Source organism: Eptatretus burgeri, chromosome 9 (genome assembly GCF_056783735.1).
Source record: "Eptatretus burgeri isolate ZD-2024b chromosome 9, Ebu_testis_v1, whole genome shotgun sequence".
Lineage (NCBI taxonomy): Eukaryota > Metazoa > Chordata > Myxini > Myxiniformes > Myxinidae > Eptatretus > Eptatretus burgeri.
Window position 1 is genome coordinate 89,593,283 of NC_140969.1, and position 67,137 is coordinate 89,660,419.

General features: G+C 44.7%; 1 protein-coding gene across 7 annotated transcripts; it reads left to right on the plus strand.

The window, feature by feature from the left end:
* Positions 1-13,964: 13,964 nt before the first annotated feature.
* LOC147020587 (REST corepressor 1-like) lies at positions 13,965-60,703 on the plus strand. Of its 7 annotated transcripts, none has more exons than XM_085896053.1 (12): positions 13,965-14,228; positions 14,858-14,914; positions 17,312-17,392; positions 22,187-22,239; positions 25,367-25,528; positions 25,653-25,801; positions 26,090-26,165; positions 26,289-26,525; positions 39,601-39,678; positions 43,683-43,740; positions 56,986-57,221; positions 57,364-60,703. In XM_085896053.1, the coding sequence occupies exons 1-12, from the start codon at positions 14,048-14,050 to the stop codon at positions 57,697-57,699; spliced, it is 1,704 nt and encodes a 567-aa protein (XP_085752179.1). In that variant the 5' UTR covers positions 13,965-14,047; the 3' UTR covers positions 57,700-60,703. The 7 variants fall into 7 exon arrangements, with proteins under 7 accessions (XP_085752179.1, XP_085752180.1, XP_085752176.1 ...); XM_085896050.1 differs by having other exon boundaries at positions 13,974-14,228; positions 25,656-25,801; positions 57,307-60,572; XM_085896049.1 differs by having other exon boundaries at positions 13,976-14,228; positions 57,307-60,551.
* Positions 60,704-67,137: the final 6,434 nt, after the last annotated feature.

Sequence of the window (67,137 nt, forward strand, 5' to 3'; positions counted from 1 at the left end):
ATATATATATATATATATATTTTGGAACAAGTGTATGTGAGTATGTATGTATGCATGTATGTACACGACATAGCCAAAAGTATGTGGACACCTGTTCGTCCAACATCTCATTCCAAAATCCTGGGCAGTAACATGGAGTTGGTCCCCCCTTCATTGCTCCAACTGCCTCCATTCTTCTGGGAAGGCTTTCCACAAGATATTGGAACATTGCTGTGGGGATTTGCTTCCATTCAGCCACAAGAGCATTAGTGAGGATGAGCCACAAGAGCAACAATAGCAAGAGCAAATTTTTTTGTTCACTCAATAAAATTCTCCATACAGGAGAAAAAAATGTTTAATGCTTTGGAAATTTCACATTTTGTTGTGTATATATGGAGATTGAGGGATAGCCTTGATTGCTTACAGTAAATAAGTATATCAGCTTAGTTATAAAAGACTCGTTACTGCTTTAAATTATCAGATTTCACAACAGATTTCAACACTTATTTAGTCCAGACGATATCCGATCCTCAAAACCGAAATAATATTTTGATGATATACTTTAATTACTCCGTGGGAGTAGATCGTGGAAAATCATAATATAATGCGTGAAATTGCTTCAAGCCCCTCATTTGAAAACTATAGTTCTGACAAAAGCGATGTATACAGTGATTCGTAGCTATTATGAACAAGCCTTCAATAATATGAGTGAGGAAAGTGAAAAAAAAATTATCCTTAAGAAATCATGGCCTATTCCAAATTAGGGCATGGTTGAGTAGGCCAAAAAAGCATGGCAGCTTCAGACCCCAGTGAGGTTACCCAGGAAATGCCTTAAGACCCCAGAGAGCAAGGTAGCTATGCATCGCCTGATGAAGGATATATATATATATAAATAAGGCCGTTAATTATCTTCAAAAAGGGTGTTTTAATTAACCCAAAAGCCTGGTGTTGGCTCAGTGGTTAGAGACGTGGCTTGGGATCCAGGGTCCTGAGTTTAATCCCCGTTGGCCGCTGAATTAATACACTAGGGGGTTGACTCAGCCTGTCATCCTTCCGAGGTCGGCGAAATGACTACCAATGCGAACTGGTAGAGGGGCACTGCATCAGCGACACAGTCGCGCTTCCAAGAAATGATAGCTACCTTGGCAGCTAAGCTGCCATACGCAAGAAGAAGAAGAAGAAGAAGAAGAATTAACCCAAACATCCAATTTTCAGACATGCACTTCCTTGGAGTTCCCTGAGTATGCATGCAAAGTTTCAGGCTGCTTGATTTTATGGTTTTGGAGTTATGGACACACACACACACACACACACACACACACACACACACACACACACACACACACACACACACACACACACACACACACACACACACTGCCTTTATTCATGAAGATCAAGTCCTTCTTGCTTTATTCTTTGCCCCTGAGTGAATAATGGCAAAGTCTTTTGTTTAAGTAAGATTGAAGAAGAATACATGTTATAGTTAAATCTGCTCTTATGTGCCTTTTTGCTTGATGTGCCTTAAATGATTGATTGCTTGTGTGTTTGGAATAAATAATTCTTTGTTGCTATTTCCAATCTGTCTCGGTTGCCTTTTCCTTTATTGGTCTAATGTAGTACACAAGTAAGGTTAGATAGGATGATCTTCCCCAATAATTTTCTTTGTCAGCCAGCGCACACTCACTGAAACGCTTGCCAGTAATCCGAGTGTGCGCTGAGGGCACTGACCCCAATTAGCCAGCCGTCCACAGGTAAGGTATCACGCCAAATCGTGTAACCTTGCCCGCACTGGCCGTGCCAATCGGCGCTCATGGTTTCCTCGCAACCTGCCGGTGTGCAGAGTGATCTGTGCCCAGTGGCCTCAGGACCGGGTGTTCAGCAGGGACCCAAGTGCTTCCCCTCGTGGCAAGCCTCAAACCCCAGATCCACAACAATATCGTGCTATGTACATTGTGAAATAGCATGCTAAATATCATGCGCCATGTACCATGCTATATTTATCATGATATATTTATCGTGCAATATCACGCAATTTATCGTGCTATATACTCTATATTGTGAAATATTGTACTGTACATCCTGAAATATTGTGTCATATATCATGCTATATTTATCAGGCAATATAATCGTGAAATATCACGCTATTTATCGTGCTATATATCGTGTTGTATACTACATATTGTGAAATATTGTGCCATATATCATGAAACATCGTGAAATATCATGCTATTTATCGTGCTATATATTGTGAAATATTGTGCCATATATCATGAAACATCGTATTATATCGTGTGTGTGTGTATGTATATATATATATATATATATATATATATATATATATATTTATATATATATATATATATATATATATATATATATATATATATATATATATATATATATATATTTATATATAGTGCTGTGCATCGTGAAATATTGTGCCATACATTGTGAAACAGCAATTATGCAATATATCGTGAAGTATTATGCTATATAGAGTGAAATATCATGTTATATATTGTGAAATATTGTGCCATATCATGCTATATTTATCATGCTATATTTATCATGCCAAATATTGTGAAATATCGTGTTTTCATATATATATATATATATATATATATATATATATATATATATATATATATATATATATATATATATATATATATATATATATATATATATATATATCTGTTCATCATGAAATATTGTGCCATATATTGTGAAATATCGTACTATATATCGTGAAATATCGTGCTATATATCGTGAAATAATATGTTGTATATCGTTTAATATTGTGCTAAATATCATGAAATATCATCCTATATTTATCATGCAATATAATCATGAAATATCATGCTATTTATCATGCTATATATTTTGAAATATCATTATATATATATATATATATGTATATATACACATCGGGAAATATTGTGCTGTACATCGTGAAATATTGTGCCATATATTGTGAAACATCGTGAAATATCATGCTTTATATGTGAAATATTATGCTATATAGTGATATATCGTGCCATATGTTGTGCTAAATATCATGAAATATTGTGCTATATCTCGCAAAATATCGTGAAATAGCATCCTATATTTATCGTGCTATATATTGTGAAATATCGTGATATATATATATATATATATATATATATATATATATATATATATATATATATATATATATATATATATATATATATATCGTGCTGTGCATCGTGAAATGTTGTGCCATATATTGTGAAACATCGTGAAATATCATGCTTTATATCGTGCTATATCATGAAATATGCTATATATAATGAAACAACATGCTATATATATCATGAAATAATATGCTATATAGTGATATATCGTGCTATATATTGTGCTTAATATCGTGAAATATTGTGCTATATCTCGCGGAATATCGTGAAATACTGTGCGCTATATAGTGAAATATATATCGTGCGTTATATCGTGTCATATATTGTGCTAAATATCGCGAAGTATCATGCTATATATCGTGAAATGTCGCGATATATATATATATATATATATATATATACATATATATATATATATATATATATATATATATATATACATATATATACATATATATATTGTGAAATATCATGCTATATTTATAGTGCAATATAATCATGGCAAATCATGCTATTTATCGTGCTATATATTGTGATATACAGTATATATTGTTGTGGTTCTCACCGCGCCAGCATGCGGGCGACCGCTTTTAGCTAATTCGCGGCCGCACACGCCCACCGACCGCGGCAATCCAGTCATAGCTTCCGGATCAACGCCAAAACCCAGCTACGGGTGTTGTTAACCACACCATAGATCAGCCAACTCTTCTGTCCACGCGCTACAGGGTCGATCGCTGAATTATCGATGTACCAAATTATTCGCGTAGACAGAAATGCCGGGGATCTACACCTCAACGGAGCCTGCACGAAAACGAGCCGCTTTTAAGCAGCTCGTTCCGTTTGAGATTTGCCGAGCGGTTTTATATCGCCGAGCCCAGTCGGATCCGATTACTTTATCGGCTATTAAAAGCCAGCTAATATTCTGAACGCAATTACGACAGCTCAATGGAGGAAGGGACGCAACGAGCAGGTGAATATTCAACAAAAGGGACATTTATTTAGAACACATGCATGCATACAGTCAAGGCAATGAATGGGGGTAGGGACAAGACACGAGCAAACAAAAGAACTACAGCCGTTCTATTTATTATTTACATGCACTTATCGGTTCTACTTTGACAAGGCGCCACAACTTCCATGCAAAGAAAACCCCAGGAAAGGAAAGGGTAGAACAGGACCCGTAGGCATTTAATGTTCCGCGGAGTTGTGGAGACCGAAAGAGCTCCGCGAGATTGTGCAGGTTACCTGCCACCCTCGTGGTGACTCGCTGGACGACCCTCAATGTGTTGCCGTCAACACGGCAGCTGGTGTGATGGCGACTCGGTTGGTCCGGGCCTCGCCGTGCGGCCTGGTTGATCGGGACTAGTCGACGACGCCTCAGAGGAGCGAACGGGCCTTGCTCTTTTTAGAGTTGATGCTCTTTTAAGAGCCCGCCCACTCCTCAACGTCGCTCGGCCTGTCCCAGGGCCCGATCACCTTGGACCGTTATGTCGCTGTCTGGCGACCTCTCGCCGGCTGCCTCCACCGACCAACTGCTCTGCACTGGACTCGAACCTCTCCCAGACTACAAGCTCCGCTGCGCTCCGACGAGCAACAGCCCTGCACCGGACTCGAACCTCTCCCAGACTCCAAGCTCCGCTGCGTTCCGACGACCAACAGCCCTGCACTGGACTCGAACTGGAACTGGCGCTCTCCACCCTGACTCTGAACGAACTGCACTCGACTTCGAACCCAGACTCCAGCTCGACTGACTCTCCTCGCATCAACTGCCGGCTTGGCCTCCCAGCGCGCCCTTTTATGGGGTACAGGGGTGCGTTTGGTCTTTTACCTCTGACCCTTCACCCCCAGCTGGCTCCGCCCCTTTTGTCATTTTGATCCGATCTCGCCGCCAAACGCGGAGAAAGCGGATGTGGTTGAAATCACCGGCTCTCGCCCCAACGAAGGAGTCCCCGCGTCTGTCGGTGGAGATGCTGTTCTTTGAGGATGCTGTTGCTGGCAACAAGATTGCGGCGTTTGTGGAGATGAAAGGGAGGAGATGATGTTGTCGTTCGTTATGGCGAAGGTGGTGAGATGTTGGCAGTTGTGGCGGAGGTGGTGAGGAGATGATGTTGTTTGTTATGGCGAAGGTGATGAGATGTTGGTGGTTGTGGTGGAGGTGGTGAGATGATTGTTTGTTTACCAAAATAAAGATGGCAAAAGAATAATGGCTAACTCAAAGATGCACAGCCCGGTTACACGAATAATTTTCCGTTAAGCATCGGTGGGGAAATCTATCTGGACACACTTATCGACATCACTGATCTTCGGGGAACCTGAATGGTGATCTGTGAATTTCCACAACCGTAACAATATATATATATATATATATATATATATATATATATATATATATATATATATATATATATATATATATATATATATATATATATATATATATATATATATATATATATATATATATATATATATATATATATATATATATATATATATATATATATATATATATATATATATATATATATATATATATATATATATATATATATATATATATATATATATATATATATATATATATATATATATATATATATATATATATATATGCCTGGTGTTGGCGCAGTGGTAAGGGCAGTGGCTTGGGACCCAAGAGGTCCTGAGTTCAAGCCCCGTTGGGACACTGAATTAATATATGTATGTATATGTATATATATATATATATATATATATATATATATATATATGTGTATATATATAATGTGTATATATATATATATATATATATATATATATATATATATATATATATATATATATATATATATAAACCAAGTCGAAAACACCAGGGGGTTGACTCAGCCTGCCATCCTTCCGAGGTCGGCGAAATGAGCACCAGTTGTACTGGGCCTGGTGTATGCCCCGGTTAGAATAGGTGTACCATATCCCTGTGTGTCGTAAGAGGCGACCAGGGTTGCGTCAGGAAGGGCATCCGGCGTAAAAACCTATGCCAAATCATTATGCGGACAACAAAACGAATTTCCATACCGGATCGGTCGAGGCCCGGGTTACCAACGACCGCCACCGGTACCGGTGGTCAGCAGGGTACCAGTGGAAATTGTGCTACTGCTGGGCGAAGGAGGAGAAGGAGACTGGGAAGGCGAGTCCGGAGGCAGTGGGAGAGGGGGAAGGGTAGAAGTGTGGAGGTGAGAGTTGGAACTCTGAATGTTGGGACGATGACTGGCAAAGGGCGAGAGTTGGCTGATATGATGGAGAGAAGAAAGGTGGACATACTGTGTGTACAAGAGACCAAGTGGATGGGGAGTAAGGCGAGGAGCATTGGAGGTGGTTTCAAACTGTTCTACCATGGTGTGGGTGGGAGGAGAAATGGTGTCGGGATAATCCTGAAGGAAGATCATGTCAAGAGGGTATTGGAGGTGAGGAGGGTGTCTGACCGAGTGATGAGTGTGAAGTTGGAAATTGAAGGGGTGATGATGAATGTCATCAGTGCATATGCCCCACATATGGGGTGTGAGATGGAGTATAAAGAAGATTTCTGGAGTGAGTTAGATGAAGTGGTGGAGAGTGTATCCAAGGATGAAAGAGTGGTGATTGGAGCAGATTTCAATGGACATGTTGGGGAAGGGAATAAAGAGGATGAGGAGGTGATGGGGAGGTATGGTCTCAACAAGAGAAATGTGGAAGGGCAAATGGTGGTAGAGTTTGCAAAAAGAATGGAAATGGCAGTGGTAATTACGTATTTCAAGAAGAAGGAGGAACACAGGGTGACATACAAGAGTGGAGGAAAGTGCACACAGGTGGATTACATCTTAAGTAGGAGATGCAACCTGAAAGAGATTAGTGACTGTAAGGTTGTGGCAGGGGAGAGTGTAGCTCGACAGCATCGATTGGTGGTCTGTAGGATGACTTTAGAGGTGAGGTTGAGGAAGAGAGTGAGGGCTGAACCAAGGACCAGATGGTGGAAGCTGAAGGAGGAAGACTGTTGCGTGAAATTTAGGGAGGAGGTGAGACAGGCGTTGGATGGTGGTAAAGATGGGTGGGATGATTGGGCAACGACAGCAGAAGTTGTGAGGGAGATAGCTAGGAAGGTACTTGGTGTGACATCTGGACAGAGGAAGGAAGATAAGGAGACTTGGTGGTGGAATGAGGAATTACAGGAAAGTATAAGGAAGAAGGGGTTGGCGAAAAAGAAGTGGGATAGTCAGAGAGATGAAGAAAGTCGGCAGGAGTACAAGGAGTGGCGTCGAAAAGCAAAAAGAGAGGTGGCTAAGGCCAAGGAAAAGGCATATGATGAGCTGTATGAGAAGTTGGATACAAAAGAAGGGGAAAAGGATTTATACCGATTGGCAAGACAGAGGGACCGAGCTGGGAAGGATGTGCTGCAGGTTCGGGTGATAAAGGACGCAAATGGGAATGTGCTGACGAGCGAGGAGAGTGTGTTGAGAAGGTGGATGGAGTACTTTGAGGAGCTGATGAATGAAGAAAATGAGAGAGAGAGAGAAGGTTGGAAGAGGTGGAGATAGTGAATCTGGAAGTGGGGTGGATCAGTAAGGATGAAGTGAGGACTGCTATGAAGAAGATGAAAAGTGGAAAGGCAGTTGGCCCAGATGGTATACCAGTGGAGGCATGGAAGTGCTTAGGAGAGATGGCAGTGGGGTTGTTAACCAGATTGTTTAATAAAGTCTTGGAAAGTGAGAGGATGCCGGAGGAGTGGAGATTAAGTGTGCTGGTTCCGATTTTCAAGAATAAGGGTGATGTGCAGAGCTGTGGAAATTACAGAGGGATAAAGTTGTTAAGCCACACCATGAAGTTGTGGGAAAGAGTAGTGGAAGCTCGGTTGAGAGGAGAGGTGACGATCTGTGAGCAGCAATATGGGTTTATGCCAGGAAAGAGCACGACTGATGCGATGTTTGCTTTGAGAATGTTGATGGAGAAGTATAGGGAAGGCCAGAAAGAGTTACATTGTGTGTTTGTGGATTTAGAGAAAGCTTATGATAGGGTGCCAAGAGAGGAGTTGTGGTATTGTATGAGGAAGTCGGGAGTGTTGGAGAAGTATGTGAGGATCGTGCAGGATATGTATGAGGACAGTGTGACAGCGGTGAGGTGTGCGGTAGGAATGACGGACCGGTTTAAGGTTAAAGTGGGATTGCACCAAGGATCGACTCTGAGCCCTTTCCTGTTTGCAATGGTGATGGACAGGTTGACGGACGAGATCAGACTGGAGTCTCCATGGACCATGATGTTCGCGGATGACATCATGATCTGTAGGGAGAGTAGGGAGCAGGCTGAATCGAGCCTTGAGAGGTGGAGGTATGCACTGGAGAGAAGGGGAATGTTAGTCAGTAGGAGTAAGACGGAGTACATGTGCGTAAATGAGAGGGAGGGTGGTGGTATGGTGCAGTTGCAAGGAGTTGAGGTGGGGAAGGTGGATTGGTTTAAATACTTGGGATCAACTGTCCAAAGTAACGGAGAGTGTGGGAGAGAAGTGAAAAAGAGAGTGCAGGCAGGATGGAGTGGGTGGAGAAGAGTTGCAGGAGTGATTTGTGACAGAAGGGTAGCTGCAAGAGTGAAGGGGAAAGTATACAAGACGGTAGTGAGACCAGCTATGTTGAATGGTTTGGAGGCGGTGGCGCTAACAAAAAGACAGGAAGCGGAGCTGGAGGTGGCAGAGTTAAAGATGCTGCGATTCTCGTTGGGAGTGACGAGGATGGATAGGATAAGAAATGAGTGTATTAGAGGGACAGCGCAGGTAGGACGGTTTGGAAACAAAGTGAGAGAGGCAAGATTGAGATGGTTTGGACATGTGCACAGGAAGGAAACGGAGTATATCGGGAGAAGGATGTTGAAGATGGAGCCGCCAGGCAGGAGGAGAAGAGGAAGGCCAAAGAAGAGGTTCATGGATGCGGTGAGGGTGGACATGCGGGTGGTTGGAGTGTCAATGGAAGATGTGGAGGATAGAGCGAAATGGAGACAGTTGGTCCGCTGTGGCGACCCCTAACGGGAGCAAGCCGAAAGAGGAAGAAGAAGATTTATATATATATATATATATATATATATATATATATATATATATATATATATATATATATATATATATATATATATATATAGTGAAATAGTGCTGTACATCGTGAAATGTTGTGCCATATATTGTGAAATATCGTGCAGTATGCTATATATATATATAGTGAAACAACATGCTGTACATCGTGAAATATCATGCCATATATTGTGCTAAATATCGTGAAATATTGTACTATGTCTCGTGAAATATCGTGGAATACTGTGCTCCACATCGTGAATATATATATCGTGATATATTGTGCCATATATCGTGAAATATCATGCCATATATCGTGAAATATCATGCTATTGTTATGATGCCGGGCGTCGGCGGCGAGCACGACCACTGGATGGAGCAGTAGAGTCAGCTCCACCGAACATCCCCAATTTAGATCGTGCTCCTCAGAGAACTCCGAAACGCACGGGTCCCTTACAGGACCGTGGTCGCCAATATTTCGATGGCATGAGGTCGGGTCCACTTGTTTAACTCCAATTTACCTCAGTACTCACGCCGTCCAACTATCGGGGAAACCACACCCTCGGCTGACTCTGTCCGATCCGAGTTGCGGGTAATGGCTCGGATCCGGCATAACCGAGCGGAGTTACCAGAGCCGTGCCGGACCAAATGTACAACTACAGCAACGGCCTTCCTAATTCCCGTTCGCAGCACGGCAAACAAATGGCAGAAAGGACAAGGACGAGCTGGGACATTTAACAATAGGGGTATTTATTTACAATAGGGGGAAGGGAACACACAAAGAGCAGAGTTATCCGACTAAGCAATGCAACCAATGTACAATGAAAGCACTTCACAATTATACTTATAGACGGGGCCCACGGACACACACACGCACACACAGATACCCAGAAAGAGAGATGGACCTCGAGGTCTTTATTATTCCTTCAGCTCGGAGGGAAGTCGAGCTGAGGGACGACAACGTGGCTGGCTACCTGGCCGCGTTCGCACGGCTCGACGTCCGCACCTTCCCGGAGCACCAGTCGCCAAAGAACGGACCAGGGCAGCCGAACCCAGAGGAGGCGAGACGAGGTCATCTCCCGTGATGAGATGGTCGACCTCTTGTCGTGCGCCAGATGAGACGCCTCGGATGCGCGCGGTGCAGTCAGACACAGACCAGACTGAAGCACGCTCGAGCCGAGAAGAACGCATTTATTCCTTCTTTCTTTTCTTTCCTCGTCCTTCTCAGGCGCGGTCCGCTCATCCGTGGCCTGCTCTCATTGGGCGGACCGCGTGTCACGACTCCACCTTCTTGCAAAGGACCGCCCCGGCTCTGATCTGCTCGTTGCCCATTGGCCGCAAAATGACGCATACCCTTATTTGGCGCCAGGCCAGAACGAAACGCTTCGTGAGCGCGCCAAGAGCGCGGACAATACCAAGAGCAGAGTTGTTGTTGTCGTTGTTGATGTAAAAATCCTAGCTATAAAATAATCCATAGTGCACACATGTAATTCCCATGAGACAGAAGGGGATGGATTCTAACTGTACACATACTTATCGACATAACTAACCTTGGGACCTGAATGTTGAGTGCGCATGGTTTCCAGATTCGTAACACTATATCTTGTTATATATCGTGAAATATCGTGAAATATCGTGCTATATATGGTGCCACATCGTGCCATATCTTGTTATATTGTTACGAATTTGGAAGCCTTGTGCACACACACTGACAGCCGTCCCCGTAGCTTAGTTATTTCGATAAGTATGTGTTTCTCGTTAGAATCCATCCCCTATGTCTAATGGGAATTACGTGTACATGCGCTGCGAAGTTATTTTATAGATAGGATTTTTACACTTACGACAACGCCAACAACAACACTGCTCGAGGAATTGTCCGCACTGTCCGGTCTTTTGGCGACCGGAGCTCCGGGAAGGGGTGGACGTCCAGCTGCGCGCTCGCGGCCAGGTAGCCAGCCGTCCTGACTCCCAGCCAAACTATCCTCTGCGGCTGTAGAGCCGAATAAAGACCATTTGGGTCCGTTTATTTTGTGTGTGCGTGTGTGTGTCTGTGGGCCCAATCTATAAGTAGGAATTGTACATACTTGCATTGCGTAGTCGTGATAATTATGCCCTTTCATGCTTCCCTCGTTCCCCCGATTATCTATCTATAATTCCAGCTGTGTGTGTGTGTGTGTGTGTGTGTGTGTGTGTGTGTGTGTGTGTGTGTGTGTGTGTGTGTGTGTGTGTGTCTGTGACCGCTGTTTCTCGACAACCACTGGTCCGATCTAATTGAATCTTGCCAGGTATGTTGCTGGGGGCCTGAGTATGTGCCTTTTCAAGGTTTGATATTAATCGGACAAGTGCTTCCTGAGTTATGGCCATTTATTTACCAAACCAATAACAGAACACGTTGCTGCGTAGGCATGGCCGTTGGGGAAGAGATCCTCAGCTGCGTTCCCCATTACGGGTTACAACGTACGGACTTCCGGATAGTGATGACTTACTGTGTTGTAATAATTTCTCGATTTCTTATGCGCATTTATAGATAAACACAATGCCCCAATCCAGTCGTCGTTTACGAGAGCGAAGGAACGGCCTGTGTAGTTGTTTGAAAGTTTTTTTTTTGGTTTGCACGTACGGCCACGCATGTACGGGCACGTGAGTGCGAAGGAACGGCCTGTGTGGTTGTTGTTTCTGGTACACGTTTTTTTTTTTTTGCACTACGGCCACGCACTTGCAGGCATGTACTAGTTGTTAATAAATATCCCTATTGTTGAATGTTTCAGCTCGTCCTTGTCCTTTGGCCGCTGCTGCTGTAGTTGTGCATTTGGACCGACGGGACCTCGGTAACCATCCGCTCGGGTTACGCACGGGTCGAGCACGGAAACGGCTCGTCCCGTTCGAGCTCCGTCGAGGGTGTGAATTCCTCGGAAGCTTGCCACGTGGGTCTCTAGGCACATACTCTAGGGACCTGAGTGTGTGCCTTTTCAAGATTTGATATTAACCGGACAAGTGATTCCCAAGTTATGGCCATTTATTTACCAAAGCAATGACAGGACACGGTACTCCTCCTCTTCTTCTTCATCTTTCGGCTTGCTCCCGTTAGGGGTCGCCACAGCGGACCAACTGTCTCCATTTTGCTCTATCCTCCACATCTTCCATTGACACTCCAACCACCCTCATGTCCGCCCTCACTGCATCCATGAACCTCTTCTTTGGCCTTCCTCTTCTCCTCCTGCCTGGCGGCTCCATCTTCAACATCCTTCTCCCGATATACTCCACTTCCCTCCTGTGCACATGTCCAAACCATCTCAATCTCGCCTCTCTCACTTTGTCTCCAAACCGTCCTACCTGTGCTGTCCCTCTAATACACTCATTTCTTATCCTATCCATCCTCGTCACTCCCAACGAGAATCGCAGCATCTTTAGCTCTGCCACCTCCAGCTCTGCTTCCTGTCTTTTTGTTAGCGCCACCGCCTCCAAACCATACAACATAGCTGGTCTCACTACCGTCTTGTATACTTTCCCCTTCACTCTTGCAGCTACCCTTCTGTCACAAATCACTCCTGCAACTCTTCTCCACCCACTCCATCCTGCCTGCACCCTCTTTTCACTTCTCTCCCACACTCTCCGTTACTTTGGACAGTTGATCCCAAGTATTTAAACCAATCCACCTTCCCCACCTCAACTCCTTGCAACTGCACCATACCACCACCCTCCCTCTCATTTACGCACATGTACTCCGTCTTACTCCGACTGACTAACATTCCCCTTCTCTCCAGTGCGTACCTCCACCTCTCAAGGCTCGATTCAGCCTGCTCTCTACTCTCCCTACAGATCATGATGTCATCCGCGAACATCATGGTCCATGGAGACTCCAGTCTGATCTCGTCCGTCAACCTGTCCATCACCATTGCAAACAGGAAAGGGCTCAGAGTCGATCCTTGATGCAATCCCACCTTCACCATAAACCGGTCCGTCATGCCTACCGCACACCTCACCGCTGTCACACTGTCCTCATACATATCCTGCACGATCCTCACATACTTCTCCACCACTCCCGACTTCCTCATACAATGCCACAACTCCTCTCTTGGCACCCTATCATAAGCTTTCTCTAAATCCACAAACACACAATGTAACTCTTTCTGGCCTTCCCTATACTTCTCCATCAACATTCTCAAAGCAAACATCGCATCAGTGGTGCTCTTTCCTGGCATAAACCCATATTGCTGCTCACAGATCGTCACCTCTCCTCTCAACCGAGCTTCCACTACTCTTTCCCACAACTTCATGGTGTGGCTTAACAACTTTATCCCTCTGTAATTTCCACAGCTCTGCACATCACCCTTATTCTTGAAAATCGGAATCAGTACACTTAATCTCCACTCCTCCGGCATCCTCTCACTTTCCAAGACTTTATTAAACAATCTGGTTAACAACCCCACTGCCATCTCTCCTAAGCACTTCCATGCCTCCACTGGTATACCATCTGGGCCAACCGCCTTTCCAGGCGGACACGGTACTATGACGTCATAATTGACGTCACAATTCTTTCCCCCCCCCCCTTTTTAATTTTTTTTTTTTTTTTTGCACGTACGGCCACGCACTCGTTTAACTTAATTCGAATAAACGACATCGAATTTAATATTTCTTTTAAATCACGCGTTCGGTCATTACCGTTACTTGCAGTGACAAGGTATCTGACGGCCGACGAGGGAGACCGCTGGCATAAAAATTCGGAACAAAAAAAAAAAGTTACGAAGAAGGTTCGAATGAATAAGGGAAGCAGATATCGAGCAAAAGAAGGAATTAGGAATGAACGAAGTGTAAGCAACAGGGCAGGTCCGGCCGAGCTTGATGGAGAGACCCAGGAAGATGCTCGGAGTGGCCGAGAGGAGCGTGGACAAGGACGTGGACACGAGAGACGGTGACAGGGAGAGACATCGGGTGCCCAAGAGGCGTCGAACGTTGTCCGCGGGTCGAGGATTCCATGCGGAGGTCGGGGAGAGCGCAGGGGATTCGAGCGAAGACGAGAGAGGTGAGTCGCTCCTGGAGTGCGCTGGGGTCTTGAGAGGACGAGCGGCGAAAGGTGTACGACGCGGTGGTAAGAGGAAGAGGAAGAGGAGGAGGAGGAGGAGGAGGAGCGGCGAGCGGGTGAGGTAAAATAAAAAAAATGTCCGTGAGGTAAAGCCGTTGCCAATTAGGCCCACGCGCGGTAATGGGGACGAGCCGAGGAGGGAGGGATGCGGGAGAAATGAGCAAATTCTGACTAGTTCGCAGGCCGTAGATATATTACGTCGTACTGAAAGCAATCTTTATTTTACCTGATGGCATGCCGAACGTGGAATTGGAGACGGCAAGCCTTTCGAGCGGTGTATAGGTAGCGTGTCGTTCTGCCGCGCTGGTCGCCTCGTTCCATATTCGTCAAAGCTTTGTTCGTGGCGACTGTTGCGAGAAATGTTAACGCGAAGGTGCACGATGTACGAATATTGTGGATAGACGGTGGAAGGCGTCGTGGTGACGTGCTGTGAGACGATGACGCGAGCAGCTGAAGGAGAGAGAGAGAGTACGAGTGAGTGAGTGAGTGAGTAGCTTGCCCTGCTGGCAAGATGGCCGAGAGGAGAAAGCGCCAAGCTTTGCCCCCTGTTTTATCCTCCCGTTCCGCAGATGGCACGATGCGTGTGGGAAGCGATTACCAGGCGACCATTCCCGACTACCAACCAGGTACGTGTCGCGTGCGCGGCTCCCGTACGGGGAAGCCCACAACCTGACAGGAGGGGGCTCATTGTGCACATTTGATGTAATAATCCCACCTTTGTGACGTTTGTGATGATTTAGTTTACAAAAAAAAATTTAAACGTTTTTCTCATTGTTGTATTGTTCTCATGACAAAGGATGTTTTTTTTGTTTTGTTTTTTTTCCTCCTCCCCCCCCCCCTTTTTTTCCTTTTGTCATTTCAATGGATCTGCTTGTATTGTTCTCACATGATCCACGAATACTTACAAGGAGTTCTTTCTTTGTCTCGTTTAAATGTGTTGAATGTTTTCCCCTGTTTGTGCGGAGTCGCGAGAGGATCCATCCTGCATGATGGTGTCCCAAATGAGAGAGAGAGAGAGAGAGAGAGAGAGAGAGAGAGAGAGAGAGAGTGAGAGAGAGGTGGTGTAGAGTGAGAGAGAGAGAGAGAGAGAGAGAGAGAGAGAGAGAGAGAGATAGAGATAGAGATAGAGATAGAGATAGAGATAGAGATAGAGATAGAGATAGAGATAGAGAGATAGAGATAGAGATAGAGATAGAGATAGAGAGATAGAGAGATAGAGAGATAGAGAGATAGAGAGATAGAGAGATAGAGAGATAGAGAGATAGAGAGATAGAGAGATAGAGAGATAGAGAGATAGAGAGATAGAGAGATAGAGAGATAGAGAGATAGAGAGATAGAGAGATAGAGAGATAGAGAGATAGAGAGATAGAGAGATAGAGAGATAGAGAGATTGATATTGATTGGGGGATGGGTGCGAGGCACGTGTTTTTGTTTTTGAATCTTCGTTAACGATCCGTTGATTGGCTGTGTTTGATCGGCTTGCCAAAACTTGCTCTCGCTCCCAACGGTAACCACGCTTGATATGGTCGTGTTGTCCTTCATGATCGTGATCCGCTTGTGATAAAGTGCGTTTCTTTTCTTTTTTTTTTTTTCATGATTTTTCTGGAGATGAGCGTATCTATAGATGGGCTCTGTGTTCCCTCTTCTTGTGGAATAATTGTATGGTCGCAGTAGCGTGACGAGATCTCTGATGGGGGGGGGGGGGATCTAGATCTCTGATGGGGGTGGGGGTATCCAGATATCTGATGGGGGGTATCTCGATCTTCGATGGGGGGTATCTAGATCTCTGATTGGGGGGAGGATCTAGATCTCTGATGGTGGGGGCGGGGGTATCTAGATATCTGATGGGGGGTATCTAGATCTCTGATGGGGGGAGGTATCTAGATCTCTGATATGGGGGTGGGGATATTTAGATATCTGATATGGGGGGGTGGTATCTAGATCTTTGATGGGGGTAACTAAATGTCTGATGGGGGTAACTAGATATCTCATGGGGTGGAAATCATTGGAGGTAAAAAAAAAAATTTTTAATGTAATAACCACCAGATGTCAATTCCAACAGAGATTGGTTTAATTATGCATCGTAACAATTCAATATATATATATATATATATATATATATATATATATATATATATATATATATATATATATATATATATATATATATACACATATACACACTGCATCGTCGCATGACTCACAACAGCTATACTGCTGATGTAGTGCCATTACCGGTTTCGAATCTGAAACTTGTTTGGGGTGCCACCTGTCGGTGATGCTGCTTCCTACTCTTCCTCTTCATGAATCGTCACAGGGTCACCATGCCAGTTGTGCTGAGGCATAGATTGGCTGCTTGTGACGAGCGACGTGCTCTCTGATAGGACACGAGATTATGTCGAACATACCCAGACATATGTATTGACAAAACTAAGGGAAACTACGAAGAAGAAGAAGAAGAAGAAGAAGATGACGTGACATTTTTATTATTATTATAATTATAATTATTATGTAAGTATAAAGGATGGATGGATGCTTCCTTGGTGGTAAATCACAAGTTGTCATAAAATTTCACAATTTTTGGTGCTTATTGGTTAACAAATGTAAAGGGAAAATGAGACTATGGTTGCTACTGTGCTCCCTGGAAAAATATATCTGTCTCTATAAGGCATATATTACGGACGATAAATGCAAATCGTTCACGAGCTTTTGTCGCATGTGCAGATTGGGGTGGTCATCTCCATGCCTGCAATCAATCACACCCCCTGTGTAGTTATCCTCATGTGCCAAAACCTTTGCAGGAAGGCTTACTCGCGAGGGAGAGACGAGGATAAGGGTGTATGAAAAGTGGTTTGAGAAAAGATAGGATTACAAGTGTCGGGAAGGAATGGAGCATGTTAAGGTTGGGGGTGGGGGGGGGGTAAAAACAATGCCACATGTGTAATCCATTTATATGAGATTTATGCCTAAAGTTATACAGCTTGAGATATATTATAATTGATGAATGTGCGTGTTTTCTACAGACGCACCTCCCCGTCCGAACGAGAAAGAGGTGATGGGCATGCTCGTATGGTCACCTCAACATAACATTCCTGAAGCCAAGTGTAAGTCTACTTTTGTTGATTTCCATCTGGAAAGGCACTCGGTCAAGCACATACCTCCGCCATGTTATACCTCATCCACAAGAACATATCGGGCCCAATACTTTTTTGAGATATCATGCTGTACAGTACGATATCGTTTTTGGCCCAATCTCTCAATGGTGAAGAATCACTTGAAAAATGAAAAAAATTCTCGTATCTGGATCTGGATTTGGTTCTTCACCAAAATCCAATCAATTCGTCCTTGGTACACACACCCAACCTGACCACCAAGGTTCGTCTGAATCCGTCAACTTTTTGAGATGTTGTGCTCACAGACAAACAGACAGGGGTGAAAACATAACCTCCGTACACATTTTGGTGGTGGAGGTAATGAAATGGAGAATTTTAAATTATATTATCACAGGTTAGACTTTTACCAAACCCAAAGGATTGCTTTTTTGTGAAATAAAAATTCGTGAAATTACTGCTTCCCCTCTCATTCAGATGATGCTAAACGGTTATTGCCCTTTTACTGACGAGACGAGAAACACCCGCTCCCTTCGGAAGCATTGGCAAGTCATCTACTACCCTCGCAAGGGAGGGGTGCAGGAAGTGGGTTACGCTGGGTACTACCAACATGTATGCAAAATTTGGTGGAGATCGGGCCAGCCGTGTTTTTAATACTTTTTTTCTAAGATTTTCAGACACACACACACATACATACATACATATAATTGCCCTATTCGTCCCCTACCGGTTTTATCGGAGGGGCCTATAGGTTTGCTTGCCATCTGTCCATTTGACTGAACTGTCGTTTTTCAGACTCCCCCCCCCATACCCTTTAACATATTCAACTGAAACTTGGTACATGGCTTTATTATGATAAGTTACAGAACAAGTTCGAGTTTCAGGGCGTTTCGTCAATTTTTCAGAGTTATACACTTTTTGGACTTGGAAAATATCACATCGGTAGGGGACATGTATTGCAAAGCAATTCTTGCTCTTGTTTAATGTAGTAAGATACAAAATTGAAGCTCATGGAAAAGCGAGGAGACCGAAGGTAAAATGGCACCTTCCAGGCTGTTTCAAAAGTCTTGTTATTTGGATTGTCTGTATTCAACATTATTAATTGTAACTAGCAAGGACTCGTGGAACCTCCGCGGTGAATGCCCTTGCTCGAGAGAATTCCACATAGTTTGGGTGGTGTATAGGCAACAGACACATGCCTCCATTGCTCCCAAAAATGAAAAACAACCCTGGTTTGAAGCAAAAACATGCCCACTGCTCATGTGCATATATAATACAGTGTGATTATATAGCTCGGATAGATTCAAATTGCACTGGCCCATAGGCTGACACCAGAGGCCTGAAGCCTGAGGCTGATGCGTACTGTGGCCTTCACAAAGCCTGTGATGCCTATCGGCTCCAACTTTCTGATATTTGATCATTTTACAAGTCGCTTTGGTTTTTCTTTACACTGAATGGAAAACTTGTAGGGAGGACATGGCGATTGTGAATATGACTGCTCTGAAGATGTCTTCCTTTGCGTAGCACCAAAATGTTGGCTATATGATTATTCAGGTTACAGCTTGTGGGTAGAGTCAGGCCAGCTGTCCAACTAAAGGGTGGAAAGGAGCATTACACACACATACATGGACGGATGGGTGAATAAGTGCATTATTATTATTATTATTTATATCGAGCATTATTTATTTTTCTGGTTATGTTCTAGGAAGTTGGGAAAATTGTCTCCACCAAGTTTCTTCACAAAGAGTAAATTTGTTGTACGCCACATAACAACGAAGTAAAATGGTGCCTTGAGATGAAATCTGTAATCAAGATTCAGTGGCTTTCTTGTAACTATTTCAAAGAGAGATACCCACCCAGCAAAAACTGCATTCTTCCCAATGTCAAGAAGTTCCAGAAAGGAGGCACTGTTCACATTCTTACGAAATCTGGAAGAAAGAAGACTGTGCGTTCAGAAGAGAGCATTGAGGCAGTAAGACCATTCATCATTCAAAGTCCAAAGAGATGCACTCGTCGGCGCTCACAAGAGTTTGGTCTTTTGCACACGACCGTCTTTCGAATCCTGAGGCAGGCCATAAAACTTTATCCGAACAATGTGCAGATCAAACGCTCTTCCACACACTGACAAAACAAAGAATTTTGACGACAGGGTAATCTTCTTCAAGATACAGCACATCTGGTCTCTCCATTCCCCATTCCGCTGGACGTCTTTCTCTGAGGCTATGCGAAAGACCGTTTCCATAGACAACCCTCGTAACGTTGAGCAGCTCAAGAGGGCTATTGAGTGTGTACTGTTATGGTTTCCCACCCGTTCGGCGTGCAGACGACCGCTTTTAACCAATCGCGGCCGCGAGCCCACCGGACGGGCAAACCTAGTCACAGCTTTCGGATCAATGCCGAAATCCAGCAATGGGTGCATTTTTAATCACACTGTAAATCAGCCAACTATTCTGTCCACGCGCGACAGGGTCCGATCGCCGAATTGTCTCGTTACCTAAGTATGCGCGTAGACAGAAATGCCGGGGATTTACACCTCGACGGGACCTGTATGGATACGAGCCGTTGTACGCAGCTCGCGCCGTTTGCGATTTGCCGAGCGGTTGTGTATCGCCAAGCCCCGCCGGATCCGATTACTTTATTGGCTATTAACAGCCAGCTAATATTCTGTACGTAATAATGGCAGTCAATGACAGGAAAGGACGCAACGAACAGGTGAACATTTAAACAAGGACATTTATTTACACACGTATGCAGTCAAGGCAATGAATGCGATGGGGGTAAGGGACAGGACACGAGCAAACAAAGACCTACAGCCGTTTGTCTATTATTTCTGTACATGCACTTAACAGTTCTACTTGTGGACATGGCGCCGCAACTTTCATCCAAAGAAAATCCCAGGAAAGGAAAGGGCAGACTGGACCCATAGGCCTTTATGTTCGTGGAACTGTGGAGACCGCAAGAGCTCCACGAGACCGTGCTGGTTAGCTGCCACCCTCGTGGTGACTCGCTGGCTGGCGACCTCTCTCCGGCTTTCTCCACCTTCCCGCAGTTCTGCATGGCCCTGCAGGCTTGGCTGCGCTCCAGGCTTCGCTGCGTTCTGACTGCCCTCCACTGGACTCGAACCTTGTGGTGTTCTCCCGACTGCACCGCAACTCCAAAAGAGACTGCTCGACTCCGCTCCCAGACTTCAGACAAACTCCACCGCGCACCCAGATCGACTCAACTTGACTGTTTGCTTGGCGTTCAGCACGCCTTTTTATGGGGTCCGTGGGTGAGGTTGATCTCTCACCTCTCACCCTTCACCCCCTGCTGGCTCCGCCCCTTTTGATATTTTGATCCGATTTCGTCGTGAAATGCGGAGAAAGCGGATGTTGTAGAAATCAGCAGCCGTGGAAAGCGGACGTTGTAGAAATCTTCAGCTGTGGAAAGCAGAAGTGCCGCTCGTCCGTGGACGCTGTTGCTGGCAAAAAGATGGCGGTGTTTGTGGAGATGAAGGTGAGGCAATGTGGTTCGTTCGTGGAGATTTTGTTGAGATGGTGAGGAGATGTTGTGGTTGGCGCTGTGGTGGGGATGGCGTGGTTGTTGAGAGGCGGTTGTGGTTGTTCCAAAATAAAGATAGCAAAAGAATAATGGCTGACTCAACGATCATAGCCCGGTTACACGAATAAATTCCCTTTAGACATCAGTGGGGAAATCTATTCTGAACACACACTTATCGACATAACTGATCTCTGGGAAGCCTGAATGGTGTTCTCTGAATTTCCACAACCGTAACAGTACAATCCATTTCATCTCTGACGTGCAAGAGGGTGACAGAACTTTGCTGTCAAAGTCAACGCTTGCTTGGCACACCATGGAGGTCACATTGAACATGTCATTCACACCGCTCTATCATTGTAAATTGGTGGCAAAAATAAATCTCCCAACTCTCTACTTTATGATGGGTGATTGTTCATTTTGAAATATTGTATACCTTCTTCAAAATAAAGCATTGAAATAGGACCGAGACTTTTGAAACTTTTGAAAGACTTTTGAAAGACCGAAAGGACTTTTGAAACACCCTGTACCAACAGTGGGAGACCACAGTTGAACACAACTTAAGGAGAGAACAAACTAGAAAAGAGGGAGGAAATACAGTATCCTGCAAGTAAAAGTGTTGGATTCATGGGGGTAGAAAAAATTGCAGGTATGGATGATTGTTTCGGGGAGCGGGGGGGGGGGGGCGGTTGAGGGTGGTGATGTGAGGTGGTGGTGTACCGCCCGCTTCAAGCTCTGGAGGGAATGCTGAGATTAAACCGTCTGAAAAAGGCAAACAAGAAGAAAGGAATAAAAGAGCAGATTTGTGGTAAGCCTGGATTTTGGTAGTTCAACCAGGATAAAATTGCTGGAAGAACATGCAGCAATTCCATCCTGGTTGAACCCTGGAGGAGCTGTGGAATGTCAGAGTGATGAGAGAGTGAAGGGAGCTAGGTCATAGGAGATGGGGGTGGGTGGTGGTGGAGGGAGGAAACAAACAAAAAAACAGAACTAACACTTTCTTGACCACTATAAAAAGTTTGAATATACATATATTTTTTTTCCACATGGCCTTAAAAGTGAGTTTTATTGCAATGTTGGCCAACTATGATGTATTTGTCATAAAAATGCTGAGAGATTTTGTCTCTATCTGCTGTGGAATATTTCATGAAGAGTAAAATACAAGAAGTAGGAAGCATTTTATCTTTATTGTCGAATCTTGTCTCTTCCAGCAAATCACGACCGTATTCACTTTGCCATGTTTCCTTGTAGTGGAAGAATACATCACCATTGCAAAGGAAAAACATGGCTACAATGTGGAGCAGGTGAGCGACTGCTATGATTTTTTTCAATCACGTTTCCCCTCTTGACATTTCTCATTTGTTTGGATGATTTAATGGTGTACAGCTTGAGGTTCTCAGCACTGCTTACTCTCATTCATATGGATGGTAAATTCAATGTGCGATAGTTTTTGAAATCCTACCATTTCATCAGAGATCGAATTGTGTAAAGTGATTGAAAAATAGGGCTCATTGGGGTTTATCTCAACTGAATAGTGTTTGATATGGACATCATCATCCTCGCACTGCCGTGTTCGTCGGCGTACAAGTCAAGGTGGAGCATGTTGAATTTGATAATTTCACATTTTTCTTCCCTTCATTCATAGATAAGTCCATTCAGAGGATTTAAGACAAAGGTAGATCACCTACAGTCGTTGGCAAAACTGTCAGTCAATCAGAACAATGGAGGTGTTAATTCCTACCTGACACTTATAACGCATCGCTGCCTATGAATATTAATAAGCTGTTTTGTGCATATTATTTGAACTACTTTGTGGGATGACCATTTGGATAACTTAGGAATTTAAATAGCTTGTCAACATGCTATCATATATGAAGTCAGTTCAAGCCAGATTAGATCTGTGACTTGCTACAGGTACCATGTAAACTTGTAGGAACCTGTTTCATGGTCGAGTTGTCGGTGATTAAACCGTCTCTCCAACCAGGTTTCCTTGTGAGGAGGATGTATGGGTATGGACACCCAGCAGGATTAAAAACAAAACCTGTCAAAGGGCTGAGGAGCTCCTTGTGAGACAGCGGCCATCCATTTATAGTGCCCAAATGTGTCTGCGGATGTCCTCCTGCAGTTGGGTTACTTTTTTAGGAGGTTGTTGGCAGGATTTGCACTCTGGCCACCATAAAATGCTTCATGCTGCAAAACGCACCAAAAGCGCAAATAAAACTGAAAACCCACTCCATGGGACTCCTGTGCAGCTGTCTTTTGCAGGCAGCTCACTGGATGACAGGATTGGGGCAAAGCCTTCGGGACCCCCATTCCTTGAACATAGGAGGAAAAACACAGGGTAAACTTCCTGGGTCAGATTGTGGTGGCGGAGTGGTGCTGAGGTGTCATCCACCAGACGGCGGTCTCCTTGGGTTAACCTGAGGCGGTCCCTTTGGGTGGGTGCATGGAATGGCCTATCTCGAAGAGAAGATGATCACCTGTCTCTGTTATCATCTGAGCTCAAGTGTTTGAACATCGGTATCGCAGCACTCTCTGAGGTTTGGAAACTGGATAGTGGTGAGGTCATGGCGGGTGGTTACACCTACTATTGGTCTGGTCGCTCTGATGGTTACCATGCGCAAGGAGTTGCTGTAGCTGTGTCCACTATGCTGACTCCAAGGATAATTGAGGAAACACTGGTCAACGAGTGCTTTATGAGACTCAGGATTCATCACTCCTTTGGTGTCGTTTCCCTGGTCTCTGGATATGCTTTGGCTGGGGTCATGGACTTAAGGTGGCTGGTTCATGGTTTCAGCACCCACAGGCTCATTGCTGGACTTTGTATTCAAACGCTGGTGATATGGCAAAGGAGAGTGACCATGTGCTCGTTGATGGTCGCTGGAAGATGATCCAGAACTGCAGGGTTCACCAGAGTGCTCAATTCCTCAATACTGACCACAAGCTTGTTGTAGCAACTCTGAAGCTGCAGCTTACATCCAGGAGAATGGTACCATCCCAGCCCAGCCGAGGCTGGATGTTAGCAAGCTCAAGAATGAGAGGGTAGCTGAGGAGTTTGCGAATAGACAGTGGGGATTTGGGGGGTCTGGGTGCTTTGGGGAATCCTGAAGAGTTGTGGAGTGCCTTGAAGACCACCATCCTTGATGTTGCTGGTGGATGTCTTGGAACTCGCCTGAGGGCGAAGAAGAATTTTGTCTCAAGGGACACTGGATACCATTGATCAGAGTTGCAAAGCCAGGCTTAATGGCAGAGTTGAGCTGTTCAGTGAGGTTGAGGTGTAAAACTGTGAGCTGAGGGGGACAAGGAGGCTGATGTGTGAGGAATCTGTGAGGGGGTGGAGCATCACCTGTGGTCAAGTGATTCTCATCCTTCTTACAGGGGAATTTGTGCATTGCGTTCCTCCAAGACCTTCCCTCGGTGTACTGCAGTTAGAGCAGAGGGTGGTTAGCTCTTGACAGAGGAGTCCGAACTGAAGGCCTGCTGGGCCAGTTACTTTGGGCGGCTGTACCAGGCTGATCCATCAGCTGTTGAGTTGGTTGTCAGGGGTGTTACTGTCCCTATTGCTGACCTTCCAATCAACTGTGATCTACCTTCGTTTGTGGTAACAGGCTACAGTGAACCAGTTGAAATGGGGGTAAAGTTCCTGGGATCTGTGGAATCCATGCTGAACTTCTCAAGGTTGGTGGAAATGCTGTAGTCATGTCATTGCATGCAGTTCTGTGCTCTGCCTGGAACACAGGCATCATCCCAACTGACTGGAAGAGGGGCCTTGTTGTCCCTCTCTGGAAAGCGAAGGGTGATCTCCAGGACTGCAACAACTACTGAGGGGTGATGCTGCTCTCGGTGCCGGGCAAGGTCTTTGCTCGGATAATTATTGAGAGGGTTCGCCACCACTTGCTTGAGCACCAGCGCCAAGAGCAGTCAGGCTTTGCACCAAAGAGGTCAACGATTGACCGTATCCTTGCTCTTCGGGTCCTCAACGAACGCAGACAAGACCTTTGGCAGGGGCTGCTTGCAGCCGATGTTGATTTTTGCAAAGTGTTTGATTCAGTGAATCGGGATGTCTTCTGGAGGATACTTGTTCTTTGTGGGGTGCCACCAAATCTGATCAATCTGATGTCTGAACTATACTCTGCAATTGAGAGTGCTGTGAGATGTGGTGATACCATCTCTGACTTGGTTCTCGTTGTTACTGGAGTGTGTACTGGTCCCACATTTTTCAGCGCTTGCATGGACTGGATTTTGGGGAGGATGAGTCTGGAAAAAAAAGTAATCGGAGTTCAAAAAATAATCAGTCTGGAAAGTGTATTACTATGCAGTCAGTGTGCATGCATCAACTACCAATCCATTAAAAATAATTGATTTTGTTTTCAGCTCATTTAGCTCAGCTTGACTTCCCTGACTTGCTTCCCAATTATTTCTCTCCATCAGGCACTTGGCATGTTGTTGTGGCACAAGCACAGTGTGGAACGCTCCTTCATTGATCTTGCCAACTTCACACCCTTTCCTGATGAGTGGACGGTGGAAGATCGTGTGCTGTTTGAGCAGGCCTTCAGCTTTCATGGAAAGAGCTTTCATCGCATTCAACAGATGGTATGTCAAATTATTACGTATGTCCGAGGTGTCATCTTCATTATGGCCCGTCTTCAGGTTTCTTTGGGTGTTTATTTTATCAACGTGCTACCATCCCTCCCGTTCTGTACATGTGGCCTCCCAGCAGCTGCCAGATAAGAGTATTGGTAGCTTGGTGCGGTACTACTACGGGTGGAAGAAAACTCGCAGCCGCACAAGCTTGATGGACCGACAAGCACGGCGTTTTGCTAGCAAGCGTGAAGACAGGTGCATCTCGGAAGCACTTTTAAAGGGGTAGAAGTGTGATGTGCTTTTGGACTTTTTTGTTTGTTTGATTACTCTCATCTTCCATCCCTCGATCCCCTCCCATTCAGTTAATAGCATGTCCCTTTGAAGTGCTGGGGGAGGAAGGGGAAAGGGAAAGTGATCAAAAATTCATTTTGGGCATATGTAATACGTAGACAGCCCCAAAAGGTGACTCGTTCTTCCCTGATTTATCTTTCTGAAGATTCATGTGTTGTGGTGCCTTGGTTTGAAACTGCCCTTTTGTTTATAAAAAGCTCGTGTTTTACTCTCTGATAGTGATGAGGATCCAGAGGTTCGGGCAGTTGAAGGAAGTGTAAAACCGAGAGAGGTGCTACACGAGCCCAAGACGGAGGTAATGAGTCCAACAATTTGCTGCACTTATGCAATGGAATAAGATGAGATTGTTTGTGGCTAAGTGTCCAAATAAGTGATCAAAGATAGTATTTCTGCCATGCTATGTGTACGCATGTGGCAGTTGGGAGGAGAAACCTGGGCCGCACAACCCAACCACACAGTGCCCACTATAAGACGAGATGTGGCCTTGGTGCATCCCAGGCACCCACATCACCCGCACCATGCCGGCCGGGCTCGCCATCGCCCCCCGCGAGACATGCACCTGGCCAAGGAGGACCTGACAGTATTATCTGCTAGTCGTGAACCTGGAGAGCTTTGTCGGCATTTGGAAGCCGAGTTGGTGGCACTTAAGAGGCAGGTGAGGAATTTCCTGGGTTTCATTCTTTGCTCACCATTCATGCAGTCAGTGTGTGATTACCTGTAATTCAATCTGTGAATTGAATCAACAATATCAAGATAATATTGTGAGTAAGAACATAGTGATACAGGAACCTCTGAATAAGTGAGTTTGGATAGGGGAGAGTTAATGCTGGTAGAAAAGATCATAGGTAGAGACTAGAGATAGAGGATGACATTTGATGATTTACAAACAAAAACTTCATAAGTAGCAAGAAGTTCTGATTTGGCATGACAAAGGATGCACATTCTGCGGCTGGACTTGAAGTCCGGATTGTGGACACCTGGTCTGCCCAAGAGTTTTTATGACTAATTGTGAAAACTGCAAAGTTGATGAGACCAAATTTCTTCTGGTGGTTGATTGTGGATAAACACTGTTACGGCTGTGGAAATTCGCAATACACCATAAAGGGTCCTTAGATCAGTTTTGACGCTAAGTTTATGTGCAGATAGTTCCCCACCGTTGTTTTAAGGGAATTCGTGTGATTCACCAGGCTGCGACTCTTTGAGATAGCCGTTTTTCTTTATCTATCGTTATTTTGGATCAACCACACAACAACCACCTTAACCACAACGCCAACCACGCCGCCTCAACAACCACCGCGTTCTACCTCGGCATACGGTTTCCAGAGGCCTGGCCTTCGACGAGGGAAAGTAGGCGGCCCCGCCCCCCTCCCCCGAACGAATGGCATCGCCGCGGTGGATTTCACCCTGCAAGGGAAAAAGAAGAATACCGCTGCGGTGCGAGCGTCGCCGATTTGGCGGGAAAAACCCTTCCTTCTGGAAGTTTCCCACATGTTCTGGAAGGAGGGGCGGGAGTTGAGAAGGGGCGGGGCTTGGTGAAGAAAAGGGGCGGAACGCGAGCACGAGCGAGTTGTTTGGAAAAAGGAATGCGAGGGCAAGTTTTTTTTTTTATTTTTTTCGCTGAGGAGAAACGCGAGCACGACGACAAGGTCTGAGGCGTGCGTGTGTGCGGACGCGAAGGCTCGCTCGCCGGACCGTGCTGGCTGGGTCGCTCTGGATTGATGGCACTTTGAGGGGGTCGGTGTGCGTGGCGGAGTCGCTCCAGATTGTGTGCGGAGCCAAATCGTGGAGGACACGAGCTTGGGGAGCTCACCACACGGTCACGCTCTTCCTTTTATTTCTTTGGGCTTTTGTATGTGTGTTTGTGGCGCCAGTCTCCATAAGTAAAACAGTTTAAGTGCTCATAAAGAATAACTAATAGTCGGTTGTAGTGCTTTTGCCTTGCTCGTGTCTTTGTCCCCGTCCCGTGCACGATTAATTTTCATTGCATTGCCTGTAAATTGCATGACTGCCCCTTGCTTGTGTGTTATAATGAATGTCCTTGTGTGAAATGTATCCCGCTCGTCGTCTTTTTCCCTTTTGAAAGTGCCATCTTGAATCGCGGAATAAATTGGTAGTGGGTTTTGGACACCCAAGGTAAAGAAGAGAATCTGATCCGTCGAGGTCGGCAATAACATCACTCGGTTATCACTGTAGCACGGAACGGACCGCTTAAGCGGTTCGTATCCTAGGCCGACGTGCAGCGAGGTACGATCGCCCGGTCGACTACTCGCGCAGGTACTTAGGTAGGTCGAATTTGGCGAGCAACCCTATCCTGCACGGGTGGGCAATTGGCACGATCGTGGTGAGGTTAAACCCCCACCCGTGAATGGCTCCTGGCGGCGTTGTTCCGGGAGGGTCACGACTGAATTGTCCGTTCCGGTGGGCGACGCGGTTGCGATTCGAGTTACGTTGCCGATCGTACGCCGGGCGGACCGAAATTCGTAACACTGGTGTCCGGGAGTGAGATTCGAATCCACCCCGTCTCCAACTAAATTCACGGGAATTGGTTCAGGGGTGAGTGGAGCGACCCTCGATTCCCACCAAATTCGAGCGAGTTAAATTAAATTCCGAGGGATAAGATGGCATTTCAAGGCGAACGGGTGCCGGGTGGATTAGATATGTGTAGTAATGTAGAATCCATGGCCCGGGACAGTTCCTTTTGTAATTTTAATCCACGGGGGAGCTCACCCTCATGTATTGAGCACGAACTTTGCCGGCAAATGGAGTCACACAATGGTGGCATGATCGCACCTCAGTGCGGCACGGAACAGGCGGCTATTAATAGTACAATGAACGGCACGACACGAGGCGGAGCTCCCAACCAGCGATTGAAACCACGTGATCATGGCAGGCGAGGCTGGTGGACATTGGCGGGCTTCGGGCACAAAACAGAGAAATATCTGGGAAAACTAAAAGAAAACAGTGAGAGAACGAATGAAAGGAGAGAGCAAGCATGCAAAAGGAGTACGAAGAGCGAACTGAAGAAAAGAAAAGAGGAGCAAATTAGTAACTCCCAGGATAGAAAGCATATGGAAGAAGAATGGAAAACAAAGCTGGAGGAGCAAAAATGGAAACACGATTTGGAATGAAAACAACTAAAGGAAGAAGTAAGATCAGGCAATCAGAGAAGGGAGAGCATGGAACAGGAGATAAAGAGAGGAGAGGGACATCTGAAGCAAGAGGCAATCGGGACAGAGAATGCCTAAAAAAGACGATAAAAAGAAGAAGAGGAATAGTGGGAAGAACTAAAGGAAAACAAGAAAAGAGACGAATTGAGGAGGGAAGCAGTGGAAAGAAGGGATAAAATGAGTGAAGAAGCATGCAAATTGAGAAAGGAGTTGGAAAAGAAAGCTTCTGAGGTACAGAAACACCGAAACAAAGAGACGGAATTACAAAACGAACTGAAGATGTTGAGTGAGGAAAAAACGAGAACGGAGAATGAAATGTTAAGGAACCACACTGTACAGATCGAACAGCTGGAAGCGAAGGCCAGATTAAAGAATGAGATACAAGAAAGAGTAATGAAGGAAGAACGAATGAGACAGGAGAAGCAAATCAGCCAACTGAAGAAAACCACGAGATTGCTGAATGAGGAACAAGGAAGACAGTGGAATAGGAAATACAAAAAAACAAAGAATGAGACAGGAGAAAGAAATCAGTCAGTTGAAGGAGATAACGAGATTGCAGAAGGAAGAACGAGAGGAACAGTGGAATAGAAAACAATAAGAACATGAATTTGAGGTTAACCAACTGAAGGAAACTATGAGATTGGAGAATGAGGGACAGGGGGTGAAAGAAATTAAAAAAGAAAGACAAGAACAACTGAAAAAGAAAGCCAGGTTGAAGTACGCAGAGATAATAAAGTTACAAGGAATGAAAGAAATTAAAAAAGAAAGAAAAGAACAACTAAAACAGAAAGCAAGGTTGAAGTACGCGGAGATCGTGAAAGAACAAGGAATGAAACAAAAAGAAGGACATGGGTGACTTAAGGAGAAAGCAAGGTTGAGGTACGCAGAGATAATGAAAGAACAACGAACGAAACAGCAAAAGGAGCTCGGCCAATTGAAGGAAACTATGAGATTGAACCATGAGAAGCATGAGGAAGATTGGGAGAGAAAACAAAAACTGTACGCATTTGAAATTAACCAGCTCGAGGGGAGAGCAAAATTTGAGTGCACGGAGATCGAAAAACTCCGGAAAGAGAACGAACAACTCAAAAAGCTCCGAGAGGATGAACGACTCAAAAGGAGCCAGGAAATGGAACAGCGCAATAATGTGGGATGTGTGACATCACCACAGGAAGGAACGTTAATGGTGCGGGACTTAATTGACATCACTCGTCAGATGAAACAACGATTAGGGCAAACCCTGAAAATGGAGACGAGGGAAGTAACAGACAATGAAGGAGGTAGAAGTATTGCCAGAGACACGGGAGATAGACCGAATTGATAATGAATTAAATGGAACGAAGGAGGAAACAGAGACGAAGATCCACGAAGAAACTAATAAACACGAAGAGATAAAAGAAATAAAATGTATAGAGACTCGGGAGATAGAAAAAATAGAGGAGAGATTACACGATAAAGACGGGGTGAAAGACGAGCACACACACATGGAGTTAGCGAGGCTTAATGGGGGCGAGATGGCGGACTGTGTCGTGACCCGGTGCAAGCAGCCGGATAGCCTCCTTCAGGAACGGAGGGAGACGCTATGCTCCCTTGAAGCTGATCACGACCAGGTGGGTTCGGTCGTGTCAAGCGAGTATGAGGGGGCGAGTTCTGCGAACGGGTGCACGTGCAGCTTGGGGGGTATGGAGACCCGGGACCCCTAGTGGTGGCGCGAATCCCCAGTGTGATTGTCCCGGTGTGTGTGGTGCAAGGTGTGAGTGCGACCCCGTGTGGGAGTGGTGTGGTTGCGAGTGTGCCGGAGTGCGTGCCTCCCAGCACACCGTGTGTGAGTGGAACCACGTTTGCGAGTGAGAGGGACAGCGTGTGTAAGGTCGCTGTGTGAGGGAGATGACGGTGGGCATGAGGGAGCACGCAGCCGCATCTCCGAGAGTGAGTGTAATGGTGAGGTGTGTGAGTCTCGTGACACGCGGGAGTTTGAGCGCGTGGAGGGAATGCAGACGACGACGGCGACAGGTGAAGGACAGAGGCCGGGTAGCGGCCGTAGCTATTTTGAGCACCGTGCCGGGTTTACCCAGCGGCGAGTGCGAGGTTCGTGCCGTGCAGCGCACGAGGCCGCCCCGTGCATGCTTGCGGGAGTGAAGCCCGGTCCGGAAACGCCCGCGGTGAATGTTGCCGATCCCGCGATGGACAAAAGATTGTCTGGATACGGATTTGGACCAGATGGGTTCTCCACGCGAGCTTGTGTGAAGCTCCGACAGGCAGAGCACATGTGTTCGTGTGGGGAACCCCTCGAAACGCGAGGCTTGTTTTTTTGCTGCGCAGGGTGATGTCATGGCTGCACGTATGGTTGGAATCCGGCAGGAGGGGAGATCCCTGCCGGATGGTACCGTCCAGGAGGGACGCGAACGCGAACAGCTGCCATGACATCACGGACAAGGTGCGCGACTGTGAATTGCTTCGCTGGTGCGCAGGTTGCGACTTGCCGCGCTGGTGCATGAACATTTATTAAAAAAAAAACAAGCCTCGCTTCGGGTGAACAGGATTCCCTGGGCAAGGGGTGGAAGACCCCCCATCCAGGGCACAGGACACAACTAGTTAGGGGGAAGAGTTCGTGATAGCTAGACCGGCTTCATGGGGCAGGGGTAAGTCCTCATGGGGCCCGTGTAATGGATTAGGTAGAGCGATTGTAGTTGAGATTTCGGTTGGGAAAATGATTTTTAGATTTGGCGACAAACAGACTGTGGATGTGTAGCGGGGACGTAGCTTAGCTACGTAGGTTAAAATGAACGTGCTGTAGTGGAAGGGACGACATGGGAGCACGAGGTAGTTAGGGGATGTCGTCAGAAGAATGGCAGAGTTCAGCGATGGGTGAGTTGTGAGTTGTGAAAGGAAACATGTTGAGTGAGTGAGGCCAGCAGGTCTGTGTGTATGGAGTGATTGTGGAATGCATGGTGCGGTGAGTGATTGGGGGGAGGAGTGATTCCCGCCCAAGAGACCCCGGGGTCAGAGTAAGGTGAGTTAGTGGGTTCGATAAATTGAAAAATGGAGGTCGTTTTGCTGTTGGTGGGAATGTCGGCTCGATACCCATTTGGTGGGGTGCAGGAGCCTTGTTGACAGGTTGGGAGCGTGGCTGCGAATGGTGAGTATCGCTGAGTGGGTACCCCAGGCACCGGGCTAGTCGGTGACGGTCGGCCAAGGGCCCATGGGGGGCCGGGATAGTGTAGTGGGCACGGGTGCGCCCGCATGATGCGGGGGCCCGGGGCACCATATGCCACGGGGGCAGTGTACTGGGCACGGGCGACCCTCGGAAAGGGACCCGGGGCGCCAACACACCATGTGGGCATCGCGGGGGAGTAGCCGAGGAGGGCACTCCCCAGTGTTTAAGGAGCTGGTAGGCTCCCTAAACTGGGAGTAGCAGTGTAGTGCCCGGAGTAGCACTCCCTAAAGCAGTGTAGTGCCCGGGGGTGCCATCGTTGGGGAATCGGCAGATCGTAGTGCCTGCCAAGGGAGCCACGCGTCCCAGCCACGAAACCGTGTGAGGGCACGAGACGAAAATTGGAGGGCGAGGCCCAAAATTGTGAGGACACCAACACAGGCGACGGGAATCTTGGTTGTTAGAACCGCTAGTTTAAGCGAGAGGTGATTGTTGAAAGCCCCGTGGTAGTTTAAGGAATAAAAGTTAGGGTAGATTAGGAGATGTACCCCTCCGCACCATCCATCCCTTCGCTCTCGTTGTGGGTCGCTGGACCCACCTTGGGTTAGATCGCTGAAATCTGAGGAGGCCATCCTGAGGCTTGAGTTGGGCCTTGACACAGGACGCGAGCTCTCCCTTTTTCCCCTCCAGGAAGGGAACGTAGGGGTTGGGAGTAGGCTTGGAAATGATAGGTTTGTCAAACAAGGACGATAAAGTTGGTTCGGGGACGAATTTATGGTGGGGGAAATAAAAGTGAAAAAAAAATAAAAATAATAAGTGGGTGCTAAATTGGGTTTTGACAAATTAAGGGGGTAGGTATGGACAGAGACGGGCAAAGGCGATAGGTTGGGAGGTAGACAGTAGGGTCGGTCCGAGCCCGCCTTCCAAGTGGCCAGCACCACCGCACCCCCTCCACCAACCTCCATTTCAAGGCAAGAGGCAGGCCACGTGGTCTGTCGGCTGGCTGTTTGCTGCAAGGCCTGTGCCGGTCGGATCATCTGTCGGCTGTGTTTGCTACAAGGCCTGTGCCGGCAATTTCATCTGCCGGCTGTGTTTGCTACAGCGGCCTTGTCATGCCATGCCTTGCCTGCCTGCCTTTGCCTTGGCCCATGCCTGCTGCCCTCGTCCAGTTGCCCCGTTCTGTTTTGCATTTCCCCCCCCTGTTCATTACCATGTGTGCCAGGATCCTCGCGCAAATTGCAGGGACTGCCCTGATGGCAGCTGCAACACGGGACTGCACCAGCTGCCCGTGCACCGTTTGTTTGTTCACTGCATTCATTTTAAGAAGGGGGAGGCCTTCGACTGCGTTTAAGCAGCCTGGCTCCCTGCTTGTGACTTTTGCTCTTTTTTCCACAGAGTCCATAGATCCTGGGCCATGGGGTAGTGTAAATTGTAAGGTTAAGTTAAGGTGTACAATGTAAATGTGTTTTGCACCCCCGGCATGTTTGTCTTAGCGCTGGCAATTTATTTAAGTCGTCTGTATGAGTGGGTTTGTTTAGTTAGTTACTCAGCCTGTTGATTATTTATTTTGGGGACACGAAAACACTGAATGTCGCACTCAGGGATCCGAAGGTAAAACGTATTAGAAGAGAACTACACATGATGGCACACAAATTGGACGACTCGGGACGAGTCTGTAAAAAAGGGAGGGGGTAGTGTTACGGCTGTGGAAATTCGCAATACACCATAAAGGGTCCTTAGATCAGTTATGACGCTAAGTTTATGTGCAGATAGTTCCCCACCGTTGTTTTAAGGGAATTTGTGTGATTCACCGGGCTGCGACTCTTTGAGATAGCCGTTTTTCTTTGTCTATCGTTATTTTGGATCAACCACACAACAACCACCTTAACCACAACGCCAACCACGCCACCATTACAACAAACGCCAACCACGCCACCATTACAACAAACGCCAACCACGCCACCATTACAACAAACGCCAACCATGCCACCATTACAACAACCACCAACCACGCCGCCTCAACAACCACCGCGTTCTACCTCGGCACATGGTTGCCAGAGGCCTGGCCTTCGACGAGGGAAAGCAGGCGGCGCCTGCCCCCCCTCCCCCAAACAAATGGCGTCGCCGCGGTGGATTTCACCCTGCAAGGGACAAAGAAGAATACCGCGGCGGTGCGAGCGTCGCCGATTTGGTGGGAAAAACCCTTCCTTCTGGAAGTTTCCCGCATGTTCTGGAAGAGGGGCGGGAGTTGAGAAGGGGCGGGGCTTGGTGAAGAAAAGGGGCGGAACGTGAGCGCAAGGGGTGGGGCTTGGTGAAGAAAAGGGGCGGAACGTGAGCGCAAGGGGCGGGGCTTGGTGAAGAAAAGGGGCGGAACGTGAGCGAGTTGAGTTTGGAAAAAGAAAAGGAATGTGAGGGCGAGTTTTTTCCGCTGAGGAGAAACGCGAGCGCGACGACAAGGTCTGAGGCGTGCGTGTGAGCGGACGCGAAGGCTCGCTCGCTGGACCTCGTTCGCCGGACCATGCTGGCTGGGTCGTTCTGGATCTAGGGCACTTTGAGGGAGTCGGTGGTCGTGGCGGAGTCGCTCCAGATCGTGTGCGGAGCCGAATCGTGGAGGACACGAGCTCGGGGAGCTCACCACACGGTCACTCTCTTCCTTTTATTTCTTTGGGCTTTTGTATGTGTGTTTGTGGCGCCAGTCTCCATAAGTAAAACAGTTTAAGTGCTCGTAAAGAATAACTAATAGTCGTTTGCAGTGCTTTTGCCTTGCTCGTGTCTTTGTCCCCATCCCGTGCACGATCAATTTTCATTGCATTGCCTGTAAATTGCATGACTGCCCCTTGCTTGTGTGTTATAATTAATGTCCTTGTGTGAAATGTATCCCGTTCGTCGTCTTTTTCGCTTTTGAAAGTGCCATCTTGAATCACGGAATAAATTGGTAATGGGTTTTGAACACCCAGGGTAAAGAAGAGAATCTGATCCGTCGAGGTCGGCAATAACACTGCTCGGTTATCACTGTAGCACGGAACGGACCGCTTAAGCGGTTCGTGTCCAAGGCCGACCTGTGGCGAGGTACGATCGCCCGGTCGACTACTCGCGCAGGTACTTAGGTAGGTCGAATTTGGCGAGCAACCCTATCCTGCGCGGATGGGCGATCGTGGTGAGGTTAAACCCACACCCGTGACTGGCTCCTGGCGGCGTTGTTCCGGGAGGGTCACGACTGAATTGTCCGTTCCGGTGGGCGACGCGGTCGCGATTCGAGTTATGTGGCCGATCGCACGCCAGGTGGACCGAAATTCGTAACAATATATACAGTGGGGAGAACAAGTATTTGATACACTGCCGATTTTTGCAGGTTTTCCCACTTACAAAGCACGTTGAGGTCTGTAATTTTTTTTTATCATCTGTACACTTCAACTGTGAAAGATAGAATGTAAAACAAAAATATTGAAAATCACATTGTATGATTTTTAAATAATTAATTTGCATTTTATTGCATGAAATAAGTATTTGATACATCAGAAAAACAGAACTTAATATTTGGTACAGAAACCTTTGTTTGCAATTACAGAGATCAGACGTTTCCTGTAGTTCTTAACCAGGTTTGCGCAGACTGCAGCAGGGATTTTGGCCCACTTCTCCATACAGATCTTCTCCAGATCATTCAGGTTTCGTGTCATTGTTATGCTGTAAGACCCAGCCATGCCCCATCTTCAATGCTCTTGTTGAGGGAAGGAGGGTGTTGGCCAAGAACTCGCGATACATGGCCCCATCCATCCTCCCCTCAATACGGTGCAGTCGTCCTGTCCCCTTTGCAGAAAAGCATCCCCAAAGAATGATGTTTCCACCTCCATACTTCACGGTTGGGATGGTGTTCTTGGGGTTGTACTCATCCTTTTTCTTCCTCCAAACACGGCGAGTGGAGTTTAAACCAAAAAGCTCTATTTTGGTCTCATCAGACCACATGACCTTCTCCCATTCCTCCTCTGGATCATCCAGATGGTCATTGGCAAACTTCAGATGGGCCTGGACATGTGCTGGCTTGAGCAGAGGGATCTTGCGTGCGCTGCAGGATTTTAATCCATGATGGCGTAGTGTGTTACTTATGGTTTTCTTTGATACTGTGGTCACAGCTCTCTTCAGGTCATTGACCAGGTTCTGCCGTGTAGTTCTGGGCTGATCCCTCACCTTTCTCATGATCATTGAGGCTCCACGAGGTGACATCTTGCATGGAGCCCCAGACCGAGGGAGATTGACTGTTATCTTGAACTTCTTCCATTTTCTAATAATTGCACCAACAGTTGTTGCCTTCTCACCAAGCTGCTTGCCTATTGTCCTGTAGCCCATCCCAGCCTTGTGCAAGTCTACAATTTTGTCCCTGATGTCCTTAGACAGCTCTCTGGTCTTGCCCATTGTGGAGAGGTTGGAGTCTGATTGATTGAGTGTGGACAGCTGTCTTTTATGCAGATAATGAGTTGAAACAGGTGCAAGTAATACAGGTAATGAGTGGAGAATGGGAGGGCTTCTTAAAGACAAAACTAACAGGTCTGTGAGAGCCGGAATTCTTACTGGTTGGTAGGTGATCAAATACTTATTTCATGCAATAAAATGCAAATTAATTATTTAAAAATCATACAATGTGATTTTCAGGATTTTTGTTTTAGATTCCGTCTTTCACAGTTGAAGTGTACCTCTGATAAAATTACAGACCTCTACGTGCTTTGGAAGTGGGAAAACCTGCAAAATCGGCAGTGTATCAAATACTTGTTCTCCTATATATATATATATATATATATATATATATATATATATATATATATATATATATATATATATATATATATATATATATATATATATATATATATATATATATATATATATATAATATGTGTGTGTTTGTCAATCTGTGCTACCGGAGAAACGGTACGAGTTTTGCATGGAATGTATGAATGACATTCTATTTATCAGACCAGCATCTGATCCTTTCCAGGTCAGCAGAGGAGGAAGCAGCTGCTGTCATCCTGTCATTGGGATGGCTTCAAGTGGAGTCATCCACAAAGAGGAAAAGAGGGCTATCCAGGGCTTCAGTGTACCCATTTTAGTACGAGAGCAAGACGGTCCAATATGCTGCATTGGAGAACTCCAGCCTCAATTTTGATAAATTACAGGATTTGGTCAAGGACTATGCACTGGATGTGTGAGAGAAGGAAGTCTGCAAGCTGGGAATGAAGGTGGCCTTGGATGCCACAAGCAGAGTGCGTTACCTGACTGTGATGAATTCCTTAGATATCACCACAGTTAACCCTGACCTCATGTTAAGATTCAGCACCTCCATCCATTGGTGAGAGAAGTAGCAGCTTAACCAAAGTTGAGTCCAAACTGATGATCAGCGATGAGGCTGTTTGAGAAGAGGAAAGACTTGGGTACAATTAATAATTCCATGACCTTGCTTAAAATTGGAGGTGGGCTTACTGGTTTCTTGTTGAGCATGTTGTCTGTCTTCCAAGCAGATGGTAGGCAACATAAATTAAATGATATAGGCTAATTGGAGTAAACTGAGAAGCAGAATAAGCACTGCCCGATTTAAAAACACTGCTCTCTCAGCCTATTGCTCATGTCAGGTTGAAGCTGGTCAGAAGTTTCTACCTTCCAAGGTGAAAACGTCAGTGTTCAGTGGACATGAGGGGAGTAAGATAGGGACATAGTGGAATGAGTTTGCACACGGACTTTGCAGGCAAACAGAATTAAGATGTTCTGCCTTGTCTCGAGTAGAGTCTGCAGTGAAGTCAGCTGAGGTGAGAAAGGGGATGGAAGTGTGGCAGACAGCAGAGGCAGGTTTAACAAGGCATCACCAGGATTTTAAAACAGTGATATGTTAGAGAGTTCAGTCCTAAGGGTAAATTGGATGCTTTCTGCCTTTACCTGATGATGGAAACTCTTGGTGCAAGCCTTCCAAAAATATGTCCCACAAGCACACTCACACACACACACACACACACACACCCACCTTTCATGGGAAGGCAGATTTCAGTCCTTACCAATCGGCTAAAACAAACTGCTACATTATGCGGTGCTGTCGTAGTTTAACAGCCAGGGAGATTTGGACTTCCAATTGCGGTTTCTATGGTTGTGCCCTTTTTTGTCAGGGTAAAGGGATGCATCTGCATTATGACACATTTTTTGGTTTAGTTCTGTTTATTCATCCTATTTCTTCATCACGTACCATACCCTATCCAGGGCAGTGGTGCTGCCGAAGCAGTCTCGTGGCAAAGAATACACTTGGTTGCCATTGCCTTCTTAGCGATAGTTGGGGCAGAAATTTTGAATTTGGCCTGGGTGTTGGCAATAACTCGCCTCCTGTTTGTTGAACGACAGCATGGGATCTTTAGCATCCTCCAGTTGATGCCAGCAGAGACACCCAGCTTAACATCCAACTTGATGACCCATTCAATAATGCAACACCCTGCCTGCAAAAAACCAGTCCGATAGTTTAGTCGGGTCGAGCATCAAACCCAGACGAGACGGCTGAGGCAAGTTCACACTCTGCACCATCGTGTCAGACAGCTTTTATTTATTATCTTGCCAAAACGAAGTTTTTGCAAGATATGTTCGTCAACTTGTATGTTTTTTTTTTGTTTGTTTGTTTGTTTGTTTGTTTGTCTGTAATCACGTATAAAAAATTCTGCAGAGCACAGTTATCATTGGAAATTTTTGTAACTTCGCATATCAGAGGCCTATAGAGGTCCCTTTCAGTGCACAAAATTTTGAAGGTCAAAGGTCAAGGTCACTTTGTCGCAAATCAGGGGAGTCGACAAAATCCTTATTTTTTGAGTAATTTTGATCGGATCGTCTTCAAACTTCATGGGAATATAGTTCATGGTCTGGCGCTCAGCTGATTAATTTTTGGTGTCGATTGGCCTTGACCTTCATGGTTAGCGCCGAAGGTCAAACATATTTGACCCCAAGGTCAAATTTTGAAGTTTTAGGAACCATATCGTGTAGTACCTCGAATTGAACACCTCGATGAGTGCTTTCTAGACATCTCAAGCTTGAGACATTATGACGCCATTTGGTGACGTTTTGAGGCAAAAGCATATTTTTCATGGTTACTCTGTAGAACGATTCTCATCGGAATCTCTCGTAGGCAGATATTCCTCAAGGAGTCGCTCCTGGTGGATAGCAGCTCTGTTCACCTCAGTGTGACCTTAAAGAAGTCACAGGTGGTCACCTTTTGGCAAGATACGGGTCACCCTGCGGGTGACATTGGTTTATTTATTTTCTTGGTGGAGTGAGGTGTATGCTTAATTTTATACCCGCACCAATCAAGCCTATTATTTTTTTTTTAAATGATAAATTGGGATATCAGATGCTTGGTTTGTGAGTTGTGCTTTATTTGGTGTTGACTGCAGGTGCAAAGTGCCAAGCAGGCAAACAGCCGACTGAAAGTGCAGCTACAGACAGGTGTGGAAGCTTACCGACCACCAGAGGTATTTTGACTTCAAATTCCTTCATATATTGTATCATTCATGGTTAAATACGGTTTCTCCCGGAAGTCCGGGCCTCAAATTATACTCAGAATTGAATTGACTTACGGTTTAAGTCGTGAAGACATTGAATTGCATAAATTAAAAAAATTGTAGTGTGATATTTTACAAAATAAATTGTGTAATTGTTCATTTAAAACGCATGACGGCAAGTTTCCACAATGTCGTGGATGTTTCTCGAAAGTATGTCGGTAAGTAAAATGAGGCTGAGACGACGAGATATTCCCAGAGACAGTGTTATAATGGGGGTGATGCATTCCCAGGGCACGTTTTTGGTTACCCGAACATAACTTCAACCTAACTTAACTTCGTATTGGAGACAAATATTAAACAAATCGATGAAATACACAAATGGACAATTATGTGAAAATTTACAGGGGTACTCACCAAAATGTAGGGCCGAGATTACTTGTTGGTATGGGTGTGGGGTGGAGGAGTTACGGGGAGGGAGAGGCAGGCCTTCTTTTCGCGGACGGACTGCTCGACTAACTTGTGAGCTGGGAAAGCAAAGGGGAGGTAAGCCCGGAGCGATACGGCACTGCCCTCGTCCTGATCGGGCCTTCGGGTGAGTCGCTTGGCAAATCTGGAATCGAGTTATTGAACGGATCGTGCGGAGAAGTGGTCACTGAAGTGTCATGCACGAGATAGCGGGATCTGACTCGAGTAATACGATATGGAATTCTGATGTCAAGTGATTCTGTGGTGTGTTACAGTGAACTGTATGCCTGGTGTTGGCTTAATGGTTAGGGTTGTGGGCTTGGGATCCTTGGGTCCCAAGTTCAAATCCCGCTTTTCTGTTGAATTAATACCAGGTGGGATTGACTCAGCCTGTCATCTTTCCGAGGTCGGCAAAATGAGTACCAGCTTGCTGGGATGATTGAACCATTCAAGTATCCTGTGTCAGAGTGGTGACCCATCCAGGATTGTGCCCAATAGCCCAGGACATTATTTGGCAGCACCAACGTTCTGTACAGAGTATGGTCCTAATGGATGGAATGTTCATTGTTCAGGGTATAGTGAACTGTGATGGGATAAAATGTGATGAGACCAGTGCTTCATGATTTAGCTCTAAAGTGTGCTTTTTTTATTATTATTATTATTATTATTATTATTATTATTATTATTTTTTTTTTTTTAACAATAAGTATGGGGTGTTCATGTAAATTAAGGAGTTGTGAACTTTAACAAAATGTATTGTGCTGTGATGTTTCTGTCACTTCTTTTAACTGCTGTACCTCTATGTGATAACACTGAACAACAAATTTCAAAATTTTTTTTTTTACTGGAGATGTGTAAAGTGATTAAGACTAATTTGGGTACGCTGATTTCAAAAATCACAACCGTTTTGCTGTATCACGTCAGGATTTTCAGGAACAGAAATATTCCCATTGCCTAGAAGTCAGGATTTCAATGAAATTTACATATGTCTTTAACATGTCTATTTCGTACAATTGTTGTTAACTTGTGTTATATTTCTTTCTTTCAGATAAAGATGAGTAGGCGTTCCTGTACCAATCATCCTGACAACTTCTGTTATGTCTGTGGTCGGTATACCAAAAAAGATCAACAGCGAAGTATATCTACAGCAGTGAAAATGAAGGCCGCCTACTTTCACTACTTCGGGTGTAAGGTGGGGGACCAAGAACAGAGCTGGGCACCACACATCTGCTGCACAAGCTGTCACACAACCTTGACTCAGTGGTTGGTGGGCAAGCGCGCGAGCATGCCATTTGCGGTGCCCATGATATGGCGTGAGCCGCAGAATCATCATGATGATTGTTATTTCTGCTGCACAAGCATCGCCGGCTTCAACAAGAAGAATAAAGGTCACATCAAGTACGCTGACTGCGTCTCTGCTCGTAAACCTGTGCCTCATGATGACGAGAACCCCGTTCCAACACCTCCAGCTGATCAGAACATAGCTGTAAGCAGTGGTGAAGAGGATGGTGATGATGAACCTTTTGAACCCGACACTCAAGAATCACACCGTCTGAACCAGGGAGACTTAAATGATCTTGTAAGAGATCTCTCGCTGTCAAAGGCGAAGGCAGAGCTGCTTGGATCAAGGCTGCAGCAGTGGAATCTACTTGAACCTAACACCAAGATATCCTTGTTCAGAGCACGTCACAGAGACATGGCTGAGTTCTTTGAGATTGAAGACACGATGACATTCTGCAGTGACATCAACGGTCTGTTGAAAGAACTTGGGTGTGATCACGATCCTGCAGACTGGCGCCTCTTCATCGACTCGGGGAAGAACAGCTTGAAGGCTGTTTTGCTCCACAATGGCAACGAGAAACCATCAGTCCCACTGGCTCACGCGTTCGGCATGACAGAGACCTATGAGACTATGCGGCAGCTGCTTGATTCCATCAAGTACAATGACTTCAACTGGCACATCTGCGGAGACTTGAAAGTGGTGGCGCTGTTGTTAGGGCTGCAGTCAGGCTACACGAAATACATGTGCTTCCTTTGTCTCTGGGATAGCAGAGACGACAAGAATCACTGGACGAAGAAAGATTGGGAAGAGCGAAAAGAGCATGTACCTGGTCGACACAACGTGAAGCATGTCGCCCTTGTCGACCCAGCCAAGGTTTTCCTTCCACCACTCCACATAAAGCTCGGCTTGATGAAAAGTTTTGTACGGGCAATGGATCTGAATGGGCGTGGGTTTTTATACCTCAAGGAAAAGTTTGGCAACACCTTGTCGGAGGCCAATATCAAGGCTGGTGTCTTTGTTGGACCGCAAATCCGACAGATTATGAAGGACGAAACTTTTCCGACAACTCTAAACCCCAAAGAGCTGGCAGCGTGGAGGAGCTTCAAAGCTGTGACGGACAACTTCTTGGGGAACGAGCGCGCGGACAACTATGAAGAAATAGTGCAGCAGCTGCTGGAGTCCTTCAGGAAACTTGGCTCCAGGATGTCCCTGAAAATCCATTTCCTACACCAGCACCTGAACTTCTTCCCTGACAACTTGGGAGCAGTCTCGGACGAGCACGGCGAGCGATTCCACCAAGAGATTTCACTCATGGAGACGCGTTACCAAGGGCGGCACAACCCGAACATGATGGGCGATTTCTGCTGGTTCCTGCATCGTGAAACTGACACAGAGCAGCACAAACGCAAAGCCAAATGCCTAAAGCATTTTTAATTACATTCTAGTGGAGTTTTTCTGTAATTTCTATAATTTTGAAGCATTCATGATGAAATAAATGAATAAATGAATTTTTGTAAATTTCATTGAAATCCTGACTTCTAGGCAATGGGAATATTTCTGTTACTGAAAATCCTGATGTGATGCAGCAAAACGGTTATGATTTTTGAAATCAGCGTACCCAAATTAGTCGAAATCACTTTACACATCTCCAGTAAAAAATTTTGTTGTTCAGTGTAACAAACATGTTGAAAAACGATTTACATAACATTCGTTATTTGTCTGAAAAGTCATCCCACATAGTAGTTCAAATAATATACACAAAACAGCTCATTAATATTCATGATTGTCACCCTTGAAGTACCATAGCTAAAAGCAAGTGATGCATTGATTGTGGAGAGAAATTAACACCTCCATTGTTCTGACTGACAGTTTTGCGAACTACCGTCATGGATTTTGCTTCGTCTTTTACTCCAAATCAACTTATCTGTGAATGAATGAAGGGAAATTAGCCAATTTGACATGTACTCCACATCGACTTGTACCCTGAATATTACGCACACTGATGTTTTGCATCTCTAAGTTTTCACTATATATATATATATATATATATATATATATATATATATATATATATATATATATATATATATATATATATATATATATATATATATATATATATATATATATAATATTCCTAGACAGATTTTGTTTTAGACCTCTAACTTATTTCCCCCTCCTGCACACCATCTCCCCCTCCCCCCCCCCCCCCCTTTTTTTTCTCTAGTTGGTTATGAAGTTGAACCCTCGATGGACGGTTGAGGAGCAGCTGCTCACCGTGCAAGGTGAATATATGGCCCATTGAGTTACATCGCAACACTGAGTGAGGGAAGTCTCACCAAGTTGTATTTCTTTGAAACTCGGTCAATGTGAGACGTCACTGTGACTTGCTTATTCGGGCATTCAACTCTGGAGTGCTTGAGTTGGAAAACATTTACCACAAGGTTGGTTAAAAGGAAGAATATGGGGCCGAGCAAATGTGTAATATGACAAGTAATTACAAATAAGCTGAGCAGTTGCAAATTACACGAGTAAGAATTTTAAAGTTTTTATCACAGGTTGCAGTCACGAGTCAAAGTCGTTAAATATCATCATCCTGCACCATTTTATGTGCAGAATGACGGCGCTACCAAAGCAGTTACTTGGCTTTGGTTACAATCCCGGTTGGGTCGCCAACTCCAAAGCAGGATACTTAACAGTGTGCGCATTAATTTAGAATTTGTTCATGCCGGCGATAGCTTGCCTACTTCTCTCGAAGGACACTGTGGGATCTTTAGCATCCACCAATAAATGTCGGCGAATGTCACCCGATATAAAGTATCTTCTTGCAATGAAAAGTGCTCAATGTAATGGCATTTGTATTCTTTGAGCAGCTTTTCATTTGGAAGTTTTCATCACCTTATAGCATAATCTGTAAAAAAAAAAAACTCGAATTTACCTTCACATACAACACAGGTTTGAGATTCTGACAAACAGCACCTGACATTTAATCCAACTTCACTCTTTCCTCCCTACTATGTAAGAAGTTATTTCAGCCCATTTTTCTTTGTACAAGCTCCCTATCTACATAGGCAAAGGCAAAAAGGGCAGTTGTTACCCCATGCAAATCGCACAAAGCGGGGTTAAATCAGTTTGTTCGTTCTGTCTGTCTGTCTGTCTGTCTGTCTGTGATCGAGGAACTACTTTATTCCAATTGAATTATATGTTTTGAACACGAGAAGAACACAAACCTGAAGTTTAGCAGTACTTTGGCTCCGAATTTGGCAAATTGTACGGAATCTCTTCCAAGCGTGGTGAAGCAATTGCTTAAGTCTGTCTGTCCAGCAGTCGAGCAAAATTGAAAATCATTCCAAACGGGAAACTTACTGTTTTAGGGATATCTCCAAGGACACAAAAGGACACGAATAATTATTTTAACTTGTTAACAAGGTGGTGCAAAAGAGGGTGCATCAATGATGATAAACTTCAAATTCAATGTCTTTTGTTTGTTTGTTTGTTTTAACAGCCTTTAATACTACGAAGGTCCAAGCAGTCATTTTCACTCTTTTCCTTCTTTTTTTTTATTTAATTTTTGTAATTCAGGTCGGAAAGATTTCTGGCCTTCATCGTGTTAACTTTTTTTTTCTTTCTTCTTCTTCTGCTTCCCCAATTTAATTATATACTTGAACACAAATCGCCTTGTTTGTACTTCCACAAACCTCCAGTTTTGCAGTACTTGGGCAAAATTTTATGCAGTCTCAAGCAATCAAATTTGCTGCTTGCTCTGAGGGCAGAGGAATCGTGAGATTCGGAGAAAATGGCGGCGCCTAGCGATGCAAAGGTAGACCTAACTTCATCCAAAAAAAAAAATGTCTTTCGTGCATCATTTTCTCAAATTTGCCACTTGTGCTCGCAGGGTGGAGGAACTTTGAGATTGTGTGAGATAAACCGTTTCAGATAAAGTCCCATGTCCTTTTTCCTCAAGCCTGCACAAGATAAGGTGTCCAATGAACTCAAGTTATCTTTATTAGGGTACCCAGTCAAATGTACTGGGTAACCTATTGTTTTTCTTCTGTTTATTTCTTATTAGGGTACCCAGTCAAATAGACTGGGTAACAAACCTATTGTTAGGGCTTCAAGCATGGCTGAAGCCCTATTGAATTCGTCAGTATTATTAGGGCTTCAAGCATGGCTGAAGCCCTATTGAATTCGTTAGTATTATTATTATTATTAATGGCGTTTTTATGTTCTACTGACCGATTTTGTGGCGGATCTGGAGGGAAAACTGTCAGATGAAATTCAACGAAACTTTACAGGATTATTACTCACCACCTGAAGTTTATACTATGAAACATTTGATGACGTAGGTCACGTGGTATGGCGGCCATATTGGATTTTATCCAAAACCTAAAACATCTTCTTCTCCAGAAGGGATAATCTGACAGCCTCAATCTTTTGCACACATTTGCTAAGTTCGATGTTAATGTGAATTTGTTAATTTGGTCGAAATCGTTACATAATTAATATGATTTAAAATGATGCCGATTCGCCTCATTAAATATGCAAAATATGCAAATGAGAGTTGAAAAAATTTAATGACAAATTTAGATGGCACATAAACAGGGGACTCCCAATATATTTATACTATGTCTGTATTTGACCCCAGTGAGCCCCCAGAGCCCCCCAAAGTTGAAAATGACCCATTTTTGAAATGTCATAAAATAAAAACAACGCTTGGATGAAATTCAATGAAACTTATCCATTTAATAACTCTCCACCTGAAGATTATACTTTGAAAATTTTGATGACATCGGTCACGTGGTATGGCGGTGATATTGGATTTTATCCAAAACCTAAAAACATCTTCTTCTCCAGAAGGGATAATTTGACAGCCTCAATCTTTTGCACACATTTGCTAAGTTCCATGCTAATGTGAATTTGTTAATTTGGTCGAAATCGTTATTTAATTTATATGATTTTAAATGATGCCGATTCGCCTCATTAAATATGCAAAATATGCAAATGAGAGTTGAAAAAATTTAATGACAAATTTAGATAGCACATAAACAGGGGACTCCCAATATATTTATACTATGTCTGTATTTGACCCCAGTGAGCCCCCAGCGCCCCCCAAAGTTGAAAATGACCCATTTTTGAAATGTCATAAAATAAAAACAACGCTTGGATGAAATTCAATGAAACTTAACTATTTAATAACTCTCCACCTGAAGTTTATACTTTGAAAATTTTGATGACGTAGGTCACGTGGTATGGTGGCCATATTGGATTTTCTTCAAAACCTAAAAACATCTTCTTCTCCAGAAGGGATAACACGATAGCCTCAAACTTTTGCAAACATTTGCGAGGTTCCATTGGAATGTTAAGTTGTTAATTTCGTCGAAATCGTTACATAATTTATATGATTAAAATGATGCCGATTCGCCTCATTAAATATGCCAAATATGCAAATGAGAGTTGAAAAAATTTAATGACAGATTCTGATAGGCCTTGAAGAGGGGACTCCAAATATGTTTACGCTATGTCTGTATTTTACCCCAGTGAGGCCCCAGAGCCCCCCAAAGTTTAAAATCACCCATTTTTGACATGTCGTAAAATGAAAACCAAAGAAGATAGACAAAAAGTGACCACAAATTCTGGAAGATATTTTCACGTTCTACAAGTTCGCCATTTACATTAATATGCAAATGTGGAGTTATTGGACTTTTTTGGGGACTTGAAAATTTCTCCAGCCTCGATTTGTCCAATGTGAAGTTTCTTTCTCTATCATGTATTGCTATGGGCTTTTCAATCCTTCATTGATATAACTTGAGGGACCCCGTAGCTGGGCCACATTGCAGGCTTGAACTAACTTTCTAACTCGGAAAACCCACATCATGTGACAGGGTGATGGTGTTGAAATTTGTTAAAATGGAGGCACGCCTTGAAGCCCGGGATTACTGGTTTACCAGTTTTAATTATTCTTATGTTTATTTCTTTACTATTTTTCTTCTTCCGCTGGCAATTTGCGGGCTTTTTCGCTTTATAAATCATTTTCTCAGGAACGGTAAGTCCGATCGACACGAAATTTTCACCGTAGTATCTTTTTTGATAGCACACTCACATGATAATTATGATGTCATTGGTCACGTGGTGCTGGCGCCATCTTGAAAAAAAACGATAAACTTTGGACCTCTGTATTTCTGAAACCGTGAAATGGAAATTTTTTTTGGCTTGATACATTATATTAAGCTCCCTATGGGGAACACGTGTGATTTTTTTCGTGACGTCATAGGTCATAAGCGATATGCCTGTGAAAATTCGTCAAGTAGAACGCTGCATGGGAAAAATCTGAAAATTTTTGTGCGTCATCTACGCAACAATTCACTGTTGAAATTTTTTTTGGTGACGTCATCGATGATGTAATTCGGCCGCCATCTTGTTTTTAAATTTTTTTTTTTTTAATCTCTTCTCCAGAAGGGCTGGACAGATTGAGGTGAAACTTAACACATATTCCCCATGAGGTTGTTTTTCAAGTTTGTTAATTTCTTATTAGGGTACCCTGTCATTCTGACAGGGAACCCTATTGTTATTCTTCTGTTTATTTCTTATTTCTTATTTTTCTTTTTCCGCCGGCAATTTTGTGGGTTCTTTCGCTTCAAAAATCATTTTCTCAGGAACGGTAAGTCCGATCGACACGAAATTTTCACCATAGTATGTATCTTTTTTGATAGCAAACTTAAGTGGTAATTGTGACGTCATAGGTCACGTGGTACGGGCGCCATCTTGAAAAAACCGAAAAACTTTGGACTTCTGTATCTCTGAAACTTTCAAGGGTAAAAATGTTTTCGCTTCATACATTTGAATAAGCTCCTCAAGGGGAACAGGGGTGATTTTTCGTGAGGTCATCAGTCAAGAGGTGTGCCGGTCAAAATTCGTTAGGTACAACGATGCATAGGAAAAATCTGAAATTTCTTGAGCCTCATCTGCACAATAATTGACCGTAGAAAAAATATATTATGACGTCGTAGGTCACTTGGTTCGGCAGCCATCTTGTTTTGGGAATTTTTTTAAAAAAAATCTTCTTCTCTAGAACGGCTAAACAGATTGAGGTGAATCTTTACACACACATTCCTCATGAGGTCCTTTATCAAGTTTTTTTATTTTTTTTTTATTTTTATTTTTTTTGTATACCTTGGTCGAGGCTCGTATGAGAGCTAACACACAACTCACAGCAAGGAGGCATGAGACAAGAGGGGTGGGAGTGGAAGGGACAAAACATTGGGGAACAGACACAGGTGAACTGTGGAAGGGAGAGGGATGGGGATGGGACGGGAACATGGCGAGGAAGATGGACATTACAGGGACTTTCAGGAAGGAAAGCAGGAGAATTGAAGGAAGTGGGCTTGGGTGGATTATCGGGGTAGAGAAAGATCGAGGATTTGGATGGGGGAAGATAAGAGGTGGTGGTGAACAGCTGTTTTGAAAGCCTGGAGGGAAGAATGGGAAAGAATAGAGTGAGGAAGTTTATTCCAAAGGTGGGAAAAAGAGGAATGAAAGAGTGAAGATGAGCAGTGATTCGTGATTTTGGTAGTTTTACCAGAAGGGGGTTGTTGGCGGACCTTGAGCGCCCTGTGGAAATGTGGTTGGGACAAATCGCAGAGAGAGCAGGGGGGGGGCAAGGCTGGAGAGGAGTCGGTAGAAGACAGAAAGACCACCGACCAACCTGCGGTGATTGAGTGAGAGGCCCAAAGACTCAGCTTCATTGCGGGAGATGCCAATGATCTTAAAAGCCCTGGTTTCGACAGCGTGAAGTCGAGAAAGGTGGGAGGCAGGAGCACCAGCCCAGTAGGGAGGGCAGTACTCCATCAGGCTACGGACAAAAGCTTTGTAAGTAGTCAGGAGCTCAAGAGGGCCGAGGAAGGACTTTGCACGACGGAGGATTCCCAGTCGGCGACTGGCTTTTGAGGCAAGGTTGGAAATGTGACTTTCCCAGGAAAGGTCATGGCAGATAGTGAGACCCAGAAGCTTGAAAGAAAAGACTTCTTCCAGAGGATTGTTGAGAAAGTGGATGGGGGGGTTTTGTAAACGGTCCTTTCGAAGAGACATAGTGAGAGTGTGAGATTTGTGTGGATTGAAAGACATGTTCCACGTGTTGGACCAGTTTGTGATTTTATCCAGATCTGCAGTGAGCGAAGAAGCTGCTGCTTGCCGGTCTGAGGGATGACAGATGGTACGGCAGAGGGTGGAGTCGTCGGCAAAGAGAAATAGAGGATTTTCCAGAGAGTCCGAGAGATCATTGATGAAAACCAGAAAAATTCAGGGCCCAGAACGCTACCTTGAGGAACTCCAGCCTGCACAGGAAGAGGGGATGAAAGAACTCCATTTAGGGCCACACGTTGACTGCGACAGGAGAGGAAGTCTGCGAGCCATGAGTGGGAGATGGCCTTGAATACCATGGGAAGAGAGTTTGGTGAGTAGGGCAGGGTGCCAGACTGTGTCAAAAGCACGTGATATGTCCAGGGATACGGCTCGGATTTCCTGTCTGGCATTGAGGACCTCCATCCATTGATGGGAGAGCAATAGCAGCATATCCAGGGTAGAGTGACCTGGTCTGAAACCAAATTGATGATTGGAAATCAAGCCATTGGAGAAGAGGAAGGATTTCATGTCTGAAGCAATGATGGATTCCATAACCTTGCTGATGATTGGGAGAAGGCTGATTGGTCTGTAGTTACAGGGATCTGTTTTTGCACCTTTTTATGCAGGGCAGTGATGTTAGCAGATTTCCAAGCAGATGGCAGATGACCTTGGGAAAATGAGAGGGTGAATAGAACAGAGAGAGGGTGAGCAAGAGCAGAAGAGCAGGCTTTGAGGACACGTGGGCTGATGCCGTCTGGACCGGTTGCAGAATCTGACTCGAGGTTTGAAAGCAAGCTCTCCACCTTGTCAGGAGAAAAGGATACAGAGTCCAGGGACAGTTGGGTGCGACTGGGTAAAGTGGGTAGAGATAGTGATGGGTTTGGGACACAAGATTTAGCTGCAAACACCGAGTTTAGGCATTCAGCTTTATCACGTGTGGAATCAGCAGTGCGGCCATTTGAGGTAAGGGAGGGGATGGAGGGGGAACATACACCAGAAACAGATTTGATTAAACGCCACCAGGATTTTCAGAAGCGAGAGAGGTTTGAGAGTTCAGACTTGAGATGAGAAAGATGTTGTTTTCTGGCTCTCCTGAGGGTAGATACACACTTGTTCCGAGCTTTGTGGAAAGAACTGAGATTGCCCTCAGTTGGGTTTGCTTTCCATGAGGCAAAGGCAAGTTGTTTCAGGACAACTGCCTCACCACAAGCTTCAGTAAACCAAGGGCGGGAGGAAGGGTAAGACAACTGAACACGAGAGGGGATAAATCTGTGCATGAGGGAGAGCAAGTTTCTTTGAAAGAATTCCCAGGATGAGTTGATGTTTGAGAAAGTAGTGATAGGAGACCAGTCTGTAAAGTTTGATGGCTGCTCGGAGACCCTGCCAGTCGGCTTGAGTGAAATGCCAGACTCGACGGCGGTGAGGTGGTTCTCTGATGACAGCCAGAGAGATGTCCACTTTAACAAGGACGTGGTCAGAAGAACCAATTGGAGCGAAGGAAGAGCAGCAGATATTGTCAGGGAAATTTGTCAAAATCAGATCCAGAAGAGATGGAGTACCATTGGTTGAGATCCGGGTCGGGAAGTTGACCGATTGAGTCAGTCCCAATGAGTCACAGAAAGCTTTTGCTGATGTCCCATGGCAGGTGAGAGGTACCCACACCTAGCCAACTGGCGTGATGACAATTGAAGTCGCCACATAAGAGGAAGAGAGTTTGGATGAGAAGATAGAAGATGGTCCATGTTTTCGGAGAGTGAGGTGTAGATGGAGTCATCACTGTTCGGTGGACGGTACAGTACACATATAAACATGAGGTGGGAGTGGAGGGGAAGCCGAAGCCAGAGGTATTCCTGGGGGTGTGGGGGAGTGAGAGCAGTGCAGGGAGAGTGAGGAATAGAGTCTTTGATGAAGAGAGCAACACCTCCACCAGGACGAGGCTCAGGTCTGTCATACCGTAAGAGGGAGTAACCAGGGAGTGATACTTGGGAGTCAGACACGTCTTGGGAGAGGAAAGTTTCTGTTAGGCAGATAATGTCTGGTTTGTCAGTGGCAACCTGCATGGAAAGATCTGAAAGGTTTGAGCGAAGGCCCCGGATATTTGAGGTCCACACTTTTAATGAAGAGGTAGGGGAGGAGGCTTGGGTGCAGGAGGTGGAGGGGGCGGGGGGAGGGTAGGACGAGGGACGAGGGGGAGGTAAGGAGGGTTGCTGAAGGAGTGTGGGGTATTGCAGAATAGCGAGGGGAGGGGGCCGAATGAGCAGGAGAAAAGGCTCTGTGGTGCTGGGAGAGAGGGGGGACAAGAGACAAGGAAGATGGCAGTTGAGGATTTGAGGAGGTGGAGTGAAGAGATGGGGGTGAGAGGGCAGTGCAGGGAGGCAGGTTGGTGGATGAGAGGGGGGCAACTTAGAGAAGGAAGAGTGAGGGGATGAAAGGTGGGAGAAGGGGGAGGGGGGAATTTTTGAAAGAGGTGAGAGGGAGGCTTGGAGGGAGAAGAGTGGGATGGTTGCTTTGAGAGTGAGAGTGAGGGGTGAGGGGGTGAGTTGGCACTGAAGTTGGAAAAAAGAATGGTTGATGGAAAGCGAGCATCCATGGCAAACTGTGGTTTTTAAAAGTTTTAGGTCAGAGATGCGATTTAACACAATTCTTGATGGATGCAATGAAGGCGAATCCAGAGCATGGAGAGAAGAAGCGCTGTAATAGTTGGATTTTTTAGGCAAGGAATGAAGGAGAGGTCGAAATGAGAGCAGTCTGTTAAAATAGCAGAAGAGAAGTGCATTGTGAAACAGTAAAGAGTACCACATGTGTGAGAGAGGAAGATGAAGCATTATAAGATCGTTTTGTTGTTAATATTAATGTATGAGAGAGTTCAACAGATTAGGTCATGGAAGTGTAAAAAAAGAAATCGAGGAAGACGAGGAGGAAGTTAAGAGGAAGAAGAAGTAGCAGAATCGGGAGAAGGTGAACGTGTTGTTGTTGTTGTTGTTGGGTATATTTTTTTTTTTTTTTTTTTTTTTTTTGAGATAAGACAGAGATTAGTTGGGAGAATGGGGGATGTTTGGAAAGTGGGGAGGATGAAAATTGAAGGTAATGGGGAGGATAGAAATTGAAGGTAATGGGGAGAAAAAACAAACAAAAAAAAAACGATCGAACACCGAGTGGAACCGGTAGGCCTCAAACCTAGGACTAGGCCTCAAACACCAAGTAAGAACGTCGACATAAATACTCACAAAATAGCACGATTTTTGAAACAAAACCGAACTAGGAACACACATTAACATGTAGGTGAGAAAATTAAACAGTTAAAACGGGACAAATAACAACCGGAACTTAACTTTGGGAATGTCAGCAGGGAGCCCCGAAGGAGACCTCTTGCCGCTCAAAACCGGAACCGGAACCGGAAGTTTGTTAATTTCTTATTGATCGGTCATACGGTTTGGCGGCCATCTTGAATTTACCCAAAACCTTCAAACATCTTCTCCAGAATGGCTCGTCAGATCAAGGGGAAACTTCACAAGCCTATTGGCCACGAGTTGGGAATATAAGTTTGTTAATTTCTAATTTATAGGTCACATGGTTTGACAGCCATGTTGGATTCATGAAAAATATTAAATAATGTTTTCTCTGGAATCACATAACCTATCGAAGCGAAAATTTGAAACTATCATCCTCCATGATGTCTGCATTCATAGTAAAAATTATGACATCACAAGTCACATGGTTTGGCGGCCATCTTGGATAGAAAAACTGACCTTATCCGATTTATACGAAACTTGACACACTTGTTAGAGTCCACGAGAGAAAGCAGAATTTAAATTTATGATGTCATAGGTCACATGGTTCGTCAGCCATCTTGGATTGAAAATGAATAAATTTTAAAAATCTTCTTCTCCAGAACGGCCAGACAGATTGAGACGACACTTTACACATATATTCCCCAAGAGGTCCTTTTTCAAGTTTGTTAATTTCTTCTTGATAGGTCACATGGTTTGGCAGCCATCTTAAAACCTTCAAATATCTTCTCCAGAACGGCTGGTCTGATCAAGGGGAAACTTCACATACCTATTGCTCACGAGTAGTGAATACAAGTTTGTTAATTTCTAATTGATAGGTCACATGGTTTGGCAGCCATGTTGAATTTAAGAAAAATATTAAATAATGTTTTCTCTGGAACTGCTTAACCTATCAAAGCGAAAATTTGCAACTGTCATCTTACATGACGTCTGCATACATGGTAAAAATTATGAAGTCACATTGTTTGGTGGCCATCTTGGATAGAAAAACGCACCTTTTCCGATTAACACAAAACTTCACGGACGTGTTCCACTACACATTTGGAAGCAGAATGTAATTTTGTGATGTCATAGGTCACATGGTTCGTCAGCCATCTTGGATTGAAGGATGTCTGGGTACCCACCCGGTCATCACTGCCAGCACTTATAAAGTGGCAGTTATAGTTAGGGTATCCAGTTTATCAACTGGATACCCTATTGTTATTCTTGTTTATTTATTATTTTTCTTTTTCCGCCGGCATTTCACGGACTTTTTCGCTTTAAAAATCATTTTCTCTGGAACGCTAAGTCCGATTGACATGAAATTTTCACCATAGTATGTATCTTTTTTGGTAGCACACTCAGATTATAATTATGACGTCATTGGTCATGTGTTGTGGGCGCCATCTTGAAAAAAACGATAAATTTTGGACCTCTGTATCTCTGAAACCGTGCAATGGAAACATTTTTCGCTTGATACATTTTACTAAGGTCCCTATGGGGAACACGTGTGATTTTTGTGACGTCATAGGTGAAGCGATATACCGGTGAAAATTCGTCAAGTAGAACGCCGCATAGGAAAAATCTGAAATTTTTTGTGCATCATCTACTCCTATGGTCACCGGCGAAAATGTTTTTTGTGACGTCATCGATGACGTAATTCGGCCGCCATCTTGCTTTTTAATGTTTTTAAAAAAAGTCTTCTCCAGAACCGCTGGACAGATTGAGGCGAAACTTTACAGATATATTCGCCAAGAGCTCCTTTTTCAAGTTTGATAATTTCTTCTTGATAGGTCACATGGTTTGGCGGCCATCTTGAAAAACCCTAAAACCTTCAAACATCTTCTCCAGAAGCGCTGGTCCAATGAAGGCGAGATTTCACAACTGTATTCGGGAAATATATGCGATGTAAGTATGTTAATTTCGAATTGATAGGTCACATGGTTTGGCCGCCATGTTGGATTAAAAAAAAATTAAATAATGTTTTCTCTGGAATTCCTTAACCCATCGAAGCAACAATTTGCAAGTGCCTTCTCCCATCAAGTCTGCATACATGGTAAAAATTTTTTTACCTCAGAAGTCACATGGTTTGGCAGCCATCTTGGATAGAAAACGTACCTTATCCGATTTACACGAAACTTCACACACTTGTTAGGGTCCAGGAAAGCAGAATTTCAATTTATGATGTCATAGGTCACATGGTTCGGCAGCCATCTTGGATTGAAAATGAATAAATTTTTAAAATCTTCTTCTCCAGAACGGCAAGACAGATTGAGACGAAACTATACATATATATTCCCCATGAGATCCTTTCTCAAGTTTGTGAATTTCTTCTTGATCGGTCACATGGTTTGGCGGCCATCTTGAAAAAAACCCTAAAACCTTCAAACATCTTCTCCAGAAGCGCTGGTCCGATGAAGGGGAGATTTCACAACTATATTCGGGACAGGTAGGCAATATAAGTTTGTTAATTTCGAATTGATAGGTCACATGGTTTGGCCGCCATGTTCGATTTAAGAAAAATATTAAACAATGTTTTCTCTGGAACCGCTTAACCTAACGAATCGAAAATTTGCAATCATCATCGACCATCGTGTATGCACGCGTGGTAAAAGTTATGACGTCACAAGTCACATGGTTTGGTGGCCATCTTGTATAGAAAAACGCACCTTTACCGATTAACACGAAACTTCACACACGTGTTCCATTACCCAGTTGGAAGCAGAATATAAATTTGTGATGTCATCGGTCACATGGTTCATCAGCCATCTTGGATTGAAAAAATAATAACTTTAAACGTCTTTTTCTCAAACAGATCCAGGCGAAACTCCCCCACTATGACCGCCTCTCCATGACGAATAAAAAGTTCTTACCCCCTTTTGAGGTACGACACAACGTTTGGCAGCCAGAGTGGATTGAAGGAAAAATATTAATTAATGTTTACTCTGGAACTACTGTATCAATAAATGTGAATCATCAGCGATGTGATGGAACAGTCATGTGGAATGAAGGTTTTAAATTTCAACGGGATCGGGCCCAGGGTTTGGCAGCCATGTTGGATTTAAGAATAATATTAAATAATGTTTTCTCTGGAACTGCCTAACCTGTCGAAGCAAAACTTTACAATTATCATCTACCATCGTGTATGCACACGTAAAAATGACGTCATAAGTCACATGGTTTGGCCACCATCTTGGATTGAAGGATAAATATTAATTAATGTTTACTCTGGAACCGCTGCTTCTATATATGCGAAACTTCAAATTTATAATTTAGGCGACGTGTGAAACAAAAGTTTAAAATTTCAACCTGATCGGTCACGCAGTTTGGCAGCCAGAATTATTTAATTATTTGAATCTGGTAGCCAGTAATAACGAAATTGAACGCTTTGTGCTGCCCGGTTCGTCGCTCGTCAGTCCCACGCCGTATCGAAGCAGGGCTGTATTTGTATCACTCTTAAATAATGTTTTCTCTGGAACCACTTACCCGACCAAAGCGAAACTTTGCGACTGTCATCTGCAGAAAGTCCCATGTTGTATCAAAGGCGGACGGACTGGGTACCCGGTCATCACAGCCAGCAGTTAATATTATTATTCTTACTTTTATTGGAAGGAGCCTTGGAGACCAAAAAACCCCCAAAAACTCCACAATAATGTGGAACGATGCTAGAGTTACCATCTATACACCTTAACATGCAGCTTTCCAAGGTGGAGAAAGGCAATAAAACACAGGAATTCCTCCAGATTTTTTGCAGTCAAGTATAAAGCAACATTGGCTAAGCGACGGTAAAAATAAGGTGAAGGCCTCTTACTCGTGATACAATTGGAGCTTCTGAAGCGTCTCTTGTAATACCCTCTCCCATCACCGGGAGCGGCACTACATGATGCACATTTACGGAGAGAATTTGTGCCACCTTTGGAACCCTTGATGACCTTCGTTTTATGACCTTTAGTTCCTTGGTGAGTTTGGTTGAGATTGAATGAGTAATGACTGAAAGTGTTGGCTGCATACAGACAGCCGGACACCAAATTGCATCTTTTAGTATGATAGATGGAAGCAGCTTGAACATTTTGCCAGATGTGGTGAATGGCAGTGATGAGATGCTTCTTTTTTTTGTTTTTTTTCCAACCGCTTTATTTTCAGGTATAAGGCGGTATGGCCTAAACTTTCAGGCGATCACGGAGGTGACTGGCACAAAGACCACTGCACAGGTGAAAACATTTTTCCTGAATTACCGCCGTCGATTCAACCTCGATGAAGTTCTCATGGAATGGGAGGCTGAACAGGGTGGTGTACCTGGAGGGGAAGGTATGGGGCTTCGAGATGGAATGGGTATAACCACGGCAGAGAACGAACGAACCAGAAGCATCGTAGATCAGGTGAGTACATGAAAACATGCAGTGCCTGAATGTGAATGACTAATGCCAGATGGATATCACAGAATGTGTCTTGGTTCCATTACAGGTGCATTCCACAGGAATTCCCTACCAGTCTGTTCCTTCCATCCCTACTGTGGTGCAGAATTCCACTTGCGATTCAGTTCTACCAAGTGTAAACCCACCACCTCCCCCACTACGTCCTGCACCTCCTACAACCCCAGCCTTCATCCTTCGTCAACCTCCACCACTGCAACCACAGCCTCCAAATGTTCCAAGCCTCAACCGCCCCTCCCTCCCCTGTCTCACTTCATCTCGCACTTTAACACCATCTCACCCTGGCCTCACCCCACCGCCACCACTTTTTCGGCCTGGTGCATCTTCACTCCCACCTTGTCCTCCCTCACCACCACCAGCTCCACCACCGCCAGTCCCGGAACCCTCGGGTAGCGTGATGGAAAGTGACAGTTGCACCAAATGACGAAACGAAGCAAGACTGATATTTCCTCGAGTTTAAACTGGTACCCACTGTGTCACTGCTTATTGATAAGTTTCATTTTGTGCATCCTGCTTTCTAACCATTCCATAATCATAGTCTCCCAAAGGTTGGACAGGTTGCTGTAACTTTTATACTAACTCACACCAACTCAGTGGTTACACATGCAACAACAGAATGTCAGCAGGTTAAACTCTATGTAAGTGTTAAATTAAAATATGGTTTGGTACCTTGGTGTAGCACAAGTTAAAGGGTTGATGAAATGAACAAAATTTGTTTGATTTTTCCAATTAAACTACACAGGCTAAAAAAAAATTGTTTTTAATTGAGATGGTCAGTTTTATTACCACTCCTAAATTAAGATAGAGCATGGGCTGAAGCCTGTTTTCTTGCCGAGCTTTTTGAGTTCCGTAGTCCTCGTACTGGTAAGTACTTAGAACCATGCTAAATACGTTGGATTATGTACCTGAAGATTATGTACGTGTATATGCGAATGTTCCCAAGTCTGAAAATTGAGTTTCCAAGAAATTACCAAAACAAAGGAAACCATGAAAATGGTTGCTTTGGACTTTCTCTTCCCCAGCAATAGTGCTCAGCACCACTGCTCAATATTAAGCATGGATAGTGTAAGAAATGGTAAAACGTGTCACTGAGAACATCTGAGGTCTGGAAGCATCATATGGTACTGTTATATATGACGTAGGGGTTCACATAACTGGTACTCATGTGTAGTTGAAAACAAACAACTAAATGCACAATTCAAAGATGTTCCAAAAGCTCAAAAGCGTACTTGCACAACAGGGACTTTTGATGAAAGGTTTTCTCAGCTTGTGTAGGTAAGATTCTTCTGTGATAATTCTGATAAATTGATTATAATGTACTGTGATTTCAAAATTTAAGTGCATAAAATTAAGCTTATAAATTATAACTTGCAAGATAAAAAAAATAGATCCAAGGAGAACAAGTGAGCGAAGAGGAAGAAGAGTGGGTTATCTTAGCGAGTGTAGGTGAGATTGTTCCATGATGATTGATAAACTGTGATGTCAAAATTAAGTTTATAAATGAGAATGTAATTTACAAGTTTTATTCCATCCAACCATCCCTCAGAGCGTCGGTGCTCCCAAAACAAACAGTCTCCTGGGCTATTGGGTACAATCCTGGATGGGCCACCACTCCGACGCAGAATACTCGAATGCCTCAATTATCCCAAGCTGGTACTCATTTTGCCAACCTCAGGATGACAGGCCGAGTCAACCCCACTTGCTTTGAACTCAGGACCCAAGGATCCCAAGTCTGCCACCCTAACCATTAAGCTAATACCAGGCATACAAGTTATATTGGAGGTTTATAACTTATGAAAAACAAAAATACATCTAAGGAGGTTCAGGAGCATCCAGAATAACAAAAAAAGCGCAATTTGCGAGTGTCTTGTCTGGAGTGGACTTAGGATCCTTGGGTCCTGAGTTCAAACCAGGTGGGGTTGAGTCGTGAGTGTCTCACGCTTACAGAGTGACATGCATACGAAGCTGAGGCACTTTAAAAATCGGAGTGGCGCTTGGGAAAAGAGATGAGCACACTCAAAGCTGACTTTTTTTTTTTCGTGAGCACCAAACTATTTCTGCTGACACTCATTGGAGAACCAAATAAAAAAAATAGTGTCAACCCCTGCTTTTTCAGTACATTTGGAATGCACAGTTTTAATCATATTGCTAAAATCAACAACAAAATTGTTCACAGCAAGTTATTCTGTTGAAAAAACCTTCAGATGAGCAGTTCAAATCCAAGTCTCCGATGTTGATTCTTGGGCAACTTGAAAAGATATGCAACACCAAGGACTCTCATGTGTGTAATAACTCCAATCCTTCAGGTTGAATGAAAATGTCAAGCAGTGGAACTGGAGGAAGTGTCATCCAATCTTGGACAAGTACATCATCTTCAAGTTTCCACCCATAGTCCTTTGGGGATGGGATCTCAAGCATGTTCTCAAGACATTGCTTGTGTATTGCAGACTTCCTCTCCTGTCGCAGTCAACGTGTGGCCCTACATCGAGTTCTCTCATCCCTTCTTCCCGTCCAGGCTGGAGTTCCTCAAGGCAGCGTTCTGGGCCCTGTTCTTTTTCTGGTTTTCATCAATGATCTCTCCGACTCTGGAAAATCCTCTATCTCTTTGCCGATGATTCCACCCTCTGCCGTACCATTTGTCATCCCTCAGATCAGTAAGCAGCAACCTCTTCACTCTCTGCAGATCTGGATAAAATCACAAACTTGTCCAACATGTGGAACATGTCTTTTAATCCTGACAAATCGCACTCTCACTGTGTCTCTCTGAAAGGACTGTCTGGAAAACCCTCCCCCATATACTTTCTCAACAATCCTCTTGGAGAAGTCCTTTCATTCAAACTTTTGGGCTTCACAATCTTTCCTGGGAAAGCCACATCTCCAAGCTGGCCTCCAAAGCCAGTCACCGACTGGGCATCCTCCGTCATGCAAAGTCCTTCCTTGTCACACCTGAGCTCCTGACCACATACAAAGCTTTCATCCGCAGCCTGATGATTTACTGCTCTCCCCTCTGGGCTGGTGCTCCTGCCTACCATCTTTCTTGGCTTCACGCTGTGGAAAGAAAGGCATTTAGGATCATTGGTATCTCCCGCAATGCGGCCGAGTCTTTGGGGGTCTCGCTCTCACCGCAGGCAGATCAATGGTCTTTGTCTTCTACCGTCTCCTCTCTGGCCTCGCCCCCCTGTATTCTGCTATTTGTCCACCCCTCCCCCCACCCCCATATTTCTGCAGGGCATCAAGTCCACCAGCAACCCCCTTCTGGTAAAACTACCAAAATCGATAACACTGAACAACAAAAATTTTTTACTGGAGATGTGTAAAGTGATTTAGACTAATTTGGGTACGCTGATTTCAAAAATCATAACCGTTTTGCTGTATCACGTCAGGATTTTCAGTAACAGAAATATTCCCATTGCCTAGAAGTCAGGATTTCAATGAAATTTACAAAAATTCATTTATTCATTTATTTCATCATGAATGCTTCAAAATTATAGAAATTACAGAAAAACTCCACTAGAATGGAATTAAAAATGCTTTAGGCATTTGGCTTTGCGTTTGTGCTGCTCTGTGTGAGTTTCACGATGCAGGAACCAGCAGAAATCGCCCATCATGTTCGGGTTGTGCCGCCCTTGGTAACGCGTCTCCATGAGTGAAATCTCTTGGTGGAATCGCTCGCCGTGCTCGTCCGAGACTGCTCCCAAGTTGTCAGGGAAGAAGTTCAGGTGCTGGTGTAGGAAATGGATTTTCAGGGACATCCTGGAGCCAAGTTTCCTGAAGGACTCCAGCAGCTGCTGCACTATTTCTTCATAGTTGTCCGCGCGCTCGTTCCCCAAGAAGTTGTCCGTCACAGCTTTGAAGCTCCTCCACGCTGTCAGCTCTTTGGGGTTTAGAGTTGTCGGAAAAGTTTCGTCCTTCATAATCTGTCGGATTTGCGGTCCAACAAAGACACCAGCCTTGATCTTGGCCTCCGACAAGGTGTTGCCAAACTTTTCCTTGAGGTATGAAAACCCACGCCCATTCAGATCCATTGCCCGTACAAAACTTTTCATCAAGCCGAGCTTTATGTGGATTGGTGGAAGGAAAACCTTGGCTGGGTCGACAAGGGCGACATGCTTCACGTTGTGTCGACCAGGTACATGCTCTTTTCGCTCTTCCCAATCTTTCTTCGTCCAGTGATTCTTGTCGTCTCTGCTATCCCAGAGACAAAGGAAGCACATGTATTTCGTGTAGCCTGACTGCAGCCCTAACAAAAGCGCCACCACTTTCAAGTCTCCGCAGATGTGCCAGTTGAAGTCATTGTACTTGATGGAATCAAGCAGCTGCCGCATAGTCTCATAGGTCTCTGTCATGCCGAACGCGTGAGCCAGTGGGACTGATGGTTTCTCGTTGCCATTGTGGAGCAAAACAGCCTTCAAGCTGTTCTTCCCCGAGTCGATGAAGAGGCGCCAGTCTGCAGGATCGTGATCACACCCAAGTTCTTTCAACAGACCGTTGATGTCACTGCAGAATGTCATCGTGTCTTCCATCTCAAAGAAATCAGCCATGTCTCTGTGACGTGCTCTGAACAAGGATATCTTGGTGTTAGGTTCAAGTAGATTCCACTGCTGCAGCCTTGATCCAAGCAGCTCTGCCTTTGCCTTTGACAGCGAGAGATCTCTTACAAGATCATTTAAGTCTCCCTGGTTCAGAAGGTGTGATTCTTGAGTGTCGGGTTCAAGGTCCATCATCACCATCCTCTTCACCACTGCTTACAGCTATGTTCTGATCAGCTGGAGGTGTTGGAACGGGGTTCTCGTCATCATGAGGCACAGGTTTACGAGCAGAGACGCAGTCAGCGTACTTGATGTGACCTTTAGTCTTCTTGTTGAAGCCGGCGATGCTTGTGCAGCAGAAATAACAATCATCATGATGATTCTGCGGCTCACGCCATATCATGGGCACCGCAAATGGCATGCTCGCGCGCTTGCCCACCAACCACTGAGTCAAGGTTGTGTGACAGCTTGTGCAGCAGATGTGTGGTGCCCAGCTCTGTTCTTGGTCCCCCACCTTACACCCGAAGTAGTGAAAGTAGGCGGCCTTCATTTTCACTGCTGTAGATATACTTCGCTGTTGATCTTTTTTGGTATACCGACCACAGACATAACAGAAGTTGTCAGGATGATTGGTACAGGAACGCCTACTCATCTTTATCTGAAAGAAAGAAATATAACACAAGTTAACAACAATTGTACGAAATAGACATGTTAAAGACATATGTAAATTTCATTGAAATCCTGACTTCCAGGCAATGGGAATATTTCTGTTCCTGAAAATCCTGACGTGATACAGCAAAACGGTTATGATTTTTGAAATCAGCGTACCCAAATTAGTCTTAATCACTTTACACATCTCCAGTAAAAAAATTTTTTTGAAATTTGTTGTTCAGTGTAATCGCTGCTCACCATTTTTTCATTCCTCTTTTTTTTTTCCCCCCCACCTATGGAACAAACTGCCACACTCTCTTCAATCCCTCTCTTCCCTCCAGGTCTTCAAAACAGCTGTTCACCACCATCTTCTATCTTCCCCCATCTAAAACTATGATCTTTTCTACCCCCGTTTTATACCCCAAACCCACCTTCAAATTTCCTGCCTTCCTCCTGAAAGTCCCTGTAGTGTCCATCTTGTTTACCCCGTGTATCCCACCCCATCCCTCTTCCTTCCACAGATCACCTAATGTCTCTGTTCCCCATTGCTGTGTGCCTCCCTCTCCCACCCTCGTCTCCTGCTCCCCTTGTTGTACGTTCCATGTGTTAGCTCTTTTACGAGCCTTGACATTGATTATTAATTTTTTTAAAAAAAGATTTGTCAAATCAGTTCTGATTTGTTTTCAGGGCAATCTCCTGACATATTACTTTTGTTTAAGTGCATTTTACTGTCCTTGAAAGTAAGCCTGGTGTTGGCTTAGTGGTTAGGGTGGCAGCTTGGGATCCCAGGATCCTGAGTTCAAGCCCCGTTGGCTGCTGAATTAACACCAGGGGGTTGACTCAGCCTGTCATCCATCTGAGGTCGGCGAAGTGAGTACCAGTGTACTGGTCCCGGTGTATGCCCCGGTTAGAATAGGTGTACCATATCCCTGTTTGTCGTAAGAGGCGACCCAGGGTTGGCGTCAGGAAGGGCATCCGGCCATAAAAAACATTTCCTCAAGAAAAAGCCAAACCCCTGCACAGCAGAGAAAAATGGCTGTAAAAACGGTCATTTACTGTCCTTGAAAGTCTTCAGTTTCATCTTCTTGATCGGATCATGAAAGCTGACATTGGTTTTGTAGTTGCTTCTGACAAAAAGTCGTGAATGCTTCCTCTCCCTTTTGCTTGGCCTCCAAAAGGTCTATGACTCCAGGTGCTCATGCTAATGCAACTTGACCTGATGTAATGATGGAACTGATGTGTCTCCAAGGAAGGGTCAAAAGGATTAACCATATTTTGAATGGTGTCTGTGACATTCCTCACTTCTTTTCATCATGCTCCTTTCTTGTCTTGTCCAAGTAAGATATTGTTGACATTCTATGACCAGCCATTTCTTGACATTCTCTGCTTATAGCAGACCTCTCATGTTATGACAAGGTCCATCTTTGTTGATAGAAAATCCTATCAAACCTCCCTTTGTCTTGAGTCCCGGTTTACCGTCTTTTCAATAACTTGATCACATGCATTCTGAGAGAATCCATCTTCCTGCTGTCTTGAGACAAACTGTCCTGCTTGTAGCTCTGCATTGATATCGGGATGACGCTCTCAAAGCTGCACATCTCCAGCCAATAATCTGAAAGATACCTGGCATAGTTAACCTCCGCCATGGAAGATGGATGGAGGTTACTGTTTTCACCCCTTTCTGTTTGTTTGTTTGTGTGTGAACAGTATTACGGAAAAACTCCTCGACGGATTTCGACGAAACTTGGTGGGGGGGGGGGGGGTTAGGTCTGATCCAAGGATCATGCCATTAGATTTTGGACTTGGTCCAAAATCCAATATGGCTGCTATGGCTGCCAATTTGAAAAAATATTTTAATATATATATATTTTTTGCATTTCTACATGTTTTAAGTAATTTCCAACACCCCCCCCAAAAAAAAAATTGTTGGAGAAAAAAAATTTTTCCAACTTTTTTTTTCAACAAAATTTCGATTTCTTTTTTTTGCATTTCTACATGTTATAAGTGATTTCCAACAAAAAAAACATGCCAAAATTATAATTGCGGCTGATTTTGGAGCTTCAGGTGGATATACCCACGTAAAATCAATTTCTGTCTCAAAGAATCTAGTTATGACGAATGAATTGAGTATTTAAAAGTAAAAGGGAAAGTTGCAAACTCTAACTCTGTGAGCCCTGTTGACGTCAAATTGAATGAATAGGATATCAGGTTCACTTGAGTGACCTAGCAGTATTGGCGGCGGAGGTTTTGCACTCTACCGAGTGCTCCCCCTCTCGTTGAGCCTGTCGTACGAGAAGAATCATGGAGCGAATACTTGACAGATGAAGATCCCAGCTGGCTACTCTGTCATGCATCTCTAATTGCTCTGATAAAAAAGCAATTTTTGAACTCAACTGATGTAAATGCTCCAGACCTGAAATGCCAACTTTAGAGTTGAGGATGTCATCAAAATCATCATTTGGGAAGGCAGTCTGATGATCAACTGCAAGGTTGTAAGCAAGGTCTTGCTCCTCTTTTGGAAGTGTCCATGTAAGGCTGCCATCTCGATCTCTGTAGAGCTTCTCACACTCCAGTTGTAATGGTGGTCACTTACAACATCATTGACAGTACCTGCCACAACTAGTTCAGATTCGATGGTAATCTCTTGGAGATGGGCATCTGCAAATCTTTTCCTGAAGTAAGCTATGAATGCCATTGCAGTGTGAAACCACCCCCCGCCCATCCCACCCTTCCATTGCGAAGAAGTAGTCAACTGCATGAAGAGGGCATTCCTCCAACGAATCTCCTGGACTTTTGCGTAAATTGACTTCCATTACCACAACAATCTTATCCAGTCCAAACTTGTCTGCAAGATCGTGTGCATGAAGCTCAGTCGGGCAAACATTGACTGGAAAATAGCCAATGGTGACTTGGGTGGGATTGAAGTTCTGTGTTGTAGGGTGTTGAAACCAATCTATCCTGCAAGACATCATTGTTTATTTCTGGCAACTTGATGAGGAAGTATGCACGATCAAAGGTGTGTGCATCTTTTTGGATGACGTGCATGCGATTTTTAAGCTCCAATCGTACTTCCTTACCGAACGGCTGAGAGACTGACCTTTGACCTCCGCGATACAAGTCAATATTCGTGAAGGGTCATTGTGGGGATCTCTGTTTCCTTCAGGGCAGGTCGTTTGTTTTGTTGCAGTCAATTCATCCCTCTTAATATGCTATTTGTATTGAGTTTTTGGGGTGGAAAAAGATGCGAATCAACAAAAATACATGGCTTACAGTTAAGCATTCGTGACTATTCATTGCATGTCAGTAAAATGCGTTAACCAACCAGGAGTATAAACAACAAGGAGTGCCTGCACTGTAAAATCACGTGTTCTCGTGTTTTTAGTTTTGATTTTCCCTTTTTTTTTAGGCTGCTTGCAGCCTATGTTGATCTCTGTAAAGCGTTCGATTCAGTGAATCGGGATGTCCTCTGGAGGATTCTTGGTCTTCGTGGGGTGCCACTAAAACTGATCGATCTGATGTCTGAACTCTACTCGGGTACTGAGAGTGCTGTGAAGTGTGGTGGTACCATCTCTGACTTATTTCCAGTTGTTACTGGAGTTCGTCAGGGGTGTGTACTGGCCCCCACACTTTTCAGCACTTGCATGGACTGGATTTTAGGGAGGATGTCAGAGAGATCAAGCTGCGGTGCATCGTTTGGGAATGTCAAGATCTCGGACAATGATTTTGCAGATGATGCAGTCATCTTTGCGGAGACTTTAGACATCCTTTTGGGGGCCCTCGAGGTGCTGAAAGAGGAGTCGGAGCCGCTGGGATTATGAGTTTCTTGGGTCAAAACTAAGATCCAGGCTTTCGGTGACATCTTGAATGCTGCTGTCCTGTCTGTCTGTGGTGAGGATGTTGAGGTCGTGGAGAGATTCACTTACCTTGGCAGTGATATTCATGTCTCTGCTGGCTGTGAGTCAGAGGTCAATAGACGTCTGGGTCGGGCTTGGGGAGTCATGGATTCACTGGATCATGGGGTGTGGGGCTGCCAGTACCTGTGCGGGAGGACGAAAGTCCGAGTCTTCAGGTCCTTGGGACTTCCAGTCTTGCTCTATGGATGTGAGACTTGGACTCTGACCAAGGATCTGAGACGGAGACTTAATTCCTTTGGTACCAGGTCTCTTCGGAGAATCCTTGGCTATCGCTGGTCGGATTTTGTGTCCAATGAGCGGTTGCTGAGAGAGACTCGGATGAGATTTGTTACCTGCATAGTCCGTGAGCGTCAGTTGCGGCTGTATGGACATGTGGCTCGTTTTCCTGACGCTGATCCTGCTCACCAGATTCTCTCAGCGAGGGAGTCTCATGAGTGGAGGAGGCCAGTGGGCCGACCACATGCCTCGTGGTTGCAGCAGGTTGACCATCATCTCAAGGAGATGGGGATGGGCCTGGCATCTGCCTGGGGGATGGCCAGACGGAGGCCCCTGGAGTACCGGCAGAAAGTGGATGCAGCGACGCGCTGTTCTGGCACATGGTCCCATACCTGACCTGATTTTCCCTTTCTTGCTTTTTCTTAGAACATTCGATACTGATGTCGCACTGATTATCTGATCATAAGCCTGGTGTTGGCTCAGTGGTTAGGGTGGCGGCTTGGGATCCTCGGGTCCTGAGTTCAAGCCCTGTCGTCCGTTGAATTAATACAC

Bases quoted from the DNA above. Each gene is read 5' to 3' on its own strand.
- LOC147020587 (XM_085896049.1), top strand. From the start codon at position 14,048: ATGGAGAGACCCAGGAAGATGCTCGGAGTGGCCGAGAGGAGCGTGGAC. The intron at 22,240-25,366 runs GTGAGCGACTGC...TCTCTCCATCAG, and splicing joins ATGGCTACAATGTGGAGCAG to GCACTTGGCATGTTGTTGTG. The intron at 26,166-26,288 runs GTAATGAGTCCA...CGCATGTGGCAG, and splicing joins TACACGAGCCCAAGACGGAG to TTGGGAGGAGAAACCTGGGC.